The following is a 69,954-nucleotide window of genomic DNA, read 5'->3' on the forward strand; positions in this document are numbered from 1 at the left end:
TTACCCTTACACTCTATGGGTACCATGGATAAGAACACCAAATGAAATATAACAATAACAACAAAATGGGTACATGATAAAATAATTCGCCCAAGATGATATATGCCTAATATATATATATATTGATATATATTGCTATAGTTGCTAAAACGTACATATGTAGGTGCCAAGAATTTTATTCGAGTATTACTTTATGTGGTCAGAAATGATTCCTTCGGCATGGCATGCACATTTCGAAGTGATAACACTTAAAAGTAATTTTTTTTTTTTTACTTCTTTTGGAAAAGTAAGGAATCTAAAAAGTGGATATTTAATAGTCTTGTGAAAACAGTTTTGTCGGATCATCGATTTCACATTTACTAAAGTGCCATTAGATTATTTCTATCAAATATAAAATAATCCAAATTTTGTAAATTGTTATCAAAAAATATTTTATTTTATTTGTTTTTCATATGTTCATTTCTATCAAATATAAAATAATCCAAATTTTGTAAATTGTTATCAAAAATTATTTTATTTTACTTGTTTTTCATATGTTCATATAGCTTTTAGCTTTGGAAATAAATAGCGATTATTATAGCACACATTTTAAAACATTAAACTAATTGCAGTGGCGATGTCACATTATCGAGGCTGGATATGAGGATTTCCGTGATGTGGAGGAGGGATATAGTCAGGTTGGTGAGGAACACCATGATGAGGGGGCTCGTGGTGAGGAGGTCCATGGTGAGGAGGTCCGTGGTGTGGAGGTCCGTGGTGTGGAGGTCCATGGTGTGGTGGTGGGGGATTGTGGTGGTGCGGTGGCGGAGGTGGTGTCATTTCGAAGCCGTAAATTCTCAATCCAAACTACGTATAACTAGAAGCACTTCTTTCGACTGAACTTATTTTCACTACTCGCTCAAGTTTTATAATATTGCACTCCAGTCAGAGTTTTATTTGGCATTCTGATAAGTACTATCTAATCGATAAGGGTTTTGACGTCGTAATCAATAGTTTGGTATTCGTGTAGGCTAATTTTATGTGTCAACTTTATGAGCAACGCTTAACAAATACTAAATTTGTTTGGGACACAACAAAGTGTCTGGAAAGTCCCGTAAAGTACATGATCAATGAGAATTCGCCAAATTCCAGGGTCATACCTTAAAAACCAATGAGTTATATTTACGTTATTAGTAATTTTGGTTTTAGGTATTAGTAATTGTATCCGGTGCAATTTCAAGTGTAAGAGTTAAAGAGATATTTTGTATATGTTTACGATGATTTGTGGACTTATACATTTTTTCTCATTATAATTACAGCTATAATATAGTACCGTATTCGACGTTTAAACATAGTAACGTATTTTTGATTTGACAACAGTAACTAAATACATACGTTTTCAAATTAAAATGAGTGCAGCACGAAAAGGTGTTCGCTTCATGGGAATTGGTCCGTTTAATACAGGTGTAGATGATGGGATCTTTGAAATCCGTCTGTCTGTCCATATGGCCTTATGCAACACTGGATCTCAGAGACGATAATACATTCAGTTATAAGGACAACTCTTGCAATTATTGCCGTTCATTGTTGTACACACAAATCAAAAAAAAAAAAAACAAATTATGTGTATAGTATATAGTATGCCAACTATAACCTTCGGTATATTTTAGTATTTTATTGGTAGATTAACTTGGTAAATGAAAATGAGTAGCGGGCATCTCACAGTCGAAAACCCTCGACTGTAGGTTTCTTACTCATTTTTAATGCAACTTGCCAAAGCTCATAAAATAAGCGTAATTTGCAATTTTATTCCTTTGTGAATATATTTATGTATTGCAGACAAATAAATCAGAGTTGATTTAACCATGATTTAGCCGATCTAATATCGCCGATGCAAAACACTTCATAGTTTTAATATTTCCTGGAAATAATATTTCCATATCCAGGTAATAATCATGGAATTGAAAATTAATTTGTTTTAATGTCGAGCACTCTATACTAAATCATTTGTAATGAAGAACTGATAATGATTACATTCCGTGTTAATACCACAATAATAAAAATCGAATATATAAATTCCTTGTTTATAAAAATGTTTTATTTTATTGTAAACATTTAATAAATATGTGCAATACTGCTTTGAATTTTTGATTGATTATACATTAAATCGTTGATTTATTTAATGATGGTGAGGAGGATGGTGAGGAGGTCCTGGCTGATGTGGCGGATGGTTTGGTCCGTGACCATGGGGGTCTGATCCTGGCTTGTGGGGATCGTGAGGTCCGTGTCCATGGGGCTCTGGTGGTGGTGCCATTTCTAGTTTTATTTATGCGGCTTTAATATGTAAAGCAAAGCAATCGATGTGCAACTTAATGAATTCCACAAAATGCTCAAATATTTATATATTAACAAAGCTTTTGTTGACGAAAAAGTTGGGAATGCCCATAAAAGTTGGTTAGACGAAGGCATAAAGATAAACGAAGGGGTAAACATATATGTACGATAACAAACAATAATAATAACAAGCTGATAAGCTATTATCTATCAACTTTGTTGGTATTATGATTAATACAAATTTCTATTTGATATTTACAACACGTAATTGTTATTCTTATAATTTTGAGTGTAACTATTTCATTTTTATTTTTAGAACGCTTTTAACTTTTATTTTATGCGCTCGTGTTCTTGAGATTCTTAATTGCTTTGTTATCTAGTGTCAGGGAATAACAAAAATATTAAGTAAACATTAGCCTGCCTCTTGACATTTGTTCGCATGACCTAACCAACTAAGTAACTATCCAAACTATCGGAAAATCAACATACAAAAAAATAAAATGCGACCCACTTATGCCACATGTTTGGCAAATTTGCCAGATGCCCTCGACAAAAAAAAAATAGAGAAGAAAAGAAAATAAGTAGAAAAATAGAAAAAGGGCAGCGGATTTGGCTTTTTAAATTCAATTAATTTTATCTGCATCAATTTAGCCTTTATAATCGCATCAGAGTGCGCCAACTCGCATAGCAAAAGCAGAACAAGAAGTAGAACTAGAACGAGTATCAGAATGGAGATGGAGATGGAGGAGGTTGGTGGAATCCGAAAAGTCGAAAACCCAAAAACCACTCAAAAGGGGCCGCTGCTCGTAAAATGTATAAAGTCATTGCAAAAGCCAATTTGTATATCAGCGAAGGCAGCGATGGCGATGGAGGCCCAGCGATTATCAAAATGCGAATATGGCACACAGAGCACAGCGCTGGCAAAACTTACTTAAAATGCCCTTAGCTCTTTGAGAGGGGGGTGGTGGGGGATTGGGAGTGGTAGTGGAAGTGGAAGTTGAGGGTTGTATGTGTGTGGGTTTTTTGGGTCCTTTCTTCATGGCAACAATTACATTTCACAGATTTACGTTTGGGCGCTTTGGTCGCGTGTGTTGCATGCTATTAGTGTGTGTCCTTTATTTGGCTTATGGAGCTTACATTACCGCCGAGCCCTGAGTCTTTGGTCTCGTGGCCTGGGTCTGGGTCTGGTTCTGGGTTTCGACTGTCGCTGATGTGTGCCGTCTAAATATGAGAATGTTGTGTGAAAATGTTTAAAATCCACGCAAGCTTTTCAAGCGCAAATGCTTAGCACGCCAATGCATAGTGGGACGAGACACATAATAAACCAAATAGTATCAAATAATGATTAAAATGTCGCATATCAAATTAAAGATGGAATGTGGTTAGATAGTAAAATAATTTATTTTACTATAAATATTTATTTTTAATATAAATTATGATGAGCAAAGCATTTCAAATGACGTTCAGGTTCGACCTTTAAAATTATAGAAATTGATAAATCATATTAAATGATAAAGAAACCCATAAATCCTTTGAAGAAAGTTCATAGACAAATATAAGATTGCACTTCAACCACTGTCAGTGCCGGTCGTGGGAAAGGCGGAGCAAGGAGTGGCCGCGTCCACTTTTTGCATACCACAGAATGGCGTGTGAGCAGCAGCAACAACAACAGTAACAAAAAATGATGAAAAAGGGAAGTAAATAGTGGAAAAGGCATAAATAATAGCAAATAATACGGCGACAATGCGCACAAATTTGCCGCTAAAGTGTAGTCATTGTCGGCCTCGAGTTGTGCGTGAGACAGCCAAAGGACGCGAGCGAAGGGGCAGTGGCCATGCTGCTTGCCACTCTGCCACTTGCCACTCTGCCACTTGCCACTTGCCACTTGAGTTGGCTTTTTGCATGAGTTCGCTATTTAAATTTATTATACATTAGATTTATGAGCGCGTTGAGTTAGCCCCTATATGACGACGCCTACGACTCTTAACACTTATCATTGGCCTTTTGTGGTCTTGTGGCTTTAATTTCATTTGGCTTAGCGCTACAATTGCCCTTTTGAATGGGGTGTGAAGCAGCAGTGTTTATTCAGAAATAGTAGTAATACGTAATCCCCTAAACATTTCAAACTTTACGTACTGGTGTTGGTGTATGTGTGTGTGTTTTAAGTGATTTCTTTCTCACTTCGCTGCCTCGGGGCATGCACAATTATTATCGAGTCGATGGGTCGGATTGGAGGCTCCTGTTTGTGCCACATTTCTGTCACATGACTTGCGGTTAAAATTTACAGTATTTCATTTTCTCTCCATTTCTTTTTTTAATTATATGTTTTTGAAAGCTTGCGTGGCATTCAGTTGCAGGTGCTTATTTGAAGTGTGACAGAATTCAAAGTTAAAACGGAAACGGAAACCTGCACGCCTGTCCCATAACACGAACCCGCTCAGTGTGTATTTGCGTTATGAAATGCGGTATTTTGATAATATAATAATAGAGTAGTTAATCAGCTCGACTTACTTTGCATAGCATTTTCATCGGCGAAATAAATATTAGCTTAGTTAAGCAGTTCGCCTTACTTTGCATAACATTTTCATCGTGCAAATAAATATTTGCTAAGAATTAATAAATACATTCTCGTACAATTTATACACATCAATAAAATTTAGTATTATAAGTATTTTAAATATACTGTTTTCATACCTTTGTACTGGCAGGAAATGTATGTATGAGGTATCTCCCATAATGTATATATATATATGTACATAAATTATTATTGATCAGCGTCAACAGCCAAGACGATATGGAATTTTGGATCAGACAATAACTATAGTGAGAATTTCATTGCGATCGTATAAAAATTGTATAATTAAGAGCGGCTTGTGCTGCCTTGGCTGACAATCTGATATATTTTATACTCAATGGTATATTTCAATTTTAGTACTTTAACGATATACCAATATTTTTTTATTTTGTGCTATATTATTTGGTATAATTTAAGAATAATACTGCACTGCTTTGCTTTTATTCAAAATGGTTAGCGGGTATCTCACAGTCGAGCACACTCGACTGTAGCTTTATTACTTGTTTGTTATACAGATTAATTTAATTAGAGATTCCATAATATTTAAAGTAATTACTTAACAAGGCAACCTTACGGTTTATATATAGTACATATGTATATGTAAGATTGGGTTTACATATTAATATAAATATATTAAATGCATTATTTAGATGCCAAATTTCAAACACATATAATACTTCATTTTTATTTCATTTGATATGTTTGCCATCGTTCCTAAAGTCAGTTTAAATATGGTTTGTTAGTTCATAACGTTTTCTTCATTCGTTTAAAGCAGTTGTTTGTGTTTCTATTTGAATGAAAGTTTTATTTTTTGTACACTTTTTGAACTGTATTGTTTAAATTTTGAGTCCAAAATTATTCACCTATTCTCATCTTTATACTTGGTAAGTGATAACTATTAAATATAGTTATGGCAAAATATCTGCTTATTGATAAATAAATATAATTCTCAAATTATAGTCTTATTACCGTTTTCGAAGTGCGTCAATAAAATGACTTCGGTTGTGGGACATGTGCCCATATTTACAACTGGCGAAGCTTTGCCAGATTGGGTAAAATTTAATTGGAACACCAAAGTTCAACATGACATCTATAGAGATTGGGGTACATATTACGCTGGCCGACGCCGACAAAACTTTGCTCAGTATTATTTCAGCAAGGCCATGGAATTGGATGAGAAAGATTATAAAACACTTTATCGACGAAGTGTGAACAATGGAAAGGCAGCTCGCATTGATCAGGCACTAGAAGATGCAAGAAATGCAGCTGGTACGATTCGGGATATTATTATTTAAATAATTATAATATTTCTTGACAAATAGCAATGAAGAAACGTGGTCATAGTTGTCCAATCAATCTACAAATTTGTGATGCTCTCTTTCAACTAAACCAGTTTGAAAATTGCAATACTGAATTGCACGACAATTTGCGACGATTCATTGGAGTAAAGGCGAGAAATTTTGAAACGCGTCGCGTTGTGGTAAGTTTGTTAAAAATATTTTTAAGAAATTATTTTAAATTTATATACTTTTTCAATGTTTTATTCTAGGTTGATGGTGTTATTAAGGATGTCACTGGCAAAGGACTTTCGCTCTTCTATCTGAACTACCAGAAAGTCGTTGAACTAGTGAGCGCAATCATAAAAGCTAATCAGACGAAAGATGATCGTCCCTTATGGAAGATATTAAAGGATTTGGAAAAATGCGATGTACTTAGCATACCAGAAGAAGAGGTAGCTCAACAAATTAACAATTCCTTTATAAAAAAACATCAATTTCATTGAGTTCTATATTAGGAAGAGATTCTGTCGCCACTGGAAGTGTCACGCAGAAAGCGAGCCTTTAATGTCATCCATCAGAACTATTTAAATAATTCATGGCAGGACGTCCTCTTTATGAAAATTCTACGTTCAAATCCAAACCTGCTGCTAGAACAGTGTAAAAATTCAAAGAGTTTTCTAGCTGGTCTATCGCAATCACAATATGACATTGTGCGACGATTTATAGTAAGTATTTAAACATAAAATATAAAACAACGCATCACGAATGCCTTTTTTGTTCACAGAAAATGATTCATAGTCGTAATCCCTTGTATTATATTAATTTTATCAAATTTTCAAACAAAAAAATGCTGGAGAAAAATAAGGAGGCACATTTATTCCGCATTCAGTATCAGACACATCGCAATATGATTGCTGATCTAAAACAAATTCGTCAGATGCGCAAGGAAAAACGAGTCAAGGCAAGTACTACATATTTTATTTCATTAAAGTCTTTTTCCTAACTGAAGAACATTTTAGAAACTGGCTGAATATATCGAACAAATAATGGGGGATTACTATGTGAGAAAAACGAATCGTGTCATGTGCTGGAAATTCGAATTCATAAATGAGGTTTACAATACTCTAGCACTGGCATTAACTGAACAATACTATGTGCCAAACTATTTCCGACTATCGGCACAGACATCGCACAACTCATTGTTACTGCTTTTACGGCTGCCAATGGATAAACTAAAAGATGCAGTTCCATTTGTCTTTGGCGATCGCTCAACTTATCAAGATGGCGACGTACAAGATCCTCTTGCACTTAAAGCCAGGTAAAAGCTGAAATATCAAAATACTTCCCTTATTATTTATCATTGTGTTACTTAGAAAAATTATTACTCGCATGGAGAAACGTTTAAGGTTTGTCAAGTTCTCTATTGAGAAGTGCTATTTGTATCATCAGATAGCCAGCGTTCATTTAACTCAGTTGCACTATGACGAATGTGTTCTCAATGCTCGCAGAGCCATCAAAGGTTCGAATACCAATTACAATAAAGTTATTCAATTTGTACATGTTCCTTTTCGCAGAATGCCGAAACTGTAACAGCATTATATGGCACTTCTTAAGTGTTCTACAAATCATCAAGGCAAATGTGCTGCAACATAAAGTTGAAGCCTCGAAGGAGTCTATAGAGGAAGCTCTTCCAATTGCCAAACAACTTAATTATCCACCTCTAATGAAATTTTTGGAAACCTGTTTCTTTTATGTCGAAGATGATCTACAGAAGAAGGTCGATTCGATTGCCTCTCAACGGGCCAGCAAGGCGTCTGGCCTTAGTTAGATCCGATTTTACACTTTTCCATGTAAAATTTAATATAATTTAATAGATACAATAAAAGTAGATAATATAAGCAGTTCAAAAATCAAGTCTTCAAGAAATACTTCTTAATTTGAATGACTGTAAAAAGTAACAAGTGAGGAAGTGTGCTTCACAGAGAGACACCCCTTCTCAGTTTCAATAATACCATATTTTAAAAATATAATAAATATACCGCAAAAATACTAAAACATACCAAGGGCAATTTTTTTATGTCGATATAGAGATTCCTTCAAAATATACCACAGATATATCAAAGCATATAAAAGTATCTTTATACTCTAAAATGTTCATCAGTAATCGTAAACACTGTAGTTGTTATTGTATGTACCAGATATCTCGACTATAGCTTCAAAATTTCGCATGCTATTAATTTGTTTTCAATTTTCATCTGCGGAAGAGGGCGTGGCAAAAATGAACAATTAAAAAAGCTATAGTCGAGTATGAAATACCAGAAATTTCTTAAATAACTTACAATTTTTATCTCATCGCAAGCATATGTACCAAATATCGCTGCCTTTTGCCTTCAAAATTCCGCTTGTCAATCGATTTTTCGAATTCCGAGGGCAGATGAGGACAGATATGGACAGATCGACAAAGCTATATTATCTTCTCTGTTGACGTCGGAGATGCTTCCTTCTGTCTGTCACATACATTTCCTGTAGGCGCACAATTAATAATCCCTAGATTGGGACTTCGATTTTACGTTTTGCAACCAACCTTATTGTCAGCTTTCGCGTCCATAACATAAATATTTCTTTCAATCTAGATTACTTTGCGCTTCAAGTAATTTTATGCATTACGAATACATCAGAATGTTATAGTCAGTATCAAGTTGGAACCAGTGTTAGTTAGAAATAAACAATCGATAATATGTGTAAAAAAAATACAAAAAAATTGATCACAAAATAACAAAAAAAAAAAAAAAAAAAAGTGTGCAAACATAAAAATTAAAAAAAAATAAAACACGAAAAATTATTAACAAATAGTTTGTTAAAAATTTTAAATTAAAGTTATATAGAATATTTTATTCAAATCCGAAAAATGTCCGTAATTGCCGGCCCACCCAAAGCGGGAATTGAGGAAGCAATTCCCGTCTGGATGAAGATCGATTGGCCGCCAGAGATCGTGCATAACATTTTTAAAAACTGGGGCACCTACAGTGGGGAGCAAAATTGAGTACATGTTTGCATATTTCACATTTCGGAGCGAATGATAAAGAAAACAGTAAAGCAAATGGAAAAAAGGTTTATTCTCTTTATTCAATATATAATTGACTATACATTAACGAGAAAAGATCAACGAAGAAGTGCACAAAGAAGAAAAGAAAACTTGAAAACAAAAACAACTCGTATGTACTCATTTATGCACCTTTGACATTTTAAACTTCTTATCTGCAAACAAGATCGTTAAATGGAATTTTTAGTAAAAAATTAATATTTCGTCCATAAACCTTTATTTTTTATGACGCTTTCAATACGGTCTGGCAAGGTTTTCCAAAATTTCTTTGGGTATACGGCGCCACTCCTCATGCACCCTTTCCCATAAATTTGCGAGGTTTGATGGAGCTGAATTATATTGTCCCAATCGTCTTTTGACTATTGACCACAAATTTTCGATTGGGTTTAGGTCAGGGCTTTGAGCCGGCCACTGCATCAACTGAAAATTTTGGTCCATTAGCCATTTTTGGACGACTTTTGCAGTGTGCTTCGGGTCTCCATCCTGCTGAAACACGATTTCAGCTTCGTTGTAAGCACTGCGATCAATAAATTCGGGAAGATGGTTCCTCAAAATACTTAGATATTGCTCTTTGTTCATAATCCCTTCTATTTTGTGCATTGGTCCAATGTTCCACCAGTTGAAACAGCTCCAAACCATTATATTGCCTCCACCATGCTTTACAGTCTGCTTAACGTGGTGTCGTTGGATTGTTTCACCGGGCCGGCGCCAGCAATATTGTTTTCCATCTGATTGGAATCTATTAAACTTTGTTTCATCTGACCAAATTACCCGCTTCCAGTCATCTATAGTTCAATTACGGTGCTGTCTGGCAAAACATAAACATGCCTTCACATTTTTGGCCGACAACGCAGGTTTATTTTTTTTTTACTGCTGCAACATATCCAATTCTTTGAAGTGCTCTTCGAGCTGTCCATCGACTTACATCTTTATTTATCTCTAAAGAAGCCCCCTTAGGCGTTAAGAACTTGTCCTTCTCATATTAGCCATAATATGACGAGCATCCGCATCGTTTAAAAGTCGAGGACGGCCTCTGAGAGGGGATTCAACCGAAACTTTGCGTCTTTTTTGGACACGTATGACCACCGACTGACTTATTCCGAGTTTACTGGATATTATCCGGGACGAACATCCTTTCTCGGTAAGACCTATTATCGAATTTTCCACGTCCTGACTCAATTTACGCATAATTTTGAAATAATAATAAAAATTGCTCTTCACTTTCAATGTAACCACGTTGACACTTTAAATCATAATAAGCACATTACAATAAGTCTAAAAAACAAAGCAAAAGCAATAAGATGACAATTAACGGTAAATTTTTGATTCTTTTGCAGATAAGAAGTTTAAAATGTCAAAGGTGCATAAATGAGTACATACGAGTTGTTTTTGTTTTCAAGTTTTCTTTTCTTCTTTGTGCACTTCTTCGTTGATCTTTTCTCGTTAATGTATAGTCAATTACATATTGAATAAAGAGAATAAACTTTTTTTCCATTTGCTTTACTGTTTTCTTTATCATTCGCTCCGAAATGTGAAATATGCAAACATGTACTCAATTTTGCTCCCCACTGTACTATGCACTTCGCCGTCAAGATAGTAATTCGATCGAGTACTTCACCAAAGCAATGGAGCTCGATGATACGGACTATTTGTCAATCTATGGTCGAAGTCAAATTAAAAGAATGGCTGCACGTCTTGAGGGCGCTTTAGCTGATGCCAAACTTGCAGCAGGTTAGTTCACAGAGACTTAACTAAAATATATAGATAAATAAGTGTATCTTATTTAGAGTTGGCAAAGAAACAGAAAGCACCTAATGTGCTTATAAATTTCGAGTATTGCTGTGATCTGTTTGAATTAAACCAGTTGGAACACAGCAAAATCGAGATATCGAATAATTTGAAACTTTTCAAAGATATTACCGCCTCAATTTTTAAGGAGCGTGAAATTGTGGTAAGTGCTCAAAAAAGTTTCGTTAATAACACAAAAGCTTCAAATAATTCATCATCTTCTTCAGATTGATTCCGTAATACAAGATGCCACTGGCAAGGCAATGTCCTTGTTTCTTTTACAAAACCAAAAATTGGTTGAAAAAGTTTTTAGAATTAACGAAGCCAAAGCAAGAGTTGACCGACGTCTTTTATGGAAAATTCAGCGTGAAGAGAAGAAATGTGATGTTCTTAGTGTACTCGAGGAAGTGGTAAGTTCATCTGAATCTTTTTTTCAATTCAAGTGCTATAGGAAAGCTTACAACTCATCTAGGAAGAGATTTTATCGCCGCTGGAAATTGCGCGCCGAAAGCGTGCGTTTAACATAGTTCATCAGACATATATGAATAAGACTTGGATTGATTTCGTTTTTATGAGACTGTTGACAGAGAATAAGAGCTTACATCTTGATCAATGCAAACGTTCTCATGGCTTCTTACAAAAACTGGTCTTCGAGCAATATAAGATCATCAGAGAATTTGTGGCAAGTATAATTGAAAAATGTGTCTGTCAGATAAAATAAAAAATGTGTCTACAGAAAATGATACAAACTCGCAGTCCTCTGTATTATGTGAATTACATCAAATTTCGAAACTTGGCAATGCTAATGAAGAGCAAACAGGCATATCTATATCGAACCCAATACCAATTGCATCGGAATATGATTGCTCATCTTAAGGAAATTCATAGACTTCGAAAGGAGAAAAGACTTCAGGTAATAGTATTTTAATGAGAGTATCAGAAACACTCACTTTAATTGTCAATCTTAAATATAGAAGCTTGTCAGTTATGTTGAGAAAATAATGGGCAAGGATTATGTGAAGAGAACAAATCGTGTGATGTGCTGGAAATTTGAATTTGTAAATGAGGTTTACAACATTTCGGCATTGGCCCTTACTGAGCAATATTCGATTCCCAAAAATTTCAGGCCATCTAATGCATCAATGGTGCAACTATTACACTTGCCAGCGGACACGATAAAGGAAATAGTTCCATTCGTTTTTGGGGATCGATCAACTCATGATGCAACAGATACTCTGGATATCGAGGGAAAAAAATTAAGGTTTAATTAAATTAAATATTGTATTATTTACATTAACTTTTTATACATTTCCAGGAAACGAATTTCTCATCTTGAGAATTTGATTAGATTTACAAATTTCTCTATAGAGAAATGTTATTTATATTATCAGATCTCTGATGTCTATTTATCCCAAGGGCACTCTGAAGAATGTTGCTTTAATGCTCGCAAAGCCATCAAAGGTTTGTTTGTCTATCTATATCAACTTTTTGCAAACTTGATTATATTGTCTTGAATTTAGAAAGCGAAATCTGCAATAACTTAATTTGGAAATTTTTAAGCAATGTGCAAATTATTAAAGCCAACAGAATACTCCATAAGGTGGAACGTGTTGGAGAGGCTTTGGAAAAGACTCTTCCCATTGCAGAACAGCTTTGTTCTTCACGGCTTGTTAATTTCATAGAGATCTGCATTATATGTAATGAATTGGAAATTACTAAAAAGTCGAATGCTTCATCTCACGGAGCCTTTAGTTATACATCTATTAATTATGGTGAAGAGCGTCAATTGTAAATGTATTTATTAAATCGGAAGTAAATTGAAAAATATTTTGCACGTGTTTTATTTAATTTACTATAAGATCCATAAAAAAATACAATTATAGTACCTCCGATAATAAATCTTACCTCTTAATTTTTTATGTCAATCTTTCCCAAAAATATTTATATGCTCTACCCATAAGGTAGCCAACAAGAACCGAATCGGTATAGACTCATTCGTTGCAAAGAACAGTCTCAATTTTTAGTACTTATAATATGAACATAAGTCTGAAAATTTGATTGCGATAAAATAAAATTATATAATAATTATTATTACTATTAAGAAGTAAGAAAACTACAGTCGAGTGTGCCCTACTAAAAGATGCGCGCTATTCATTGTTAATATAAGGTAAACAGTGCGGTATGTTTTATAAAAATATATACTTGGGGCTATATTTGGTATATCGATATACTATTACATTCAAAATATAACAAAACAATTTGCTCTAGTTGACATTTGGTATACTTTGCACTCAATGATATAATTTGAGTCTAGTTGGATGCAGATTTTGGTATAATTTAGTATATTTATGGTACCATAATACCATTTTCATATTGTTTTACTTTACTTGCTAATGGGTAGCGTGTATCGCACATTTAACTGTACCTATAGTTAAAATTACAGAATTTAAATTGTCTATACTTCTTTGCTAGTGATGTCAAAGTTTTTCCAAGCACAAATATGTTAAGTAATATATCTCAGTTGTATTATACAGACAACAGTACACAGATGCTTGAAGCATTTTCAATATATGTATAAATTTTCACATTTCACACTCACATTTATACATTTTCATACAGTTTTCCGTAAATTACAACCAAAATGACTTCGATTGTGGGTCACACCCTGCATCTTGAGAAAGATGCGCCGTTGCCTTACTGGGCCAAAGTGGACTGGAGCCCAGAGATTGAGCATGATATTTATAGAGATTGGGGTACTTACTATTTTAATCGTCGTAGAGAGAACTTTGCTATGCACTACTATACTAAGGCATTGGAAATGGATGACGGGGATTTTATGACACTCTATCGTCGCAGTCAGACTCAAAGAAAGGCAGCTCGAATTGAAGGAGCATTGAATGATGCCACAAAAGCTTCAGGTAACTTTTTGAATATCCCTAATTCCTTCAGCTCAACCTTTTTCGAATTTTATATAAGTAATGGCCCTAAAGAAACGTGGGGCCAGTTGTCCAATCAATCTGCAAATATGTGATGCACTCTTTGAGCTGAATCAGTTCGAGAACTGCAACAAAGAATTGCATGACAATATGAGAGTTTTCATTGGCGTCAAAGCCAAAACTTTCGAGAAGCGTCTCGTTGTGGTAAGCTATTTTAAGAAGTTCCCGAAATAAAGTGAAGTATTTGTAAATTATATTCTCTCCAAGGTTGACGATGTCATCAAGGATGTCACTGGCAAGGCCATGTCCTTATTTTTCTTGAGAAACCAAAAGTTGATTCGACACGTTAGCGAACTCACCAAAGCAAAGGCTATTGTTGATAAGCGTATTCTTTGGAAGAAATTGAGGGATCAGAAGAAGTGTGATGTAGTAAGCATCTTAGAAACGGAAGAAGAAATATTACCTCCCATAGAAATAGCACGCAGAAAGCGCGCTTTTAACGTAGTGCACCAAACGTACATGAATGATTCTTGGTATGATATTCTTTTCATGAAGAACTTGAGAAAGAATCCCAGTTTGTTGCTGCCGCAATGTAAGCGTTCGAACAGCTTTGTGGAAAGCCTCGTTAATAAGCAATACGATATTGTTCGACAATTTATGGTGAGGATCTATTAAACCTCACGATCAATTAATTTAATTTAAAATGGTTCTTAGAAAATGTTACAATGCCGTAATCCCCTTTATTACGTCAGTTTTCTTAAGTATCCCAACAAAAAGATGCTGGAGAAAAACAAAGAAGCGAATCTATTTCGTGTGCAGTATCAAACATTCAGGAATATGATTGCTGATCTTAAACATATACGCTTGCTTCGTAAGGAAAAGAGAATTACAGTAAGTGATTTATTAAGAAGGTGTTGTAAAATACTGAATTATTATTTGCAGACGCTTTGCGATTATGTTGAAAAAGTCATGGGTGATTATTATGTGACAAAAAGAAACCGCGTCATGTGCTGGAAATTTGAATTCATAAATGAGGTATACAACACTCTCGCTCTTGCTCTCTGTGATCAGTTTGTCGTACCCAAGCATTTTAGAAATGCCACAAATGCAATGACACGATTGTTGCACCTTTCGAAAGACAGTTTTAAGGACATTGTGCCATTTGTTTTCGGAGATCGTTCCACCTATCAGCAGGGTGATGACCAAGACCTCGAAGGCAAAAGAGCGAGGAGACTTCTCGTCCGCATGGATAGACGTATTCGGTTTGCCAAATATTCTATCGAGAAGTGTTATTTGTATCACAAGATGGCAATGATTCAATTGAGTCAACTCCACTATGACGAATGCTGTTTTAATGCTCGTCGAGCTATCAAAGGTAGTAACAAAAAAAAAACATTAAATCATTGTCTAATTGTTCCTACATATATTCAGAAAGTCAAAATTGCAATAGCTTGATTTGGCGATTCTTAAGTATCATGCAGATAACCAAAGCGAATGTGGCGCAGCATAAATTGGAGCGCACTAGAGAATCTTTAGAAGAAGCTGTTCCTGTTGCAACACTGCTGCGATCACAAAAGCTAATCAAGTTTATAGAGGTGTGCACATCTGTCAATGATGATGAGTACCATCGAAAACAAAACTCAATAGCTAGTCAAAGGTCCAGCAAGGCATCAGTATTAACTGAGATGTCACGTAGCCGCTCGGATGCTGACTTGGACGTGAACGATCCAGAAGTAACATATAAAATTGTCTAAATGAATGTGATGTACCTCTCTAATGTAATGCGTAGTAATAACAAAATATGCATTTGTCTGTCGATGCATAGAAAAAAAAACTGAAAGAGCTAGGAGGCTTCACTGTTATAAAATGCTGTACAATTTGCTAGCCGCGCAAAGCTTGCAATATGTTATACATTATTATTTATTATTTTTTGCCTGTAGGAAATGTACAGCAGAGATATCAATATTCGTATATTTGCTTGTCCGTCACTGATAGAGCTAAGATAATCATTTTATATGGCAAAAGACGTATGCGGCTTTGGTTTACAATCTGGTATTTTTTGTATTTTACTGTATATTTTGAATACAATAGTATATTGATATACCAAATATATATTTCAGTAGAATTTAGCATTTTTTTACACAATATGTATAGATAGTTAAGTTTCGCAGCAAGTCTAAAATTTCCTTCACTTAATTATTGAATCCCGTTCTTAAATTGTCAATACTTGAAATAACCAAGGGGAGTTCAGAAATTAGTTGCTAACTACTTTATTGTTCTTTTTTTTAATTAGTTTTCGTAATAAAGTAATGTGTTTACAAGAAACACAAAAAAAAAACAATTTTCTGCAAAGCCAAGTTAATGCCTGTGATAAATGTGAAAATCCTTAAAGTATTTTTGTGCTATTAGGTATCGAATGTGATAGCTAGACTTAATTTATGCCAGTTTAATCTTTGTGTCCTCCAATAAACTGGTGTCGTGTGATTAAAACTTTTATTTTGTTTTATATTTTAGTTGGCGCTTCAAAGCACGCACACAGCGAAAGCTCATATGTATACATATATATATATATATATGTACATATATACACACGAACCTGTATCACACATCCATAGAGCGAAAATTTACCTGGGAAACGGAGTCGTAAAAATTCTATCAACTCGATTAAATTATAACAAGTGGATTTTCATGTTTTTGTGTCGCATTTATGGGTTTTTATTGTGCTAATTTTATGCGAGAAGGCAAGGAAGCGCGACAGGACGCAGCTCCTTGGGTAAGAAAATTCGGTATATACTCGTACACACACACACACACTCCATTCGCATTCACACATAGATAGGCACCTGCGTTTGGGCTGCAATAATACTTGGCACACATTTAGTGGCAGCATTTAGTGGCACATTGCGGTTCCAACGACGAAGCTGAACTTCATCCTTGGGACATTGCCACGTCGCTTTCGTTGTTGTTGCTTTATTTTTTAGCAACACTCTCACTTGGCGCTTATGTGTGTGTGTGTGGCGCCACACTTGGCAAAGTTTTTGGCCATCTGCACACCTGTTAGTCCCCTCCTCCTCCAAATGCCGCTAACGCTGCTGCTGCTCTTGCTGGTTGCCTTTTGTCTTATCAAACTTTGGCGCGCATGTGTTTATGCCACAAATGGCACTTTTGCGGCAGCGCATTTTATTTTTTTTACTGCCACTTTTCGCCATTTTGCTTTATCATTTTTATTTGCCACTTTTCTAACCTAGGTGGGCGTGGCCTAAAACCCTGGGCGCTACACTAAATTATAAATAAAAATGTCAAATGTCAAGAAAGGGCCACCAACCTAATGCCCTCTGAAACTTAGCATTTACCCGCAAGAGGAGTTCAAAAGTAAGTATCTTGGTTTCAACCCTACAAGAAGTTTTCCAATTTCACTTATTTCGCGTAGAAATTACTTTTTTCGGATCGATTACGGAATTAAGAAACTACGAGAGGTGGGATATTTATCTTTCTTAAATATCTTTTCTATCTACATTCTTATTAAACGTCGAGACAATTTACACACAATTTTAAAATACATAACCTTCACCTTAATCTATTTTGATGAAATAACTTTTTAACACAATTATGTTAAGTATTTGAGAAATAATGTAAAATAGAAAGAAAATAATTCAATTAATATTATTTTATTCTTTTGCTCAAAAATAATTATTGATCATGGCAAAAATTATTTAAATTTGTTTTTGAATGAATGAAAAAAAAACTTAAAAATAATTATTATTTTGTTTTTTTTGCCTTAATTTTAAATATGAAGTGAGTAATCCTAACCAACAAATAGTACCATAACATAACATAATCGCTTAACGATTATTTTATAATATTTTGTACCTATCATTACAATCGATGCTTTCACTCCATTTTATTGCTGCATACTTTTTGGCGCAGAGTGTGGTGAGAAATATTCTCACTTGCGCATTTCTCTTAGTTCCTGAAAGTATGCTTTATTTTTTCTAAATTGGCAAATTTATGGCAATAACAGTTTTGATAACATTCGAAACAATCTGATATTTTATTTTGTAAATGCCTTGCAGAAACAGCTGTCTTTCCATCTGTTGAATTTTGATTCCTCTTCCGTGTGAGTTTAGAACTAATAAGCCCTATCAAGCCGTTGTCACTCTGTGTATTAAGTCATAAACATTTAAATAGCCGCCTAGTTGGATTTTATTGTCCCGAGGGCGAGTTGAGCGAAAGGTGTGCAAGCAACTAATGACCCTGTATTTATATGACAGGGCCAAAAGTTTATAAATATTTATGGGCTCTGTTTCTGTGGCTGTTGCTGTTAGCTGCTTGGCGTTGTGGAGTTGCTGCTTGCGTTCTTACCGAGAACAGACTCATTTGCTTATTTTAAAATTCCAAGCAGGCGTTGTTTCATTTTTGACACCCAAAAGACCAGGCAGACCCCTCGCTCCCTTTCGATACTCCCCAAAATACTCAGCCCTGTCGTCGCACGTTGTTGCCATTGTCACGCACACACGTACTCTATTTTTTACGCGCATATCATATCCCACATACACACACACGCACACACACCGCCACAACATCAACGATGTTTGACGCAAAGCAACCCCTTTTTTGGGGGGGATTCGCTGACAAAGTAAATAGAATCACGTACACTAATTATCATCACCATTGCGCGCCAACGTTCAAAAATATATTTTTATTAATTTTATCGAGGGCGTAAAGGTAACGCCCACATCTGCAAGGACCTCCCCAGCTTCATTCCGTCCGTCGGATAATATTTTTAATTGAGATCCGGCAATAGGATAAACCTGACTTCAAAATCCTAAAGTAACATACTACACCGTTCAGAATGTAAATTGCTCCATTTTGTTTAATTGCAATTCCACTACTCTCTGATTATCAGATTAGATAACTCGAACTATAATTAGCAATAGTAGATTTTATTTTGGGGAGCATTGTTGAAGTTGCACTTGACATTGTTTTGCGTTTCATGTGAGTCATCTAATTGAATCCATAAATTATTTTAGATTTTTCATAGAGATTGTTTTAGTCACAGAACACAGCAAAGTATAAAAAATACCAAAAAGGTGCTGCTTTCATCATCCCTCAAAATAATTTAATAAAATTTATTTCTTTTAAATTGATTTAATTTAATGTAATATACAAACATACTTATATATAATATAAGACTAGTAAATTTAAAATATATTTAATTTTATTTACCAACTTGCAATACACATTTGAAATGTTAAATCGGGTCTCTCTAAGATTTAAATTAACTTTATTATTATACATACATGTATAACAATAACTTGTTGTTATTAGATTTCGATTTGATGACTGCTACGAATAGTCATGAAAACTTGCAATTGACATTTGAAATTTTTAAGAAAAAGCTCTCAAGATTATCCTTCAATTAAAGCGTTGATTACTTTACTCTTATCTACAACAACAACAAACACATTTTTAAGTAGTTCTTATAACATTCTCCCCAAACAATTTTACTTTGGCCAAACATTACTTATAATCCAAAAAATCGCACAACCTCTGTCAAGAAATATTCAGATAAGAACATAATTTTCACAATCTTTATACACTACCTCAAACTTAAAATAATCTTTAATAGATAATAGGAAAATATTTACTTAATATGTAATTTAATTTACTAGGCGTAATAATATGTATTGTATTTAAAATTAGTATCAACAATAAAATTAAAGATTTCCAAAGAGAACTAATATCTATAAATTACCATATTATGAACAGTTTTTCAAACTTAACTTTTTTGTGATTATTTATTAAATAATGAACCTCTACAATTTAATAAGTATCTAAACAACACAGGGGTTGTAAATTGAAATGAAACCAAACGACAATACAAAGTTTGAGGATTATGTAGTATAAGTATAAATGGTATAGTATAGTATTAAACTTAACTAAATCTATTAATTACATTGCTATTATTTATTACAAATCTAGTTTGTAAACTTATATTTTCAAGAAATAAAATAAATTTAGGTTTTTAACAAAATAGGCTGAATTTAAACATCAAATTCGTTAGCCTCTAAATGCTTCCAACAAATTCATTAATAGATCTTTTATCAGCAGTTCACTGGAACCAGTCAAACGCATTATGCAATCACCTAGCCCTGTAGAAGAGTACGGAATGTTTGAATATGTGATCTTCATATAAATGTGTTCGAACCAATAAAATATATATTTCATGCCTTTTGCTGCAGATAAGACGACCCACAGTCAAAGTTAGATAAGAGCGCGATAGTGTTTTATCTACAGATAAGACTTCTAGTGCAACTACACACACAAGCGAGTGCTCATGCCCAGATTGGCAATATCAAAGGCTATAATAGAGCGATCTGGCATTACACACAGTGTCAGCTGGTACGCGATTCGTGCAACAAGTCGCGCTAAAGAACTTCACAAAAATCGCCATGGATCATCGCACACGTATCGAGGTGGTTCAGGTACCACCGCCACCAGGTCCAACAACGGTCATTGTGCAGCCACCACCGCCGCCCAAGGATAAAAGCTGCTGCTGTTGTCCCTGCCTGCCATGCTGCTGTGGCTGTGGCGATTGTTGTTGCTGTTGCACCATAATGTAGACGACCCTTCGACATCGACTTCAAACAACGGCCACACAAATCCTTTAATACTTTACGTTAAATTAAGTTTCTATGGCTTTGTCGGGCTCGTGTTTGTAGTTTGTGAAACATGCTCGCACACCCACACAACACACACAACACACACACACACATATAATACACACAATTTTTTCGTGCAATAAAATTTTACGATTTGTTATAAATAATGTTTTGTACTCTCGGCTGTGGTTGTGGCAACATATTGTCTTGCATAAATCTCAATGCTGGATGCCTCGTCTCTTGTCTCTTCTCCCTATTTAGGGCTTCGTGTCGTTTAGCTCTCGTCTCGTAAAAAGCTAAATTTAATAACACACAAAAACCGCAACAATTTGTAGTTTCATGTGCGGGTTTGGCACATTATTTGCCAAGTTAGTTCACATTCCAAGTTATTATTTATATGTTTCTCACAATTTGCCAATAAAACCGAAAATGTGTCAAAAGTGCGGCCAGCTCTCTCTAGCCTGCTCTCATTTGATAAAACATTTTATGAGCTTTGAGGTCTCTCGCATTGCAACCGCAGCGCCAAAAACTTTTTTGGCCCAACCAATTTTGACAAGGGTTTCGAATTGAGAGCAAAGGGTTGCGCATGGCTAGGGGGGAGGGGAGTAGTGGGCGGTGTCCCAAAGTAACCCATTCAACGTAATTTGTGTGTACTTTTGCTTTGCTCGTTGTTTATCTAAAGCCCAAACAATATTACTCATACGCACTGTTGCGCGGAAGACACCGAACAGTGGTCGATGCTTTGAATATTGCAAAATGTTATTACTATTTGTATATATGTATATATTGTAATTGCATTAAAATGTCATTAAGGTATACTTTTCAGGCAAATCACGCAAATATTATTGCCATATCTTATGATTTTGCTTACACATATTCAGATATCGCAAGTTTTATATCTTAATTGAGTTAAATTTCCAAATAAATATTCATTTTATAAATATTTTTTTGCTATGGCAAATTTATGTATTTTCAAAGTACCAATAATGATTACATTTTATTAAATTTAAATAGTATTTTTATAAACGAATAACTATGTATATCATCTTATTATTAACTATTTTTTAAAGTTAGTTAAATGTATATTCAATGTACATATCAAATTTCTACTATAAGGTTGTAACTATTTATGTAAATATAATTTCTAAAGTAAAGAATATTTAAATGTTTGTTTGATTCTAAATTTAAATCAATTCTAATCTAACCCACACAAGTACAACATAACTTTTATCTTTATTTGTCATACTGTGCATTGGGTACTCTACATTTTTGACCCTTACACAAAAACTGTTCATTATCACAGCTCATTGATCAAATGCCTGAGCTTTAGATAAATGTTCGGTAGACCAAGTTTACCTCACACATGAAATACCTTCAACTGTTCTTGGAATTTTAGTTTAAAGCAAGTTATTGCGTTGCATAGCACGCACAAATTTAGTAGCGCCTTTTCAACTAGTCAAACTGTTTAGCTAAACGTGCCGAGATCACCATGTACAATCCTGGCTACCAGGTGGACGTCATCGATCCATACTACCCACCGCCAGTGGAAGTCATCGAAGTAATGCCACCACCAATGGTGCAACCACCCTATGTTCAACCCGCCGTGGTGGTCACACAACCTCAGACAGTCTATGTGGAGGATTCACAAGGAATAACAAGAGATCAGATGGATTGCTGCCTCATGCTGGGCGCCTGTTGTGTCATGGAGGAAGCGGGCTGCGTAATTTTATAAAGTAAATCTAAGGCTTAAAAGTGTGTCAAGTGTTTAAGGAAATTCTTATGTAAATATAAATATTATCGAAATCAAAAAAAAATAATATCTACAATTATTAGTGTGCTTTTTTCAACATTAGCAAAGTGTTTCATAATAATCAGTAGAACGAAAAATTGTTTTGAATATTGTTTCTAACTGCCAACTCTGTGTGGTGAGTGAGTGAGTGAGTCATTGTGATATTAATTATGGATTTGATGACTCCGGTACAAATATGGATTCAACTGAAAAATGTTCATTATGACTGACATTTTCCAGCAATCATCAATGCAAATATTAAGCGATTTTAATTCCTAAAAAGACACATTGCAATGACGATTTAGTCATCCTTTGATAGCATTTCTTTTGACGCAGCTTTTACATCTTTTTGTACAACAGGAATTCTCAGCAGATTTGTTGACATTATTTAGAATATTTTGTGACAAAAGCAAATGCGTGTAGCTCATCGAGTGAATGTCGCTGCGAAGTCGTAAGTCGTCCAATTAGGCAGCTGTACAATTTGAAGAGACTGCCTGTCAGTTGGGTGAACCATATCATTTTGTGGCTATCACATTAAAGCCCGTTATATGTCAAGTTTGCCCACGCACTGAGCCAAGTTATTATAATTAAAGCCAAGTCGTCGTAGTCATCGTCGTGTACAACTGACAAAGTGCTACGTTATGTTGCTGTTCACTTTTTTGTTTTGCGGCAGCTTCTGTAAAATGTTATTTGAAAATTTTGTGCGTTGTCTTCTTTGGCGTTGCCACAAGAACAAGGCGAAAAGAAACAGGAGGAGCACATCCAGGACAACTTCAACAGCTTGGCTTACAACGGAAACAGGCCAGGCAACAGCAAAAGCAACAGCAACAACAATAACAACGGCAGCAACTGGGTGCTATATGCCTTTTTAACTTGATTTAATGAGTGCAGGGAAAAACATCAACAAGAAAAATGAAATAACTGTCATTGAAGACATGAAAAAGGGAGTCCAATGTGAAAATGGGGCATGGGGCAGGATTGACGGTTGCCTGTCGCCGAGCTCAACTGAACTGAGCTGAGCCAAAAGAAAAGTCAAGCAACAACAACAGCAATGGAAAGGGAAAAGCGACAGGGAGCAGAGGGAGGCTGCGCTACTTAACTAGGAGCAAACGAGCTGCCAGACACGAAGGGTCTACTATGGGTGTGGCACAGCGCAATTATGCAGCAAATTAGCGCTTTATATTTATTAAAAGCCAGCTAACTGAAAGGCCCTTTGTTTCTCTTTCTGTTTCATTTTCGTTCTCATTTTTTGCCTCTCAGTCCATCTCTTTCGCTTTATTTATATGTTTTGTTCCGTTGTTTTATTTTTGGGGGTTGTCTTCGAAGTGTCTGCAAACCGAGAGCCAAATAACAAAAAAATGTGGAGAGCGGTGAGTACACGATTTGTTTGACAGTTGCCTAAGTTATGGGCAACAATATAGACTGAGTTTGGAATCAGAAGAGTAGATCTATCAGTGGCCTATGATGCGGCAAATTATAATCTATGATGATTGATATTTATGTCAGAGTTGAAGCTTTTAGTCTCTAAAATTGCTAAAAATGTACGCTACAAATTATTAAGGATTTTCAAGTAATTATTCACAAATTAATGGAAGCTATTTTTGTGATTTGTCCGAAAATAAATTAATACCTATTTTAATGTTTCTTTTGGGTTTCTAAATATAGTTAAGTATTGGATATTTTTAATAAATAAATTAATTATTCATTTTTATTAATATTTATACACACAACCCATTGAGTAGAAGGGTATTATAACTTTGTGCAGGCAGGAAATGTATGTAAAAAGCATAATATTCTTGATCAGCGTGAACATCCAAGACGATTTAGCCATGTCCTTCCGTAGCCTCCTTATGGCTAGTACATATGTTTAGTGCCGGAACAAAGTTTGAATTTATACTTATTTTATTCTTTATTAAGTTTTATTAAAAAGAAAGAAATATAATAAGGAATATACAAAATTTGAATAGACACTTATTTTATTCATTACTAAAAAATAAGAAATATAATAAGGAATAATAAAATTAATGAAAAATTCTGAATAATTTTCCTTTGCAGATTAAAATTGCACTTATGTATATTGAAACTTTTATCACTCACTTCACTTTTGCCGCAACTTGGTATTTTATTATTATTACACGCATATTTCCTAAGAGTCCTGCTACAGGACATTCGGGTCAGCTTCAGCCCCTCGAATAATCGAAGGAGGAAAACATCTAATCATGGGCTACAAGTTGAAACTAATGCATAATTCGTGTACTCTGCGTAAAGAAAGTCAATGGGAAAATTGAGGCATGAAGTCAGCAGGATTCAGGGCTCAGGGCTCAGTATTTCTACCCCTGCTAATAAGACGCTTAGAGGGTGGCTATCATATCGTAGTTGTTACTGCGGAGTTGAGCTTGTTGCATTTCCTGCAAGTAATTTCGCTATGAGTTTTTACTGTTTCGTTTGAGGCCAACGTAATCCTTATAAATGAAGCAGCAAATTTGAGGCCAATGCAAGGATCGTATATATAGTGTTATACTTGTATGTGTGTGTATCTGAGGACTTAATGCATTTGTGGGATGCTGCGTAACTGGAATGGGACATTAACGTGTATTATATCTTATGTGAGTCGGACTCATTTCGCTCATTTGTCAGGATTTGAGCATTGTTCCTCCCCCCACTCACCCGGGAAAATTGCAATTGTACGAGCATTTCGTTTTGGTTTTGGCAATGATGATTTATTTGCCACGCACGTGAAAGATTTTCACCTCCTGCCAACTGTTGTTGTTGCTGTAGCTGTTGCTGTTGCTGTTGCTTGTGGGTGGTTTGTTTGCCCTGGCCGATTCATTAATGTTTGTCCAGCAGGCTCATTAAAAATTAATCCGTCTTGGTAGACGATTTTAATAAGACAGCGTTAAGGCTATCAATGTCCCAGCAGTTGACCAACTGCAGCTTGTTAGTGTCGGCTTGTCTCCCAAAGACGTTTAACTTGTCGCTTTTGAAGAGCTTAGTGCGGGGGCAGCAGGCCAGTAATCTGGACTAAGAATATGCTTAATTTCACTTAGTCACAAGTTAACTGAAATATTTATAGCATTTAATGATGGTGCAAGTTGAAGCCATTTGTTGTAAGGTGTTTTTTGTAAACAATCCATTAGTTAATGGCAATAGCAAGGTGCAATAAAATAAGCTTTCTTTTGCAGAACTGCAAACGCACTCAGAGTGGTAGCAAAAATTGAAAAGCCTGAATGTCAGCATTAAAATACTCAACCCAGTTTCGTAGTGCATTCTCTTTGTGGCATGCCACGCCGAGCTGAAGCACCAAACACCGAGGAGCACTCCAAGCCCAGCTGACCCGCTAAGTGCCGTTCGACGGGGGCTCTCCAGGAGGCAGCGGCCATGTGACGATGCCTTTTGTTCCATGTCAAGTGCAAAATGTGCAATGCATAAGACAAAGCAACCGCATACCAAATAGTAATCTGGCCCTGCTCACCAGCCTCAGCTCTCACCCACACTATTCTCAGCTGCCAGAACCTATTGCAGGCAGCTATTGTGTCGCTTGCCAGCATCAACAACAATAATAACAACAACACAACTTTTGTGTGACACATTTGGCAATGCGTTTTTAAACTGCAAAGAAACAAAACGAAATGTGGCAGCCACAAAACAGCAACGACAACAAAAACAACAACAACTGCAAACTGCAGCACAAAACATAGTCAAGAAAAAGTTTTTAACATTTTTTCGCATTGCCTCGGCACTGAATTGCACTTAAAGTCAGCGCCAGTTAAAAAGTTTGAAGCCAACGACTACAAAAAAAACAACTCAAGAAGAAGGTATAGGAAAAACTACAAAAAAAATTCGTAACTATTAAAAATTTAAACGAAGTTTGTATATTCTTTCCGATTAATAAAAAAGAATAGTAAAATAGAAATTTTAAATTTAAAAAATTGCAAATAATTCTTATTATTAGCCTAAAAATTTTAAATTCAGTTTCACACTATTTAAAAAGAATATACAAAAATAATTTTTTAAAATTAGCAAAAAATTCTCATTAATAACTTAAGAATGTTCAGTAGAGTTTTATCAAAATTTGATTTGAATACTTTTCTCACATTCGACAATATAAATAAATATACACTAAATAAATAATATAAAAATAAACTGAATTTATTATTTATGGCTCAGAACATAAAAACAATTCCTTATCAACATTATTTTATAACTATATTCAATGAAAAATTAAAACTTGATTGTGGTATGAATCTCATCAACTAATTCCACATTAATCTTTTTTTCTTTATACATTATTTGTTTTGAAATACCTAAATAATACATTTCTTCATCATTGTTAATGAAAAGATTAATCTTCTATCACAAAAAAAAATAAAATCCAAGTTTATTATTTGAATCATCGAAGTCCAAGTAATATCTCCTAATGAGAGAATCTTAATATACAGATACAATCATAGGATTTAAGTTTCTATCACACATTTGATGCCCCGCATCATGCCCTAGAAAACTAGTAGACTTTTTTGCCCAGTGTATTGGATGAAGCGTATTGCATAGAGTGCGAGAGAAACAATTGAAAACTTTATTGCTTTTGGCTTTTTCACTTTTGTTCGCAAGTATGTTGCACACGAGGCGGCGCGTTGACAAAACGGCACAAAAAGAGACCAAAAACTGTCGCAAGAAGAAAGTTTTGCACTTTTATTAATTTTAGAACTCAACAGGAGGGGCTCGAGCCTGATCTATACATACATAAGTATGCCAGCTGAAGATGGAAAGAAGCACTTGGACACGGACACGGACACAGACACGGACGGAATAGAGGAGGACTGGGAGAATGGACACCAAGACCGAAACCAAGACGAAGACGAAGACCGAGACCAAGACCAAGACCAAGACCAAGACTCTACAGTTGTGGTCCCTAGCAAGGTTACACTCTCGGCAGTTGTGTGGTCTGCGGTCAGCTGGGGTTGTCCACTAATTGGCCTTGTGAAAATATTTGCTACGCTTATGAAAACAGTTGGCCGCATGCCACATGACCCTTGACTAAAATGACACACAAAATCACACACACGAACATACGTAGAGAAAGCACACATATTAGCAGACATTGTATTTAAGACCTCGTTTATGCGTGTGCTAATTGAGATATAGCAATAATTATGAATAATTTCTGATATTTATTTATTCACGTATAAAATATGTAAGTGTAGCCGGTTCTAAAGGTCGTAAAAGCTACGCTGAATTTTTCAAATAATTGTTAGTAATATATAAAACCGACTGATTTATAAAAAAAAAATATTTTTTCAAAATTAATTTCATACAAGTCCACAAAATATAATTGAGTTGTACGATATAGTGGACACTGAGATCCCAGTAACTTTGTAAATACAAAAAGGAAGTAGCCAACTAATTAATTAAATAAGGTTTTATTTATAATTTAGTATTCATTTTTTTATTTCTATATATAGAACATATTCAGAACATATTCAGTATTTTTTAGAACTTTAAAACTGAACAGTGACCTTCACTGTCTCTTTGCCTGTACATTTGGTGTGGTTAGATGCGCATCGCGAAAAGAAAATATAAGATCATTATACATGTATACTTGAATATAAATCGATATTGTGTATTTTATTTCGGCAACGGATATTGACAATCAAATATTAATATTCAATAATAACAAATTTGAATTTTTGAATTTTCAGGAATGGCAATTCGCGAACTTGTGAATGAACATCGTGTAAACGTAACATAACTAGAGTGCTGCCTATATAGTCACACACACATACTCACACACAAACAAATAAACAATGTAACATTCACACACTCGGCAGCCCTGTGTCCAGTTATAAACATGCGCCGGGTCTGACCGCAGTCCAGTAGCTTGTCCAGCTGCCTCTTTCTCCCTTGCCTCGGCCTCGGTCTCCACCCAATCACCTCGGACCAACTCGACCGACCCCCTCAATTTTTGTCAACTGAACTAATTAATTAATTGTGGGGCGGCGAGCGTAGCCTTCGAGACCGACGCGTCTGAGTCTGAGTTGGACTCAACTCAGAGTTGGAGTTGGAGTCTCAGTCCATTTTCCGCTTTTCTCGTTCCTCGCCACCCACTTGCTAACTGACCAGCAACTAATTTTTATATTTATGAGGCCGGGACGTTGGCCTACTGCGTCATAAACTGTACAGTTTGGTTTGTTGCCTAAGGGTTGTTGTTGTTATTGTTGTTGTTGTTATTATTATTGTTGCTACTGTTGCTGCTGCTGCTTTGTATGCATGTGTGGCATGCGATGTTCTTGTTAAGGACGTTCTATCCTTGCCACACAGACTCCTTCATGCCGTTTGCATGCTCAAATTTTTAGTATCTTTTGTATGTGATTTCATGCGTTAAAGCTGAATTTTTATTTGCTGCTGCTATTGCAGACAAGAACATTAAACGGGGGCGAATAGTGGAAGGAGTAGGCGTGGCTTGAGGGGTCAGCTATTCGTTGGGTTTAATTTTCATGTCGCGTTGAAAGTTTCGTACAAGAATTTATGGCATATAAATGAAATGTTAATGCTGAACCCCCAAAAGATTTTCGGTAACATGTTTTACTTTCCTAATGTTTGCTAATGAAGGGGTTCGATTGGGTTCTTAAATGGTTAATTGGTCTGAGATTCCAACAATACGGAGCAAGGCAAATGACTTTTGTTTATTTTTATCAAAATAGGGTGGGGAAAAAGTTTTTGAATCATATTAAAGATATCTACATATAGTAAATACCACTTTATAAAGTATATTTAGTGCAACGTAATCCACACCATACGATTATTATTTAACAACTGATACTTATATTGTATATGAAGGTGATTTATTAGGGTAATAAATATGAAATATAAATAAAGTACAAAGCGTTAAATGTTCACAGATTTTATAATTATACATTGTAATATAATGATTTTATTGTAAACAATAATAATTTACAGTTTATGGACTGTTTTTTTTTTCTTCACGCTTTACAAAAACAATATTAAAACATCTGCAATTTGTTGAAACCTGATGTAATTAATAATGTATCTGCTATCCAATATGTGACATAGAATATGATAATATTTTTAAACTGTAATGTTATAATAAAAAAAAAAATCATTTACTTATTAAGGATTATTTATTTTTATATATAGGCTCACTTTACAAAATACACATTAGCGCATAATGTGTATTACATATGTATGTATATAATAGAGGTGGAGAACTATCGATGGCAATATCGAGACTATCGATGGTTGGCCACTATCGTCACGCTCTCGATAGCCGCGCGCACTCTCGATAGTGGTCAATCGCTATCGGTGATAGTGGTCGATATTTTTTCAAGTTTCTTTGTATACCCGCATCCTCCGTAGAGTCGGAGGGGGTCTTCACCAAAGCAGGAGAAATCATTTCAAATACTCGTAAGTGTACAAAATTATTGGTTGAAATAAATATATAAATAGCAGTTAAGGTAACCCTAAAAAATAAAAATTCATATTATTTGAATAATAATTATTTATTATTTTTAGATAAAGATTGGAAAACCAATTTCATACTCATATGCTAAAATATGGAATTGAAGCTGAAACTTAGTTAATAAAATAAAATACAAATTTATAAATGTTCAGTCATAATATTTGTAAGATGTAATTTAACCATTTAAATTTAAAATATAGTAACAATTTCCTTTTTATGCACAGTTTATTTTAATTTTGAAGCTCGCCCAGCAGTCGTTAGTTGAAAAGCTAAAGCTATCTGCACATCGTAGCAATAACTTGATTAATATTTGTATAATGCACAATCTCCCATAGGAGAAGGCGTTAACAAATGTGCTTGATTAATGACAAAACAAATAATTAGAATACAAATGGGGAAAGCACAAGCAGAGAATAAGAATTGCCTCGAAATGTTGATTAAATTGATTGCAAAATAGCATAGAAAATCAGTAATAAACGTTGAGTGCAGCAGTGAGAAAGGACCCTAAGAGACTCATCCACAAAATTATGCATTCATTTGCCAAATAAAGGGAGGGGAATGAGTGGAGTGAAATCTCACATCAAACCCAAAGGAAATCGAGCAATGTGCACGTCTTGTGGATTCGCTTTTTTTTGTGCCAATTTTAATATTTTATTATATGGATGTGATGATGCGACGATGTGACATTGCGACGGTTATTTTAATGCATATTTAATGCAATTTTTAAGAGCCAAACGCATTATATAAAGTTATTTCGCTTTTACCGCAAATATAAACATAGAAAACTCTCCCAAAATTCGCATGCGACAAGAATTTTAAATCATTTCATGGCAAAATGACAAAACATTTTCATACAAATTGCAGAATTTCGCTTCTGCTAAAATGTTAGAACAGCTTTTACCAATTCGCATGCGTATTGTTTTAATACCCTGTAAATATGGGGGGATGCGGCAAAGGGCATGATCATGCTAAGGTCAGCTGAAGGACTTTCGATTATGGGCTGATGATATCGCTTATTAATAATATAATAAATTGTAAACATGAAATTATAATATTTGGTGTATTTCAAACCGAAGAGAAAAATCGTATTTTTTACTGAAATTTCCAATTATCTTCAGACGAAGTACTTATATATTATATATATTACTATGCATTTACAATTAGATATTTTATTGGCCAGCAACAAGGTATGAACGAATTTCAAAATCTCATTCAACACAATATTTAACAATAACAATTTACTGTAATTTTAATATAGTTAGTCCTAGTATTTAGATTCTTCACTTTTGCTTCCATTTTTCAGTTGAAATAAGGAAGTTTAAAATAAATTTATGTCACATATAGTTAGCCTATTACGTAGCTAAATAAACATTTCCAAAGGTTCAAAAAGATTGAGTGAATAATATTCCTAAACTTTGTATATAAATGATTTATAGCAGGCAGCATTTATCTCTCACACTCATGCCTAGAGTAGCTGTTAGTCGAGCCAATACTTACAAAGGTTTTGACTTGTTGGATTTGGAATTAAGTTTCGGTTTTGGTTTTTCGATAATAATGTTCATAAATTTTGCGTCGCCTGCAAATATGCAACGGAAATTGCCAAAGCCACACGACTTCAATTTGAAGCCAAATCCACCACCCAACTCCATCTCCATCTCCCGCTTCAGATCCTTATACATCTCCAGCTCCAGCTCCAAGCACAACCACAACAGCCCGCTGCCCCTGGCTAAAGATGTTGCTGCTCCTGCTGCTGCTTCTGTTTTTTTATAGGCTTCTGGGGAGTGCTTGGGCGTGTGTCGGTTATCCTAAACAGAAGGGAATGGGGCGGGAGGAATTGGAAAGACAAGCTTGCTGCTGCTGCTGCTGGTTGTCAATGCATTTCGCCTTTTGATAATATCAAAAACTCATTTGCCTTGGCCACTTGAAGGGGAGGAGGGATTGCGTAGTTAGTTTGATGTTGCTTGCAGCAGATGATTTATTATAGCGTAACGTGCTTCCCCCGCTTCGCTGTTCTCCCCTTTTCAAATGCTGCGCAGCATGCGTCATCAATTTTTTGAGATACTCGCTCTAACACATTTGCATGGACATTGCCAGGGACCATTAGGCAAAGTTGCAGCTGCTGTTGCTGCAACACGACGAACCGCAATAGCATTTAATAGAATAAAACATAAAAAAAAAAAACGAAAAACCGAATAAACTTTCGGTTGACCATAAATAATTTGCTCTTTGCTCATTTCCTAAACAATTTAACAATTTGCGCGCCAAATATTAATTAAAAGCCACTCGCCAGTAAATACAGAAGTATATCATGGATGCATGACCACTAAATAAATGCGCTTCACATAAATTCAAATTTTACATTTCCACACTCTGAGTACCTAAACAATAAACAATTTTTACTTGTTGTTGCTAATTCTATTTCTGCTGCTGCTGCTGCTGCTGAAAATAATGCAATGAAAAATGTGCGGTTGCTCGCAAAATTAATTGAAATGCATTAAAAGTGCAATTGTGAAATTATTTTTCATTTTCATTGTACTAACACACAACAATAAAACAAATGCTCCAAAATATTTAACAAATTACATAGATTATAGAGCAACATATGTGCGTAAAAAGTGAAGGACAATCCAAGGGCACTCCACAACTTTGGAGTGAGACAAAATGAAGTCATGAGTATAAAATATTTGACACATTCCGAATTAAAGAGCGTTGAACGAACTAAAAATATCCTAGAAACTTATATGCTAGTAAAATTATTTCAATATTTGCGATGCACTGAATTATCTTCAAACCGTTTTATACTTTTATGTACAGACTGTAGCATATTACTTGAATCAATAGAATCAAAATAGAACCAATAGAGAGTTTTATTTCGTAGAAGATTTGCAAATTTTATTTATTTATTTTCTATTGTAATAACGAATACAATTCCTTATTGCAATGATATGAACTAAAGCCTTCAATCTAAGATTGTAAATTATTGTTATACCAAAGAAACATTTAACAGCAAAAGTGAAAACTTGTTATCGAAATGTATGCTGTTATCAAACCCTTAATAAAATACATATTGTTAAATGAGAGTGTTATCTGAAGAACTCGAGTGCTTGAGTTCACTGAGGATTCCCTTTATTGATAATGACACACTTTCTAATACTGAATGACTCATTTAATATATAAAGCATTTAAACTAGCCATATAGATATGACTCACATGAAGCTAAATCACATTTGATCAAACAAAGTCAACAGGGCGTATTAGTAATGAGGGTTCCTACATTTTCCGCTGGGAACAACAAACGTTATCAATATTAATCTGAGGTGCGCGTTTTGTGACGCCAAAAACAATTGTAAATAATTGTGTTTATTTTGATATGTTTGAAGCTATAGTCAAGTGTGCTGTGAGATACCCGCTACCCATTCTGAATAAAAGCAACTCAATGCGGCATTTTTCTTCACTTATTTTAAGACCCCAAGAAAGTAGGCGTGTTCTCCATACAAAAGTTTTTCTTTAATATCTTCGACATTTTTTATCTGACCGCAACCAAATTTTCAAGAATGATGAATCGCACTTAACACTTGGGTCTATTGTCACTTTTTTATACGTGTCAACGCTTGGTGCAGCTATGTACATACATATTTGCAGGGCTTGTATTTGTGATCTGACATCATTGAGTTTCACAGCAAACTGTAGCTTTAAGCGCAGCTCTTGTTCAGCGAGCACGGCGTCAACTGTTTCATTTACTAACGCCTGAATTTGTTCAGGACTCAATTCTGTCACAATACTATTTATCTGGGAGCGAAAGCCTAATTCCTCACCGAAGTCACTGTTTTCTTTTATTTTTCTAGTCATGGGAACAACATTAACATGTGAATACTGTTAATACGAAATTGTTAGTAGCACAGCGCGGAAGAACAGAAAATATATCAACACAGAGTATTTACTTATACAAGGTGCGTTCCAAAGTAAACAGGACTTTTAACAAAAAGACAGAACAAATAGCTTTTTCGGCAAAATCAATTTATATTATTCAAAATAGTCTCCTTCTGCTTTAATACAGCTTTTTGCACGGTCCAAAAGCAAGTCGAACGAGTGTTTTAGCTCGTTGCCCGGTATGGCCTCCAGTATGCCGGTGCAAGCCTTTTGAATGGCCTCGACGTCTGCATAACGCTTTCCTTTCATCGGCAAATGCATTTTTCCGAAAAGGTAGAAGTCGCACGGTGCAATAACAGTTGAATACGGGGAGTGGTTCATGGTTAAAATGTGATTTTTGGTCAAATAGTCGGTCCTTCGAATGTTTAATTCTGAGCAATTTTTGGACGTCAGTCAATTTGTGCGGAACAAACCGTGCACACACCCAAATGTTCGGTCAAAATGCGATAAATCGATGTTTTGGAGATGTTCAATTCTATTTCCATTAATTTCAATAATGATTTCGTCTGATTTTTTATGAATTCACGCACAGTTTCGAAGGAATTTTCGGTGATCACGGATTTTGGTTGGCCCACATGTTCATCGTCATTTATGTCCTTACGATCACTTTGAAAACGTTGAAACCACTCGTGCACTCTGCTACGGGATAGGCAACCATCGCCATAAACTTGTTTCATCAATTGAAACGTTTCGGTAAAAGTTTTAAAACAAAATTTAGTGTTGGGTTTTTTGTTCGAAGCTCATTCTCGCACCGATGACAAAAAAATATACTGACACTTAAAAGGGAATAACTTCACTTCCAATAGATGAAATGTCATGAAATTTTTACTGGAAGTCGATAAAGGATAGCAGATTCTAACGCACCAGTTGACATAAATATGGCGCCACCAGAGGGCGCTAGATTCAAAAAGTCCTGCTTACTTTGGAACGCACCATGTATGTTTAAGTATGTTTCGAGCACAGAAATAATTTTACAATCACTTGCAATTTTATATTTCATTTTATTTTTTATTATTATTCTTTTAAATTTTGATGATATAGAAGTCGATAAGTTGCTAAACGCGCACTTACACAATTTTCTTTAAGGGGATTTGGTTATAATTATAAATCCGTTGGAGATTGTCATCAATGATGTCCTCGTCAGAAATAACGATGCGATGTCCTCTACTGAAGGTCCTTAATACTGTGCGATGTCTTCCCCTTTTATCACTGGCTCAGCAATGTTAAATGATAAAACAAAAGTATGACGAAACCAAATCAACGCTGCATAAGGGAAGAACAAAAACTGAATTCTTCCAAACTAAGAACCTAAAGCTAAGCGTGGCCAGTGGAAAAGTATTGGCATTCAGCTCCTCCTACAAATCCATAGTTACTTGTTTAGCAAAAAGTACCAAAGCGAATATTGCGACATATGAAATCATATGCGCGTGGGTTGCTATGCAAGTTGCTCTCCTAATTATGCGAGGGCAATTCGATAATTGATTGGGATGGTCAAATTATACAATCATCAATATTATAATATGGACATTTCTTTAAAGCATTTGAAAAACCATAAAACTTATTGCTCATTAATTCAATTAAAAACATATTGTCTTCATATTTTTTTAATAAATATTTAGTTAATAATTGGTTTGCCAATTTCGACCATTTCTTGACCTATTGTTAAAACTTTGTGATAGGATAAGAGCTAAATAAAGAACTAGATATTGATATATGGCGAAATGGTGACTTACAAAAATATATTCATTTTTTTCTAAACATGTACAACCAACGGAGAAAGAGTCTGTCAATCGACTAACATCCCAAATATAATATGTCTTGGGCATTACGAGTATTAGTTTAAGTAGGTAAAAGTAGGTAACAACTCTTTTTCCTAATCTCGCGTAACTCTGCGCTTATTTATACATTTTTATTTTACCTGTTAATATCATAAAAGTGTGACAGATGGTGTCTGCAAAAATTTGCAAATATTTTATGACCGATGGAATTTTTACTTCTATGCAAAATATAAGATTACCCAAAAAATTAAGACACCATATTTCGGCTTATATGGAGAAATTATTACCTGATCTTTTTTTAATCCGTTCTAAGGAAGAAATAACCAGATGTCACCCGGTCAGCAGCTGTCATCCCAGTTTAATCTCAGCTAGCCAGGTACAAAGAAATATCGCGAATCCAGCGAAAGATTTAAGTCAATTAGCACATTTGGAAATTACATTAAATTAATTAATGTAAACCATAATAATTTAACATATTTTTCCCTTTTAACTTTCAAGACTTCATTATTTTTTGTATAAAAACTAATTTATTTGCTTATTACTTAAATAATAATTATAATGATAAAATACAATAATTGTTTTACAAAATAATACTTGACGCTCGGTTGCAATTTACCTTTTTTTCACTCTATATTTTTCAAATGGCCAACAACTTTATTGTAATCATCGATCAAATGATTCAATCACTCATGAAGTTTAAAAAAGTATAGAGTTAATATTTTAGTTGTTCGATTTGCAAATTGTGCGAGTTTCCGATAGATGTATAATGCTATATAAAAGCTAAGATCTTGACTAGAACTAGATGAACTAGATGATTTATAAATATATATATATATGTATATGTAATTGATTTTAATATGCTAGTTTATGCTTTTCGTACTGATCGGTAAGCGTTTTACGATTTGCAGCCCGTGCTCGAAGCGAAGCGTTTTGCATCTTTGGCATGGTGCAAATTATTTCAATTTGTTTATTGTAGTTTTCAATTTTGTTCTTGTTTTTTGTTTTTGTGTCTGTTAGGCTACAAAAATATCTTCTTCTAGGCTCCAATGCAGGCTTATTTCTAACTATGCACGTTACGTACCTAAATATGTGTATGAGTGAGTGTATATATTTATATATACAAATATATATGTGGCTACATATATGTATATGTAACGATTGATTTGCGAACATAGATGTATATGTAAATGATGTTGATGTAGTATGTATGTGAATGCATGTTATCTATATATAGTAAATAGAATTTGGTTAATATCAATAATATAAAGCCACTTTGATAATGCGTCGATCGTAGTCGGATCACCAGCGATTCACATAGAACTGATTGATGCCCATCACATGCTTCTCCTCGTGGTACTTTTGCAGGATATGTGTGATGACCGAGGTGGTATCATTATCGCCGCGCCACACTCGAATCGCATTCTCATTCTCCAGTATGGCCAAAAAGGCTAAAATAAGAAAATTCAATTAATACAACGCATTCGATTAGTCATAAATTATAACTTTACCCAAAAAGGTCTTTGGATTGCTGAGTGTAAGTTGGACTTGCGGCATTTCGAGAATTACTTTTAGTATGGGGGAATCGGATGCTAAACCTTCGCGCAGCTCTATAACGCTACCAGACCGATTTTCGCAAAGCCAATCGCAGGCGGAGGCCTTGTTGTTTCCTGTCTTCTTAAGGGCCGAGATGACGGCATTCTCCTCGAAGCCCATCTCGGTTAGTGACTCGATGAGCTCCTCATTTGGCGGCGTATCGCGATGGCTGTAAATTCGAACGATTTGCATCAAAGCGGCGGTATTCTCAATGGTTTCCTAGAACGTAATAGTTATAGCATAAGAAGTATTTAATTTCTATATATATAGTTACATTATTGGTCACAATTGTTGAAGGCGATATGGATGAGAGACTGCGCTGCATATTCATCACTGTCGGCTGATTGGGATCCTCCTCCCGCTGATTTTGTATCAGCCACTCTAAGGTGGTGGAGTAGACACCATTGTTGGACCTCAATGCCTGCTCAGCGATCTCACGCGTAAAACCCATGTCCACCAGGCACTGCAGCGTGTCCGCTTGGTGATTGCGTCTATTGACCAGACGCTGCTTCAACATGGCTATCAAACGTGGCGCAAATGGACCAGCGCCAATGATTGCTGCCGATGCCTGAGCCAACGAGATGAGAACCTTGCGCACATCATACTGAATCTGTACAAATATTATATGTATTAGCTACAACTTGCTGGTGAATGGCAACACTCACATTCGACTGCTGGAAGATCTCATTGATGTCGATGATGGGCAGAGAGTTTGTGTTGTTCTGCACAAAGCGCGTGGCGCTCTCGAGTAGCGCATCATTGGGTCCGGGCACCTCACGAGTACGCGTCACAGTTTGGGGCAGCGTATTGCGGCGGGGCGATAGAATGAAGGTTTCATTATGACGCACACTCAGCTGGGCAAGTGTCTGGGATTCGTTAAGTTCGCTTCCAAAGTATTCGGCACGATAAAGTCGATAGCGTGGATTCAAATGTCGGACATCGGGTGCAAATAACTGTATGGAGTCGGGATCGTCGCTCAGCTCGAGGATGACTTCGCTTTTGAGGTCATTAAGTCGCTTGTTGATGTCCGTCTTGAAGATGAGCACACGGGAACTAGGACAGATGACGCGAACGGTGATTGTTTCACCCGCCTTCGATGCATCCGGATCCGCCACAATTGTAGACGATGCTGACGTGAGTCTTGTTTGGGTTTTGCTGTTGTTCAAAGTTAAAGCAATTCAATAATTCGACAGCAAAAGGGAACCACATTACTTACCGTAGAAACAAACTGCGCAGTTTTTGCATAGTTTGTTTTGGTTAATTCCAGTTGTTAATTATGTTTTGATTTGGATGATGTTGCGTTAATCCAACGGAGAATTTCGAAACGTAAAAAACTATTTCACAACATTCAATTAAACACTTGGCAACTTACGCATTCGCCTGCTCTGCCTTCCCCATCGATTCCTGCTGCAGCTGCAACTCCAACTGGATGCGTCGCCTCCTTGCCGGCGATGGAGTTCGCAACACGCAGTTTCCACCACCGATGACGCCGCCGTCTGTCTGCGTTTCCATTTCGGTGGTATGCACTTGCACCATGGAGCCAGAGGCGCCGCTGCCCAGACTAAGATTGCTCTCGGCATCGCTGCCGCTGCTTGCTGTGGTTGGAGCAGCGCTACTGTTGCGGGCGCTGTGAGTGGAATTGGTCTCTGTTTCCGTATCAGTGCCGCGTTGCTTGTTGCGCGCCAGCCACTTTGCGCGCTTCTCGTTGAACTTCTCGCGCATCCAGGGTATCATGTTGTGGCTGCCATTTATTGTTTTTCAATTGAATTTACATTGTTTCCGTTTTTTGCAGTTTTACAATTCCCCCAACAAAATACAAATACATCGCTCAGCTGTTGGCAGCGTTGCCACATCCGTGCAACTGTTGTGGATTGCATTTAAACTAAGTAAAAATCGGATAGTTAAAATAAATAGCAAATATTATCTACAAAATGAAATAAATACATGTTTATTAATGGCACTGTTAATGCAAATATCCGATTTGAATTATATTAAACATGCTTTGTGGATTGCATTTTCTGTACTCTTTATAAAATACTTTATACCGACAATTTGGAAAAAATACATATTTGGTATATTACTTGCGGTAACATATCCATCTTTGCTATGTGTATATTCGTATGAAGAACAATGCGCACTTTTTAAAAGAATTTGTTTTCGTTATTGCAAAACTGAACACTGTTTAGAGGAAGTGCTATAAAATTAGTAAATTGTTCTTGCGGCTCTACAACTTAGAGAAACAAAGAAGCCATCGTAATTCAAAAAGCTGCGCCGCAATGTTTGAGCTATTGTGCCACCACTAATAAAGTGTAACCAAGCTTTTAATAGCAGCTGCTGGTATATTTATCATAGAAAATAGTATATTTTGGAAGACAATTTGTGGTCACGCTGCTTTCTTTTCTCTTATCCACACAATTCGTATTGGTCGTTGCGGTTCTCGAGAATATATTAATTTGTAGAACGCGCAAATCAAACTGTAAAACGGAAAGCAAAAATGTCGAATACACACTAAAATCCAAACGCAATTTCATCAATGCAGTGTCCGTGTTTTCATCATCTTAATATGTTGTGTGTGCATACGTAGTACGTCGTTGTACAAGCAATTGAATGAAAAGTGAATTTTGTTTTGCATGGCGTGCGTCAGTCTGCAAGCGAGTTCGAGTCACGTAGCATAAAAGAAGCAAGCCAGAGAAAGAAAAAACGTAAAAAACGAGTGTTACATGTGGGTATAGAAGAGAATCGGAATCTGATATGAAAGCAATGAAGAAGACAGCGCGCGAATAAAACACAAATCGCGACACAATTATAACAATACACAAGTATACAGGAAAAAGTGCATGAAAAAGCCGGAACGGAAGGCAACTCAACGAACGACTCAAATGAATGGGCCTAAACACTCGTACGCTGCCAAAATACATACATACATACTACCTACATACACATACATGTGTATGTATACACACATGCATACAAAACACAACACGCATACATTTACGCCGCCAGCACCACAACCACCATTGCAACTACCTAAGACGCAACAACTTCGTGCATATAACTGAACTTCAATTTCGAAGCCGAAACCTTAGCTTAGCCGAAGAACTACACGACAGCAACAACAACAACACGAAGAAGCGCAGGTAGGTAAAAGCCACCGTTAGCCGAAATTCCTAGTCTCAAATCGTATATAAGCGGTTCACATTTCTTTAACACACATCAATCGTGTTTGAGAACTCTAATTGTGCGTGTGGGTGCGTGACAACTACAACTACTACAACCAGTGAGCGTAAGTTTTTTGGTTTTAATTTCGCTTTGCGCTCTCTATTGCGTATATGTATATCAGAGTCCATGTGTGGGTGTCTATCTGATTTGTGATTCCGTTTTGATACGCATTTTTGCTGTTGCTCTTTGTTTATGTTTGTAACGTATCGACAATTAGCTTGCACTTTTCTTTCTCGACATTGCCGAAAACGAAAAACAATATTTACGCATTTGTTTATTTGTGAGCAACAGAAGAACAATTTGCCGTTACAAATGTGCATTGAGCGCTATTCAGTGTTGTCACTCTAGCGGTTTTATCGTTAGATAAATTTGAGCTGTTTTTCCGATTATTAACAAAAGACTCAACACTTGTTAGCATTTCTTGCGCTTTGTACTTTCATCTTGTTTGTTTATATTATTTGTATTTGCGAAATATCTTATCTTGCATTGCAATTTTTGCTGACACGGAGAAGTGATAAAATTCCGACAAGCAAAACTGTCGGAAGTATTTTGATTTGCACCAATTTTAGCAGCTGAAGGCGAAGGACAAATAATAATACAAATCTTTTCATTTCTATTGCAGCATTTTATTATTGTGCGCAGCGATAACAAGCAACATAAATAATTCCATTTATTGCTACTACAAGTAGCAGAAGCAACAACAACAACCAACAACAGCAACAGGCAAATTTAATACTAAGATATTAAAATACTACAAATACAAAAGGATAATTTGTAAGACTAGTTAGGTAAGTAAATCATATTTAATCATCTTCATCCATCAAAAGCATATTAACATATATCTCTTCATCTCTCTTACAGTAATTAAAACTAAGAATCAACATGTGGAATTCCGAACCAACACGCCAGCAGCACCAACCACACAATGGCAATACTACCTCGGGCGGCGCGCAGCCAGCCAAACAATTGGGCATGACATCGGCCATTAGCTTGGCAGAGCCGCGACCAGAAGATCTGCTCCGTACAGAGGAGCTGAGCAAATCGCTGGAGCCATACAAGGTGTTTGAGAGCCAGGATGAGCTTAATCATCGCATGGAAATCCTGGCCAAATTGAATACACTGGTCAAGCAGTGGGTCAAAGATATATCCGTTAGCAAGAACATGCCCGAGGCAGCAGCCGAGAAGCTGGGCGGCAAAATCTATACATTTGGGTCGTATCGACTGGGTGTGCATCATAAGGGTGCTGATATTGATGCCCTCTGTGTGGCACCGCGCAACATTGAGCGCACCGATTACTTCCAAAGCTTCTTTGAGGTGCTGAAGAAACAGCCCGAGGTCACCGAATGCCGTTCGGTTGAGGAGGCCTTTGTGCCGGTCATTAAAATGAACTTTGATGGCATCGAGATCGATTTACTATTTGCACGTCTATCGCTCAAAGAAATACCCGATGACTTTGATCTGCGCGATGATAATCTGCTCAAGAATCTTGATCCTCGTTCGGTGCGCAGTCTTAACGGCTGCCGTGTCACTGACGAGATTCTCGCTTTGGTGCCCAACATTGAAAACTTTCGTCTAGCATTGCGCACCATCAAATTATGGGCCAAGAGTAAGTATTAACATCTTAAAAATGTTTTGATACATCCGACACTAACAAACAATTCTCTCTTATTTTTTTAGAGCATGGCATCTATTCCAATTCCTTGGGCTATTTCGGCGGTGTGACCTGGGCAATGCTAGTGGCACGTACCTGCCAGCTTTATCCAAATGCTGCAGCTGCTACCTTGGTGCACAAGTTCTTTTTGGTATTCTCGCGCTGGAAGTGGCCCAACCCCGTCTTGCTAAAGCATCCCGATAACGTCAACCTGCGTTTCCAGGTAAGTTACAACACCTATTTCCTATCGTGGTATATTCTAAATATGGTCTTTTTGTTATAAACAGGTTTGGGATCCACGTGTCAACGCTTCGGACCGGTATCATTTGATGCCAATTATAACACCCGCATATCCACAACAAAACTCCACATTCAATGTGTCCGAGTCTACGAAGAAGGTCATATTGACCGAATTTAACCGTGGCATGAGCATCACCGATGAAATCATGCTGGGACGCGTCAGCTGGGATCGTCTTTTCGAGGCGCCCAGCTTCTTCTACAGATATCGCCACTTTATTGTGCTGCTTGTTAACTCCCAAACAGCTGACGATCACTTGGAATGGTGCGGTCTCGTTGAGTCCAAGGTGCGCCTGCTCATTGGCAATCTTGAGCGCAATCCTCACATTGCACTTGCCCATGTCAATCCAAAAAGTTTCGAGCTAAAGAAAGCCGTTGGCGGTAACAATTCACAAAACAACAGCGGCAACGAAGACGAACTGAAGCAACAGCAGCAGCAGCCATCTCATGCCGCAATCACAACTTCACCATTCTGTTCACTTTGGTTCATTGGGCTCGAATTCGAGCGTTCCGAGAACCTCAACATTGACCTCACCGAGAGTATACAAAACTTCACCGAGCATGTCATCATGCATGGCGTCAACATCAAAATGCTGAAGGAGGGCATGGCTATCGATGCGCGCCATGTCAAGCGCAAACAACTATCGCTCTATCTTGATTCGGACTTCCTCAAACGTGAGCGCAAGTCGATGGAAAGTCACAACACTTTTAACAACACTCTAATGGCCAATCGCAAGCGCCTCTCCACTGAGCTAGCACAGTCACAAGAACCGTCACCCACAGGCCAAGCTACTGGCGGCAATCATCGTGGACGTGAAAGCGGTGCCAAAGTGCATCGACTTAGCGAGTCGGTGAGTTGTGTGCGAAATCGATTAGTTAAATAAAATACGAATATATATAATTAAACATCATTAATTTTGTAAGTAGTTAACTGAGGACAATTCAAATGCCTCCAGCGATATGGGCGGTACAACACCAAACACTCCAACAGCAGCGCAAATGAATGCGCCTAGCTTCAAAGCAACTGGTAAAAATGGTGCAGATAGCAGCAGCTGCATGGATACAACAGATCAGGCAGGGATTCATAATAATGGTAGCAACAACAATAGCGGCGGCGGCAGTAGTAGCAGCAGCAGCAACAACAGTGCTGCCAGCAACAATAACAAAAATACAACCACAGCCGAGGTGGCATGCTCGTGACAACCGCCAATGCCACAAGCAGCACAGCATCAGCATACGCCACAGCCACAGTCACAACAGCAGCCAGCGCCGCCACCGCAGTCATCGTCGTCTTCACACCATCATCATCATAAGTTTCGCAAGAACAACAATGCGGCTGCAGCGGCTGCGTCTAATAGCATTTTTAACCAGCGTTCAATATTGCATGCGACTTCGAGTCTATCGGCTGCTTTAAGCATAACGGGACATAAGCGCAAGCAAGCATCAACCACAACAGCAGCAACAGCGACGGCAACAACAACAGCAGTAGCAGCGGCAACATTTGCTGCTTCTAACAGCAATAAAAATGGCAACAGTGGCAGCAACGTTGGCGGTGGCAACAACAATTTATGCTATTACATTGATGACGACGATGACAACAACCAACAGAATCAACAACAGCAACAACCACCTACACAAAAAACACAGAAACAGCAACTTCAGCAACAACAACAGCAACCGCATGTCGTTGCCAGAGCTAATATGCCATCTGCAACAACATCGGCAGCAACAGCAGCCGCAACAGCGGCGCCGACAATTTCTTGTAAGTCATTTAAATGTCTTTCATTCCTTTCAACTATTTGTATTTGTGATAAGACTGTCCTATGTTAAAACTTTCCTTTACTCTACTCTTGATTGACTTAAACATTTATTTTTAAAAATAAGCAACACTAGTATATGATAACAACATGGTTCCTGGTCCAGATGAAAATCAGAATTACCAAGTACAAATGCATTTTAGATTAAATAAAATTTTATTAAAATAAAAAAAAAACAAACAACTTTCGAATATTTTAGTTTTTAATATAGGGATCTTAACTTTCTAATATATATAAACAATTACTTTTCAGAAGAAACTATAATATTTTATAAACGACAATTGCAATTGAAATAAATTATAAAATAATAAAGACAAAAAAATTAAAATTAAAAAATCTTAACTTTTCAATATATAAAAATAAGTTTTTAGAAGAAACTACAATACTTTATAAACGAGAATTGCAATTGAAATAAATTTTAAAATTATAATGGCAAAATAAATTGTATGAATTTCTTTTTGTTTGAATGTTAAGCAAAATGCAGTTACAGATTTATAAAGATTTAGCAAAAAAGGTTTCTTTACAATATTAATAAAATAACTAACTTAATTATATATATAATATATATTCTTATATGTAATAATGATAAAATTGTATAATTTTCTTTATTTACAGTGTAAAAAGCTTTTACATCTACCATTAAGGCGTAGTTTTCATAGTTAACCTACACATTGATTTCCTTTGGCATTGATGCCCCTACTGAATGGAATCCCAAATATTTTATACAAAACGGTAAGAATACAATAAATAGTTGTATTTTGTGATGTTTCTAATGAAATTATTCTTAATTTTGTAGGTTTCCATTTTAAGCCTGGAGAATATTGTTTTATTTTTAATCTTTCTTCAACCAATCTGCGTTTAAACGCAAAATATACCATAGATAGCGGACAACAATAGCGACAACAACAAACAAACAAACGCGAATCAGAACTTTATGATCGTCAGAAGAAAGCATTTCGCTAACATTTGTCTTAAAGTTTTCTCCCCAATAATATTGTTGTACATCTTTTTTACTTCCCACAGCTGGTATGAGAAGAGTGGCGTAAAAGAATGGGAGAAAGAGAGGAAGTATGAGAAAAAAGTGTAACGGTGAGAGCGCTGATAGCAACAGAACAACAAAATGAAAGAAACAATTGAATTAAAACTATGACACGAAGAATATCTACTTATGAATTTTAGAATCTATTTCTATCTTTCTTTTAATTTCATATTGTTTTCAATATTTGTTTTCTTCTTCTTCTAGTTGTACCCTGAAAATTTGAAACAATTATGTTCGTTTTTCTAAGAAAAGATAACTGAAAAAAGGTAATAAAAAAAATATATAATTGAAATGAAAATATTGATTTAATTTTACCAAATAAACAATAAAATAAAAAAACAAATAGCGAAAGCTACAAAAAACCCAAACTTTGTTTTTATTTTGGATGGTTATGGATTCACAACGGGCAGTACTATTTTTCGTAGAGACTTATGCAGAAAAGCGCTTATACATATGTCCTTCGATTTTAAAGCTGGATTTGCACAATAAAAACAACTTCAAAACTGCATACATTTCTGAAATTTTCAAACGGGAAAAACATTTACATATTAAATATTTTATACAATAGGCATTTCCATTTCCGGCAAAGATGAAAAGTAATAATTTAAAGTTAAAGAATGCTTAAATGAAAAACCCTGGAGAGTATTACAAAATAAATATATCAAATAAAAACTGTATTGCCTTTACTCTAAATGGCCTTAAATAAACAAATGTTTCGTGAATACGTTTGCACTATCTAATTTCACATTATTTTAAAATTTTGAATATGAAAACCACGAAACGTAAAAAGTAAATATAATTAAGATATTTAAGAAAACACAAACATTTATTTCCCTATTATTGTAACCCATTCTTCGAGCTGTAAATGCATGTTACTAATATAGTTTAATAAAAGTATATTTAATCGTAACTTATCAATTCTCCATAAAAAAATAAATACGTTGAATGTTCTGCTGATACTTCTGTATTTTAGATAATGACTTCCGACTAACAACTTCCGTTGTAATTACAATAAAAATGTTTTTAATTATTTCTTAATTTGAAGAAATTTTTTAAAAATAAAATGTTATTTCAAATTATGCTTCACGGATTTTTAATTACAAATATTGTTCAGCTACAAATTTCACTGATACTTGCATACTTTATTACAATGTGTGCATATTTTGATTTTAAAGTTGTCTTAAGACATAGTTAAGTTTTTAACTACGTATATTTACTCACAATCAATATCAATATACCATGATAATAATAATATTTTCTATAGCAATTTGATTTTAAGATATTGGAGAAAAATTATAAAATAAATTTCTTAGTCTGAATGACTTATAGTTACAAGTAATATTATAAGATCCGATTAACAGTTATGAAAAATGTTCATCTAAATTCATGTCTTTTATAGCCACATACATAAAGTAATCACGCCTGGATAAAATGCACTTCTATCAACGTTTCATTTTAATACATCGATTCTAATATTGGTTTGTACTGACTTAAAACAGTGATCACAAAGATTAATAAATAACCAGGCGGCTGTGATTTCAAAACGATATGAGTTGTATGTTCACAAAATTATCACGAAGCCTAATGCTTAATAAAATTGCGCGATTGTGTCACCAATCGTGCCAATAGAAAACAAATAGTTTTCACTGATCTTTATGATACTCTAAAATGTAAGTATTGTTTCGTAATGTCAATCATAGATGTTCAAGTTCTAATTATTTTATTTTGTTATCGTGGAACTCATCAGTTAAGCTAAATCGTTGCCCAAGGCGTTCTCTCTCTATTCACTCCTTGAATATTGTCTACATTAAAAAAAACTGAGGATTTTATAGAACCGAAGACGCTCTACAATATTTTCATTTTTCGGCTACTAAATAATTTCAGATATTAAAAAAAACGAAACCTTCGAAAAAATTCATAAAATTTGCGATCGGAATACATTTAAATTACAATTTTGAAATCCCGGGAATTAAATTATAAATTACCGCGGTGTAGAGTGCAGTCGACAAAGCCGAGCAAGGACTTCAAGGTCTCAATAGAAGCTGATCGGAGATCACATACCGCTAATGTATTGATTACTTCTGTCATGAACGTAATCTTCACCAAATTAATCAATTTCGCGATCGGCATATCTTCGAAATTAAAATTATAAAATTTTTGACTGCTCTTATGGGTTCTGAATTTATTTCACTTAAAATGAAGTGAACATTTTGTAAGATCTATGATGTGATTAATTAAAACAATAAAGATGATGCTTTTTGGGGTCACTTCTATTATAGTTCATTATGACAGTAATTAGTTAATCAAATGCCACAAAGCACTTTAAAAGAGCAAAAATGAATGAGAAGATCTCGAGAAAGTACTCAAATATTTCAGAGAAGCATTCAACGAGAATGCAAAATATTCAACAGGTGGCCGCATTTACAGAGCCGTAAAGTACAGTTGACCAAACCGAGCAAGGACTTCAAGGTCTCAACAGAAGCTGATCAGAGATCACATACCGCATAGTTGCGTGATAGTACAGTCAACTTAAAAGCAGCCAGACGGGACTTAGTGCTAAGCAAGGACGATGGTAGTCGAACGTCGTCGAACTTCGGACTAACTGACCAATTAAGCAATCGGTCCTTTTGGTGATCCTTTTTTGGGAAACACACCTAATTGCACTTCTGCGAATTTCCCTATGCGCGACACAGCTGCGCGTTTTTACCAGGAATCTATGTACTCGGCATTTAATCCGTTTATGACCACGGATTAAGTTGCAAAATTTTCACAAAGGTTCACGCGAATTCCGTGGAAAGCGCCGAAGCCCGCAGGTAAAACACGCTAATCCACGACCCGAAAGGACCGCTAGCCTGTCAGGTATGGCCGGCCAATGGGTATATAAGATCGGGTCACTGTCAGCTAGATCATCAGTCAACAGCTCAGTGTCAGTGGGTAAACATCTCTAGATCTTAAGCGAGAAAGAAATAAGCAACTCATACATTATATGGTAAACTTTGTTCAGTTTTGCCAACTTGTGTGCATCACTGGGTGAAGTTTGTCGTATAATCGTAAGGCGCCAGCGAAAAGTGAAGAATTCAAAATAAGTATAAGTCATAGCTCTGCTTTTGGGGTGCATTTTGTTCAGTTATGTTCAATAAAATAATACATCACTGGGCAAAGTGTGTCTCAAAATTGCAGCTACAAGACGCAGCAATTTAAACGTGAGTGCATTTGTGATAATAAACCAAGAATTTTAAAATTAAATGGCGATTGTCGGTATGGTCGCTTTTAAAGCAGCATCGGCAAAGTGACTAGACCGAACACTCGTGCTATAATTTTAAAATGTTCAACAATGTTAACTAGAAATTACACTAATATTTCGAAATGGAGGTTGCAATTAGTTTCTTTGGTCGTCCAGCCTTAGGTGACTTTTGCGATCATAAAGCTAGACAACCATTGAAGTTCGTTGTGGCAAGCGCAGCACTACAAGTTTGAAAGAAAATAAATATTAAAAACAATAAAGATCTATGGGTCATGCGCTAAAAGGAACGATCGTTGTGATATGCGTTCAACTCATCGTTACATATCACAGTGATTTTCCTTTATAGCGCGTGTTTAGTCCCGAAATTCAGCAATTCGAAAAAGTATTCAGTTTCTCTTCAACGCCTTTAAAGTAGAGGGAATAGTCGCTGTGCTGTATATTCAAAGCACTCTCTATATCACAGTGGCTGTTCTTTTTGTATATAAATGGCCTGGCAACACATCAAATTTAATAATAATAACAGTATTTTTCGTGTGAGAGCTTTTCATCTTGTGTTTAACCAAAGGGAACTGTTGCTGCTGATATATTTTATTCAATTATCTATATCACAGTGGCTGTTCTTTTTGGTTGCTCTACATGTTTCAACACATTTTAAACCAAGTTTCTATAAGTTTTGTGTTATTTTAAGTTTACAAAATTGTTTAAAAGAAAGGGAACATTCGCTGTTGATGTAGTTTTCAACAATTTATATCACAGTGGCTGTTCTTTTTCATTTAAACATAGTTCAACAATATTTTTAAAAAAAATTATGATTTATAAATATTATATATTATTAATAGAAAAATATTAAAATGAAATAAACATATTTGTATATTTTATGTAACAAAAATAAACAATTATATTAATTCTAAAATATTTAAATGAAATAGAACACATGTTTGTGTATTTTATATAACAAAAATAAACAATTGCATTACAAAACGAAAGCACGTATTTTTATTTTTCAATTCGATTAACACGGTGCTGTATAATTTGAGTTGCAACTGCGGGAAACTACCGCAAAACATGTTGCAACGTGTTTTGCCTAACGAAATAAAGAGGCAAATGTGGGGATAGGAGGCGTGGCCATGCGAATTGACATTCATTGACAGCCTCCACCTACCTGAATAACAAGCACATAAACTAAGTTTTACGGCTAAAATGAATGCCAATAGCGCTGCTATTGTTGCTACCACAATGCATGCCACATGGCTGCATGTGGCACTCACATTGTAACTGTCCAACGGCATGGGAAGAGGAAGCTAAACGCCGGAAAAACGAATAAAATGTTGTGCCAGTCTCTATCATCACTTAATGTGCAACGACTTTAAAACGGTTTATTAACTTATAGTTAGATTCCTTTAGAGATTGTAGTATAATTTTTATTTTTGAATAATAAAATAACCAATCACCGATAGTCATAAAAAAATCACCAATTTTTGATGATGTGGGAAATTAAAAATTTTATATCAAGACACAGCAAATGTTTCATTGATATAACTCGCTTAACGGCCTCAACTGAAACACAATAAAATTAAGCGACAGATAAAAAACATTAGAGCAACCAGTTCGTTTTGTTTTTATGAATTGTTAAAAAATTTATTTTCACGGACTTGAGGAAAGTCTACACCAAAATAAATTAGGTTTCTAAATGAAGCGTGACCTCTAAATGAAATAAACGCAACAATCAGGAGCGTAAAAACAAAAATTAAACAAAAAAAAACAACTTCAAAAATAAGTAAAGGTTATTCTTATAGATCTGGATTATAAATATGTATATTGAGAGCTAAGCATGATTTTAGGATCTTTTTCGTTAATTTTTGCAATTATCTTACAACAGAAAACTTGTTCCAAAACTATTCTTAGAATTACATATAATATTCATCTTTGCTCAAAATAAAAACATATTTTGCTAAATAATTTTTTACTTTTCGACAGAGAATTACCCATATCTTAAAATTTTTCTAGATTCATACATGAAAATACAAACATAAAATATAAATACAAACTATAGAAATTTGGTTACCAAGTACTTTAGTGCCTGTTAAATAAAATTAATTTTAAATCGCAGTAAAATGAGTATTCTGCTCTCGCATTAAAATTACACTTTTTTAATTTATTTACCAAAAACAATGATTTTTCAATATGTAGAATATTTATAATATCTAGTTTGCTTTTAGAGACTTCAATGCAATTAAGCCATATTCTCTTGTGGAACAGACAACTTCAGTTTTTACTCTACTTTGCTGTCAAAGCGGTACAAATAATTTTCGGTCTTGATCTTGTCTCGCAGTTGTTTACGAGAAGTCAATTCGACGGCGGCGTTTGTGCCGTTATGATCATGGAAGAATCCACAATATCGAGCAGGAACAAACAATTTAATCTCGCGTCGTTTCCTAAAGCGTTCCGTGACACTGAGGCTACATTGTTTGTTGGCCGATACCTCGGCATGCATACATTTCCGACACATATCCTTATCGCTGGCAAAACTATGGAAATAATCGCCGACAGGGCGTTGGTGACAAATTATGCATTGAGCTGCATTAGTAGGGCCACAGAAGATGGCAACCGCTGGCCAGATGATGCGACATGTCCCAAAAGCAGTTTCCATTTTCCAATTCGGATATTTCTTATGAATCGAATACGTTGAGGGTCTAAATATAAAATAATTTTGGTTGTTATTTGGAATATCAAGATGTCGAAGCAACACTTACCCTGGAGTCACCCACTTTGCCTTTGGCACCACTTGCCTATCAAAGGTGTAGCCCGCTCGAAGGATCCATGGTGTGGCTTCATAGGTGCCCATGGGTGGAATTATTTGTTCACGGACAACGGGCAGACGAGGCATTTTATTAGCCAAAGCTGAGAAACCTGCATTGGAAGGGTACTGCAAGCGAAGATTGAAGAAATAGAGGAAAAGATGGAAATAAATATCAGCTGATTATGTCACTTTAATTTAAATAATTATCATATAATATCAGTAGGTGTTGCCGCCAAAATTATTTTATATTTTCAAAAATATTTAATCAAATTTAAAATTGAAGATAACATCCTAATAAATTATTTCTGAATTTTATGTTAGCCAACACTATGTAAAACTATATCGAAAGATCGATTAACCAACACTATGTAAAACTATATCGAAAGATCGATATGTTTATTATGTATCACTGTAAAAGAAAAAGGTGATGTAAGAGCACGAAGTTTTTTAATCTCGTCGACTCTGGCTCATACACAATTTTAATAAAGACAATTAATGAGCTTATTATAAAAATAAAATAGAAATAGTGCTCTACAAAATTGTGTATTAGAGGCTTAATCAATAATATCCAAAGAAATCCATGCTTTATATATTATATATATTTATATTTTTTTTGTTTTTTGCTAATAAATGCAAATTATTTAATAATAAATTTGAATGCTAAGTAATAAATCTGCCATCCACATGCAAACCCCATAAATTTCGTAATAGCTATTAATAATTAATACTAAATTCTAGATTTATAGTAAACTTGAAATACATTTTGAATTATGGTTATCCAAAATAGAAAATTTAATTAAATTTTTTTTGTTGGCAATGGGAAAGTACTCATAAGTATCAATTTAATTGCTATTACTTATTACTTTATATTTTTGTTAAATTAAATGAATTGAATTGAATAAATTTCAAACTCTTATAAGTAAGTCATTTCAGAATAATTTCTTACACTTACAACTAAATTGCATAAAACATAAATTTTAATTGCAAATTTTTTAATCAACAAGCTTTCTGTGATTTCCTGTACATCTTGTCAGATCCATTGCAATCCCATCGGATTAATTGTAATGTACTTTTTAATGTGATGATTAAAGATGCGGTCACCTTAATATGCAATGTGCAAGTCTAACTAGAAGATTGACCTACCTTAAATCCAATGGGTTTCGCACAGTCATAATCAAGTGGACTGGGATGTGGACGTCCCTCCGGCAATTGTGACCTCATGAAGCTATTCATAAAGGGGCCGCTCGTGGGCATAACCTCACGATCCATAGTTGTGCCAAAGGCGACTTTTGGCAGCACTGGCGGGTTGACCACATACTCGAAACCTGTAAGATATTGGATTACTCAATAAAGTAGCGCTAGGATAACATTTAAAGGGTAACCTAGAGCTCTGACCCTCGCCAAGATCATGCGCGATTCAGAGCGCTGGCGACGCAGTTGCTCTCGTTCCTGGGCGTTTGGCTGGCGTGCACGCATCGTAGAGCACAGTTAGAAGTCGACTAAAGTCTGGTCTCTGAGCTGTCGATTGCTAGCTGCGCTTTGGCTGACGGCCTTTTGTTTTTGCCTGAAACTGTAGCCTGGGGCACGCATGGCACGCACCTGCCCCATAACTATTTACACCTGCTATCAATAATAATCATCACAATGCGCGTTGTCGGTTTCAAAATCAATATGACAAACAAACTCAGCGTTTCCCCGCGAAATTAGCTAAGCGCCATTTTATTTCTATCGTCGACGAAGTCTAGACTGAGTTTTACTTTCACTTCTCCCTTAAACTTTGACCTAGTTCAACTATAATAACTTGATTCCAATAGTGCAGAATATGTGGGTCGTATAGTGTCAGTGATTATGATAAAAGAAAAAAAGAATTGTATGGGAATTGATTTATTATACTCGCATTTTGATTGAGTTTTCCATCAACTGCTGTCTGCTACAAATGACAGAAAAGTCGCGAAATATTAAAATGATTTGATGAATTCATGTGATTGCATATAAAATACGTTTAAACAGATTTGGTTAAGTGACACGTATATCTGTTGAGCGGATTGTAATTATAATTATTAATCAGCATGTCGCTGTAATCAACTTTTAAACAGAGATAAATATAATCACATTTAAATGGATTTAAGAATGATGACAATTGAGTGGAAATTGCAGCAGTTCTTTTAACAATTTAAAGCTTGAAATTTAAAGATGCGACTTTTAAAATCATTTAAAAACGTTACCAATATCTGCGAACTAAGTGAAAATTGCAATAGTTTATTTTCACAATTTAAACGATAACTTTCATAAGATATTTGCCTTTACTTACCCTCCATGATTTCTGGTAATAAATTGAATACTCTAAATTTTCGCAAGTTCTGTGAGCAACAACCGAATCCGTATATCGCGATGTCTTGGCTTTGGCCAGTTAAAAGAAACTATAAAATCAACAATTGTGAAAAATGTTTGAAATGACAACTCAGTCGTAGGTATATAATTCTATAATGAAATACTTAACTACAGTAAATCCAACCACAGTAAAAGTTTTGCAAATATAGATGCCAGGCATAGAGCTCTCTCCAAAATTGTTGGCAAACAGTTGAGGAAACATATTGTGCAAATGACATGCAACAGGCCCTGTTGCAACATGAAAGTCAGAAGTTGCAATGCCAGTGCTGTGCGTTTAAATTCAAATGTCGAGTCGGATATACGAGCCTTAGATACACACGCAAACTTTTAAATGGGCTTCTGAGCAATTTTCCAAGTGGGTTGTCGGATGGGCGGCGGAGGTGTGGCTGGAGGCATGCAACAACCGCAAAGTGCACACCTACAAAATGACAGAATGGTGGTATGACATTAATGCCAGTTAACCCCAAACGTTGTCCTCGTCGTCCTCATCGTCGTCGTCAGCTGCAGCAATGGCTTTGGCTTTTTTGGCAGAACTCCGCTCTCTCGAATCCTGCAACCCGCTTCGTCTGCCCCCTTCGTCGTTGTCTCTTGCTGCTGCCTGACACTCACGCACATGAATGCTAATGGCACAGCAGGCGGCAGGCCGAGTCAGCGGCAGCGGCAGCAGCAGCAGCAGCGAACGAGCCTGATGTTGAGGCAGACACACTGACAGGCAGCACGCAGAAATGCACAACCGCAGCGCAAACCACAAATGCCATCCAATGTCCCTACTATGTCACCACGCACCCAAAAATGGCCACCCCCTCGCACAGTCACCTCGCATTGACTTCACGCAATTCTCACGAAATTAACTTTAAATAGTTTACACTATAAATGCTATCGAATTTCCTCTTTATAATGTTAAGTGCTGAATTGAGTCGAATCCGAAATAGGAATATATCCTTATATTTGTACATAAAAACATTCTCGTCCGTGTAGATATATATACAATCATAATTAAAATAGAGATTTAATATATATTATTTAGTTTTAAGTAAACTACACTAAACATACAATATTTCAAAATAATAAAGTTATTGAATCATGTGTTATATTTCTGCTTAAATGGTAAATTGACAATGTAGCCATAGAAAATTATAGTTAATATTAAAACTTCATTGGAAAAATATGAATAAAAATTTGGATAAATTAACGGTATTTAATAAGTACAGGTTAATTTAGCCTTGTCTTTCAATCACATTAAATTGGAGAAAAATACCGCGAGGAACAAGTAGAAAACCTTATTATATTTACAAAAACATTTGTCAAAAGTTATTGTTTAATCAAAATGTACTTATTTCTTTTTACTAATTTCAAATAATTTTTTTTTATATTTATAATATACTTCAATTTTTATTTACAATTAACAACTGCAACAACATATTATGGTTAATTATGACAATAAGATTAAATTTTAATTTAGTTTTTATTATTATTTTGAATTACATTGAATAATTGAAAACAGTGAAAGCTCGATAAATAGCGATATACTATGATTTAAAAACTGTAAATTAAATCAATTTTAACTGACAAATACAAATTTATTTTGAATATGTGAATTAGTTTAGTTTATTATTTTGTAAACAACAAAGTTAAGTTGAAAGAAACATATTAAATCCAAAAATATCTAATTAAAATATAACATATAACATATTTTCATAATTAGGTTGCTGCAATCGGTGTCACTGTGCAGTGCAACAGCGTGTGGCAAGCTGCTTAATTCGTGCAAATAAAATGATTGTGCAACATATGTAGCCGGGTCGCTTGTGGGTCTATTATTCTGAGTACAACCGCAGTAAGTCCTTGCATATGGGGCGCACTTAGTCCTCAAGCAGCCTTTCCCCATCCCATCCTACTCCCTTCCGTTCCTTTCCTTTCCTCTTCGCCACCAAGCGTGGCAGAATCGCCTTGCAATCTCTCCACGCTCAACTGCTGTTCGCCGCAAACTTGCAATGCAATTAAATTGTAATTTCACATTATTTAAGTGTTTCGCTATGCAACATTTGGGTTAGCATTGTATGGCATCTGGTTTTTGGGGTGTTCGGCTTCCCTGGGGATCAATTGGTATGTCAACAATTAGTTTATTGCTAATGAGCATGTCGCGCATTTCTCATAAGGGTTTCAATATTATTTATCTAGCAAGTTAATTAAATGCATTAACCCAGAAAATCACTTTCAAGATATTGTGTTTGCCTGAATAGTTTGCTGTATTTTAAAGTACGAGAATTCTAAAACCATTAACGTTGCAGTTTTAAAATGTATTGTGTTTAAGTTATTTAGGCATAGGAATATTGTACTTTTCAGTTGCCAATTTAAATATTATTGTATTATTAGAAATATATTGTTTTCTATTTTCCCAATAGATTGGAAATAATTATACGACATTTAGTAGTGATATCTTCATCCAATGAAATAGTCAAACAGGACTCAATGTGTTCAATAAGATTGCCATCACAATTAAAAGTCGTTTGAAAGGTCTGAACATTACTGGATCGACTGAGATTCTTAGAACATGATCATATAATTTACAATAAAATTGTTGGCTGCTAAATGACTGTTGAGTTACGAAGACAAAAGGCAGACTTCTCCTCAATCAGCTTACAGAGTAGATATCAATAATTGGGTATTGTATTTGAGTAAATTATAATCAAGATAATTAAGCGAATTATCTAGAATATTGGTTTCTAATTGATGCGTAAGCAGACTTATAAATCACCTTTGCATTCATTCTTGTAGAATATGTCACGTTTTCTATCACAAAAAGTAAAATCTTGTGAAAAAATAGGCACCAATTGAAGCTCGATTAAAATTCTTAAATTTATACAAAAAAAAGAGCTAATAAACAAATACTAGATTATAGTAGGTTTTCCACTAAAATATAATAATAAAGTAAGTTTGTATCATTTTTAGTACAAAATTGTTTGAATGTCAACTCTCTCTACTAACTGTACCGTATAGTATAAATTTTGATTTGAATCAATACTAAAGGACTCTGCAACTGCAGAGAGATTTTTCAGCATTTTAGCCATAGAAATTTTCCAATCTAGTGCGTAAACTTATACCTGTGGAGCTATACAATCTAGTCTGCAGATCTGCAAAAAAATGTCATTTCTGTTGGCTTGATGTGGTGTTTCGTTATCGCATAAAAAAGCGACGCATTCAAATCTGTTTTCGAAAGAATAGCTGCAAACTTCATGCAACGAAGTGGTATGTCCTACACAAGCAATTACAACAACAATGGCTTTTTTTGGGGGGGCAAAAATAAAAATGCAACTCCAGTTTGTGGGTTTTAAATTTGCGCCAGGACAACATGAAACGCCCATGCCAAAGACATGGTTGAAAAAGTGGCCATAAACGTGCAATTCACATGCAAAGCACAAAAACTTTGAGACTCCTCCAATGTGAATGGTCGGAAGTGCTCCAGCATCCTGACTACGCTCCCAGAAAGGCTAAAAATATTCCACTGGCCAGTTGGGAGGTTGGCTGGGTGGTTGGGTGGTCGGTCAGTGGTTTGGGTTTGTTTGGTTGCCTTGCCGGGAGCTGTGTCTTGTGGCTAACGTTGAATTTGCTTCACAATAAAAACACAAAACAATGACAGCTAACAAAACAGTTTAAGTCTATTTGGGGCCGGAAGTGCCGCTTATTACGCAGGATGTAGTTAACCGGAAATGAAACGAAGCAAGCCAAGTGCGACGCCATTTCAACTCTTCTTTGAGCGTGCGTCTGTGAATGTCAGTGTACTTTTATTTGCGGGTGTGTGTAGGTGAGTGTGCGTGTATTTGTGCTGAAATTGAAGTGCATAGAAGACTAATTAAAAATGCGCTTTAAGCTTTCCGATCCTTGCATTCGGTATTGGAATGTTCTTTGACGCAATTGAAACCTTTCAAACACTTGCCAACAGGATTGAAGCTGCAAAGAAATGCTGCTGATCACTGAGAAATCGAAACTGACTTGAAAATTGCAGTGCAGTGTAATCAGTGTAATGTCATGCCCTGGTTACAGCAGCAGCACACAAACATCAACATTGGCTATTGGCCATTGGACAACGTTGAAATCAAATTACAAGATGCTTTGCCATTTGCGCCATCCACTCAATCGTTGAGCGCCTTCCCTTTTGCCATCCCTCTTCGGCTGACCTTAATTTCAATGCGTCTGCAATTTATGCGGCATTGCAGGCAGCTAATCATGCTAATAAACACCAAGCTGCAATTGGCCAACTCGCAACAGCTAACTGGCAACTGGCAACTGGTTACAGGCAAACTGGCAACAGCCACAAAAAGTATTGCATACTTACGGGCAACGAGTATTGACTTTTTTTCGGCATTCCAACAAATGAGCTTCCAACCATGGCAATTGCAACAGCTGGGCATTGGCTGTAAATCATGGCAAATTTGCTTTGATTATGCACTTGGCAGTCAATTGTGGGCATCGCCATTCCAATTTGAATGCCAATTAAAGTGGACCATTAAAATGAGGCGAAAATTGAACGATACACTAGCGGCATGAACAGTTTTTTTTACACTATTTTATATCAAAATTATATAGCAGGCCCATTTCGATTAAATATAAAACTCTATACAAAACTGGTTAAGCACATCTAAAAGTGTTATGTTCTTCATTATAAGATGGGTTTGAAGTGATATCTTTGAATTGGCATTTTAAAACTTTTTTATGTTCATTGATTTAAATGTTCAAGTTTTAAGTCATGGGCAAACTTACACTTTACAAAATCAATTTCTTTATTTGTTAAAGTTAATTGAGAGAGTCAGGGTAACTATTTTATAATATGTTTATAAAATTTACATTGAATTAGAATTTCACAAATTCCTAAATTTAACATCCACCTAAGTAGAAATTGTCGTGTGTGCAAGAACATTTATATAATGTAATTATTTAAATACATTCTAAGCTTGTCAATTTGTTCGAATTTTTTTGTCATGGAAAATCTTTAACTTTTCATTTAAATTACGTAAGTGTAATAATAAAGAATTTTCTTTAGTTGCTTATGTTGTGCATTACAACTCTTAAATTGATTTGTATATAGAATCTATATAGAACAACCTATTTTATGTTCACTTATTTTTTATTAATTTTCTTAAATAATATACATTTTCAACAGCAATATTTGAAACATATAATAATTTAAGTTTTACAAAAATGTTGATTGCAATTTTCTAAAAAAAAGACATGTTCGAATAATTCAGGCAAAAAAATGACAACAGAATTTCTAGTATATTAAAAATTGCCTCACATGAAAAGTTCAACCTGCGAATTCCCCAACCCAACTATATACTAAGTATGATTTGCAATTGTCAGAGCAGCAGTGCCAGCTGTCACAGAGTTTTGCGAAATTTCACAACACTGCAAATTGCATGAGCTGATAAATTCTCATATGAATAGCACGACATTTCTATGGATCTATGCACTTCAAGCCGAAGCTGAGACTGTCAGCAAGCAGAGGCCAATAAGGTGACAGAAGTCGAATGGCAAGGGATGCCAAGAGCCAAGCGTTTGCCGTCTCATCATTTCAGTTGTCACATTAAAAATGCATAAATGTTGCTTAAATGCAATCCAAGAAATGCAACTTGCAAAAATAGACTGCTTCTGCTTTGCCTCAAAATTCCTTCCTCCGTTCTCCATCAGCAAGGCAAGCGAACTCCAATCAATGTGGGCGGCGGCGTAGCTGGCAAAGGACATACAATTTGTATCCTGAATTTGTCTGACGCTTCGCATTTTGTGGGCGAGGCAGATGCCTCCAATCTGTGAGAGAGATACGTTAGACATGCCCCTGGGCGGACCATGTCTTTACCTTGTCTGAAGCTGTCCTATGAAACTACCGGCAGGACAAGGACTAAGGAGCTCCCACCCCCTGACAGTGTCACAGCCAGTATCTCTGCCTCGTCCTATGCCTGTGTCTGTGCCTCAGCCTTTGCTGATTGTCGTACTGTTGATCTGTGTTTTCACTTAGATATTGGCCCGGAGTGCAGGGTACTCCGGCTATACGGCTGTACGTGTGGTCGCATCGATACAGGAAGTTTGTTTGTGGCCATGTTGCCAGATAAGAACGTATGCTATGTGGATTGCCTATGCTCGGCTCGAGTGTGGCAACGATGCTAGCAAAATTGAACAAGCACAGGCACGCAGACAAGCTGGCAGGCAGACCAAGCACTTCGATTGCTTTAAATTGAATTTTCTATTTACCTTAACTTTGATATGCACTCGGTTGAGAGCTCTAGTTTTATTCTTTATGGCATTTCTTTCTGTTTCATTTGCACACTACGAGCTTCACTGAAGGTGCAAGTCTCGTTCGGTGTGTCGTCAAGGTTCACTTGCACTTGCTGCAAATTGGTATGACGATGCAATTTATGAGGTGTTTCAAGCAATTGATGATGCGTTTGCCAATGTGGTGCTGAAATTCCAGGAATTGTGGTATTAACACATTTACAAGTTCTACAATAACTTAAAGCGTATATGTATGTATGTATATTGAATAAAATCTTGTTAAATGTATTTCTACTATCCAACGAAATGCTATTTTATTTGTTATTTTAATCGCATTAAAATTGAGAGTGCATTGAGAAAAACGCGGGAATTATGAATTTATGTTAAATAATGTTCGAAGTGTTATTTTTAATATTTGTCTATCATATAAAACTCAGAGCAAATTGGCTTTAGATTTCCGCCAAGTCCCATTGTTTTGGTTTCCTAAAAATTAGGTTACGATCAAAATATTTATATGGCAAGAAATGGCGGCTGCAGTCGGGTATTAGTTGCTTTAGTCAATATATATTTTGAACTCTATAATATATTTTAAATGTAGTAGTATATCGATATTGTTAATCATACATTTTAGGTGGTTGAGAATAATTTAAAAATTTGCTGTTACAGACTTTAAATACTTAAAAATGTGATTTAATTTTGAATTGAGAGATTTGATGGCATTCCGACTTATATTATCACGTCCTTGCCCATACCAATGGGAATCGTTTGCATAGAATTTCGATTAATAAACAAAGAAAAGCACATAGCACAGTGAAACCATAGACCTTAAATAATATATCGAAGTCTCTAAGGACTATGATAGCAAATGGCAAATCGCCATCTCGAGGCGCCGTATAGTTGCCGGTTTGAAATAAATACATATTTGTACGTGCCAGCCACTTTGTTTGAAATCCATAGCGCAATGATTGCAAATAGAATTGAAAGAAAGGCTTTTTGAATGGGGAGTTATATTGAATTGGTATTCCCAAAAAATATGAAGGGGTGCAGAGCTGTGATCCATCTACGACTCGAAACGAAGGACGCATTAATAAACGCTGCCTCAGTTTAAGAATGTTGCTGTACGACTTTGTGGCAAGATATGCATAGCTTGTGTTGAGTTTTTCGCGATGCTCCAATAATACGGCTCTATCGACAAGAACAAGTCGATCTTTTAGCTCAGCTGGTAAGAGACCCGTGTCGAAATACATCTTGATCTCTGTCTCTGTGATCATGATGTGATAAGGCGACGCCAGAAAATCATCAATTGATTCGATTTGTGGCCCCAGTTGTTGTACACTAAAGGATGCTGACATTAGAGCGCTTCGCATGCTGCGCAGAATCAAAACGCTCATCATCATTGAAACATGAACGATTTTATAAGCTCTGGGCAATCTTTTAAAGCTATTGGTGCTCAATGGTTGCAAATAATATATGCATATACCCAGATACAATCCTTTGGCGACTTGACGTGCGTATAACCACCAGCTCAGTGTGACCAAAGCCACTACGAGAAGAAAGCAATAACTAGTCCAAGTAGTACTTCGAAAGTATCTTCTCAATGCGGAGTCTCTTTTCCAGGGAACCATTAAGCAAGTGTTGGTCAACACATATGAATGAACAACAGTTGTCTTATTCGCATTTATGTCCATAGTCGAAATCAAATGAGCTCCGAAATCGATCTCGTTTCGGGCTGCCGCAAGTAGCGTATGATTGTAGTAATTGCCTCTATCCACATTGGGCAAGGATTCGAACTTCGACCGTCCATTGATGTGCTTAATGTAACTGCTTATAAGCAGTCCAGTAACGCCCCTCAGCTGTCCATCAGGCATCTGCAAAGGACAGAAAATCTTATTTTCTTATCATGCACCAATAAGGCGAAATTTCTGAGCTTACTTATTATACGCGCTTTTATGAATATCAAGACATTGTCTTTAAAAAAAAGCCGATTTTTGTAATATTAAAAGAAATATTAACTTAATAACTAATAACAATATTTTTGCTTTACTCTCTTCATATATATTATAAAATTATCTAACTTTATTAATAAAATTATTGGTCGAATTTAAATACATTTGTATTGTTGGCTTAAGAATAGAATCACAAGTGCAAAGAATTTATTATTATTAATATTATACTAACCATGAATTAATTTTATTAAAAATGTTGGTTTTTATATAAAAAAAATATTTTTTCGACTAATGTTGCTTTCATAAATTATGGGCTCTATTCCATTTCTCGATTTCATATTTTCACATATTCCAAATTAATTTTATTTTTGAATTTCTTAAGTTATTTCTTTTTCTATTGTACTCACCAAGTAAGTCGCAGGTGGATCTTGAAAAATTGGAAAGCGAAACTCGTATCCCTTCACATCAAGTGTGGTAAAAATTGGCCATTCATAATCAACGCCAAATCTGGTCACATTGATTACTCTTACTGTAGGAAAGGGCGTATAAGTTAAGAGTTGATTATGCACTTGATTAGTTTCAAGACTTTTTGTCGTCTGAAAAGTCACAGCAACATTCACAAAATTCTGATTCCAGCACCAAGTAAAAAACTCCTGCAATTGTTGTCTCGTTGGCGATTGATGTCTCATAATAAATAAAATATACACTTCGTGCCGTCTTTGGAGAGTTTCCTGAAGCACTTCAAGCATTGGCAGCAGCTTCGGTGAATAGTGTTCGATGGTGGCCAGGACCAAAGTCTTGTGGGTAATTATACGCCAAAACGTCACATTTCTTGTCAAACTCCAGACAATGATGGGCAATTCCAATTGTTGAACTATTTGACGTTCTATACAGCCATTAACAATACGATGTTCTGGCAGCATCTCCGATTTCCGATTGGTTGCATAAGTGATGAGGGTTTCAAATCTATGCTTAGCAATTAGTTGCTTTGCAAATTCAATGACAAATTCAGCATCATAATAATCCGAGTTACTGGTTGTAATTATTTTCGAGAAGCCATCGACTGGCAAAATGAAGCATATAAGCAGCAAGTGAAACCGATTTGTTGAACCGAACATCACGTTATTAATACAAAACTGACTGCTAACTGCATTTGGAAGCACATATTTATAGTTTCTTCTTGAAATATCGAAAGTCATCCTACTTAAAGACGTTCATAAAATATTCCGATATGGCTAATTATGTGTTTTTGATTCTAATCAATGAACTGGAACCACTTCCAATGCTCATTAAAACAAATTTGTATTTAGCTGAGCTACGCGAATCATTGATTCTAATCAAGGAACTTGTAGCACTTCCAATCCTCAACACTCATTAGAACAAATTTGTATTCACCTCAGTTACGCGGAACATTGTTTCAGTTGGCTTAGACAAATGCAGATACATTGCAAGAATTATTGCTTTAATTTGAATTCGAAAGTATATCACAAAATAAATCTAAAATATATTAACAACTTATAATAGAAAATAAGTAGTCTTATAAAATAAATGAAATATAAATTAAGTATAAAATAAACGCTCCTAAATATTAACTGAAGAGAAATACAAATTTCATATTCATTACGCAAATAAAAAAATAAACATTTACTCAATAAGTTTCAAAAGAATGGTAGTAAATTCTGTAAATCAAATGTTAAATTAAAAATTATTCTTTAAATGATATACAAATCAAAAGTACATAGATTTTGACAAAAATGAGTAATTAATATTGTGTGCAAAGTAAACAATGAAATATTTGTATAAGTTTCGTATTAAAAAGTATATGTATGTATATGCTTAAGTGTATATATTTCATATATATATTTACAGTAATATACTTAAAACTGTGTGGTTTTTATGTACATTATAATTATTGGCACCGCTTTCTCGATAGTTTCAACAATAAGGTAAACATATAAAAGCAGTTATTAAACTGTTCATTCTTAAATTGTAATTTAGGAAATCAAATTTGCTTTTTCATGTAATTTATTGCACTGCTGATATCACTCTCAAAAGTCAGATTCGATTTTTCTTCGTTCAGCGAAAAAATTGACACTATTAAATCAGAAATTCACTCTTTCAATATTTACCCTTGCTCGAGTGAACTCAACCGCAATTGTTCGTTTATGTTAGCCCTAATATGATTGATGCCCCCAACAAAAAAAGAGGGAAAGTCAACTTTGATGGATATTTATTTGGATTCATATGAACTACACATGCTTGCACACAGATAATTTAAAAGTTTTGCTGTTCACATAATATGTATTATTAATAAGAAATGACAGTTTGGATGGAATTTAAAAAAAAAAAACATATTACTCGAAGTTGGCAACTTTAAAATTGCTTCATCGAAAAGTTGAGCGTTGCACAAATGTTTTGTCAAGATAAAGGACTAGAATGGAGGCGAAACGCTACATAAATTGTGTTTATTCTGAGATGCTGAGAAACTGTAGCATACTTCTGTGCGCAGTTTTTAAGGTGACAGCAACACCTTGCCACTCCACCTGCACCTCACCCTCATCTCTCACAGGTTACGGGGCTCACTCGTTTTACCTACTTCTTACACAGGCCACGCACATTTCATTAAAGCACAATGAAGACATTTCGAACGGAATGGGTATGTGTGTGTGTGCTTTGCGTGTGCAAGGGGCTGCGTCTTCAAGAGGTCTTGAAAAATATTTGCAATACTGTAACATTTCCCCACTGGCATGGCATTTAGAGGCAAAGGTTTTGGTATGCGCCGCCATAAAAAACAATAAATAATATTTATGTGCTCTTTGATAAGGCGGCACTTTTCGTAATACAAACATATGAGCGTGCATTTTCGAGTATGAGCAATTTTATAATACCCTAGAGAGGTAGAAAGGGGTGTATGGAATATTTATTTGCAAGTTTACAGTTCAGTAAAATCAATTTATTAAAATCCAACTTTACTTTTACTCAATAGATTTTAGCATTCATTATAGGGTATCTGGTAGTCGAACATATGCTGTTTTCTTGTTTATTCTATTTATGTAACACATCTAATCGCTGGCATTTGCGGCATTTTGGGAACTTTTTAAAATAACTCTTGCATATTGGGGTGAGTGCAAATTTCCCTTTGACAAACGCTGCATAGTTGGCTATAAGTGTGGCGCATAATTAATGCAATACGCACACACACACACACCCTTGAATTGACTCACACACACAGTCGGTGACATATAAAGACTCCCCTCGTTGCTCGCTCAACATTTTAAGCACCTGCGACACATAAAATGAAGTCATATGAGAGGCTGCTGTATGTGAATCCTTCTGTTTGTGTGCCTACCTGATAAATGCGAGTAAACAGAAGCACACATACACACACACTTACTCGCACACACACACTTAATCTCTGACACTTGTTTATTTTAATAATGTTAACCTAATTAAGTGATTAATATGCAAAATGTGCGCAGAGATTAAAACGCTCTGCGGCATCGTGTTTAATTTTACATTACGAGCATTTTCGCGTTTGCTGCTATGTCAGTTCTGGAATTTAAGGCTTAGCTCTATTTACATACATACATACATAAAATAAAACAGCGAGTGTGAGCTTCGATTACCTTTTGTACACATCACAAAAATCAGCTTTAGGAAATGCCAGTTATATTATTTCATATTGTTTTTCTTTATATATTAAATTATCAACCACATTAAGTTGTAAATCTTTTTGAATCTTTTGTGGTATTCAATTCATATCATAAAGATTTTTATTTTTAAGATTACAAATGTTATATTATATAAGTTGTATTTTATATTTAATGATCTTAATATATATTTAAAAATTTGGAAATTACAAGAACTTTTTAATTTATTATTTTAATAAGAATATTGAGACTTCATTTAAAAAAATAGAAATTTAATTATGTCTTTTTATACCCGCTACCCATAGGGTAGAAGGGTATTATAACTTTGTGCCGGCAGGAAATGGATGTAACAGGTAGAAGAGGCATCTCCGACCCTATAAAGTATATACATTATTGATCAGCGTCAATAGCCGAGACGATCTAGCCATGTCTGTCTGTCCGTATGAAACACTGGATCTCAGAGACTATAAGAGATAGAGCTATAACAGCATTTGTTATGTTTGCACGCAGATAAAGTTTGTTTTAAATTGTTGCCACGCCCACTTCCGCTCCTGAAAATCAATACAAATATCTAATAACAAGAGCAATTATAAAGCTAGAGTTGCGATACATATATAGCAAACAATAATAACTATAATTTTTATGATTCCTGAAAATTTGGAAAGAAAGAAATTAACAAATACTTTTGTATGGGCAAATACGTTTTATTACTACGATTCGTAGTTGTTGTGAAATATAATCTGTAGCCTTCGCTAAAATATTTGGTATTTTGTGGTTTATTAATTCGTGTTCACTCGTCTGTAGCTTTCTTACATGTTTATTGTTATTTGACTTTAAGGACGAGTTAATATTAAATTTTGCAAATAATGTATTCTGAAAGGATGTATTCTTTGCTTTCATATTGTGATTTGACTTCATTGATGGCCCGAATCAAGGTTATTAATCAGCATCAAGAGCTATAGCACTTGACAGTTTTGGGTGAGACGTTGCAAAATGTAATTAAGAAATGAATTCAGCACTAATTTTATGGGATTAAAGGTTTATAATGGTCATCTATTTGGGGTTCCGAGTGTGCTTGTGTATCAAAGTTGTCGCATCAATTAATTCCATTTTTAATCCGGTTCTTTTACACCTGTCACTCACTCAGTGCAATGTGACGAGTTTTCTTTTTTTCTTTGTATTTGCAATCTTCTCGCACTTTCGTTCAGTCAATCGGAGATTAGCACAAGGCTGAAAGCCCCATGGCAATTATTCAGGATGCAAGGAGTAAAACGCCTAAAAGTAGGCAATGCGAAAGCGTTTCTCTTTTTTTCTTGTTGTTTTGCATAAGCCTTTTTAGCACTAAAAGCTACTCAGCGTTTCAGTTACAGTTCTTCTCTTTTTACTGCGCCAAGCTAATTGATGAGCAGCAAATGGCGCGTGTATGAAGAAGGGATTAAAGAGAGAGAAAGAGAGAGAGAGAGCAGAGAGTGAAGGAAAGTGGCAGTTGTCAGGCGGAAACTGCGAGCATTTCTCAAACACTTTGTGCCACAATTAAAGGTGCAGTTAAACGAAAGCTAAATGGCGGCCATTTACAAAAATCTTGCACAACAAAAGGAGGCAACTACTTTGGTTCGTGGTTCGTGGTCCGTGTTCCTTGGTCCTTGGTCCTTGGTCCTTGCAGCTGTATGGGCTTTAGAAATTAGTATTAATATTTTTGCGCTGAGTTAACACAATTTCAAGTTGGTTGCGCGAAAAATGCATATTTTCCGGTCAGCACAGAGTTGTTGTTATTATTCTCCACGTCGCTGTAGTTAGCACCTGGATGTGTGAGCGAAAGTGTGAGTGTGAAAGAGAGGGTGTTGGAGGTAAAAGAAAGAGCCAGCTTTAGCACGTCTTGTGCTGAGGCAGCAATGCGTTGCGTTGCAGCTGCATTCGTGGCAAGTGCAGCTGCGCTGATAATAAATTCATGATGAAGTGCAATTTATACACTTCATATGCGTCCTTTTGCCCCCATCGTCCCTATCGTTGTCTCTGCTGGTTGCTCCCCTTCTGACCATCTTCTAACTTTTAGCCGTATCGTTGAGCATGTCCAGTCTTTCTGCTGAGCTCGGCACGAGCTAGCCCGAAAAATTCAAGTTTTTCCGCTTCCCAGCTTTCCCAGCGTGGCATTAAGCCTTGAAATGTTTGTGGCCAAAAACTAATTACAAATGCCGCCCACTGCTGCAACTACTTCTGTAACTTTAAAGCTAAAGAAAATCTTCGCGCTGTTGCAATTTCATTTCAAATTAATCTAATTTTTAGTGCATTTCTCCTCTAATGAGAAATGCTGATTTCGCATTCCAAATTTGACGCTGCACCCTGCATGCAAATCAGCTGCTCAACCTCCTCTCAACCACCCGTTTTATCATCCACTCATCCACTACTCAGTTACCCATTCCCCCATCCCAACATCCACGTCCATCATCTGAATATCCTTCGTCATGCAAATCATTTCCCTAGTTGGACCCTGTTGGCATATTTAGTGGCCACTGGCCAGGTGCATTTGGTAATGGACTTGCAATAGGCTTGCTTCGCATACATTAACCCGGCTAGCAGCGAGTGCTCAAGAGCAATGCCTCAGAGAAATTAGCTTTGAAACTTTAACAGAAATTCAATTTCCATTTATAAAGTGTTTGGAAAATTATATTTGACTCATGCAGTTTACTGCAGGCCCACAAAGCTAACGCTAATGATCTAAGCATCGATCTTAGAGACTTAAAGTCAATGTGTTGGAAAGTCGTATGCATTTAACATTAACATCTCAATTTAGTTTCTCTTATATTTCCATTTTTAAAGTGTACCACAAAACCAAAAACCAATGTGCCAAATGTTCAATTCAACTTTTAAAAAAAATATATCAAATATTGGGAAAAGTCGATTTAAGCATAAAGTGAATGATTTTGAAAGTCATATGCATTTAATATTAACATTTCAACTTACCGGAAATTGTATATGCTTTGGTTGACACTTTGGCATATTGTGTACACTATGGTATACTATATATAAAAATTAGATCGATATAGTAAAAATAGCATTTGGTATATTTTGGGATCCTTTTCAGTATATGAATTTGGTATATTTTATGAACAATGGATGGCGGGTAAATCACAGTCAAGTACACTCGATTGTAGCTTTCTTACTTGTTAATATCGCAGATAACAAAGCTAAACATAACATTTATGAATTGAATCTCTAAATTGTAATTGATATTATATTTTAAATCATTTTATATTTAATGCATTTTATATATTTATTTTCAGTTAAACTCATAAATTGGTAACTCTCAAATAACCGTGCAATTTCATATTTAATCACGTCAAATATGAGTCAATAATCGTTGCCATAAATATTCTATGAAATGATTTGCCAGCATTATTATACGAATGCCAAAATCTCCGCAGTAGTTTATATATACATACTCGTATACTCGATATTTGACTATTTACTAATTGAATGCACAGCCCGCATGTTGCATGACTAATTGCACGTTCAATTGTGGCACATGCATTCAGGTAAACTATAGACATAATTATTATTAAATATTTATTTCCACGTACCGATATTCACTTAAGGTGCCACATCAATTATGCATGCTATGATATGTTATATTGTTAATATTATACTATCCAGCTTTGGTTTTGGCAGCTTTGTTTCGTTTGACAAAAATTATTTTTATTTTGTTTATGCAAACGTCATGTAATTCGTAAGATTACGAATATTACAAATAATATCAGAATAATGACGTTGAATTTTATTTTCTAAAAAAAATTGAAGCCGTTCTATTGCTATCTTAAAGTTTCTCAGACAACAACAGATATAAAAAATATCACTACAATTTAAAGTTCAATTTTTAAATTACGTAAGCTATACAAATTTCAATCACTCAGATATTATTGTTTAGAATTCCAAATTGATAATGAACAGTCGTATTCACGAAGATACCGTAATGAACAAACTTTGATCTCCAAGGCACATCAAATATGATTTTGGAAATTGAGTAATTCAAAATTATTGTGAAGAACTGAGAAATACTTTTTTAATAGGTTGCATAGCAAATGAAATTTTATAGCATCTTAATAAAATCTTGTGCTGTGTGATTTTATTTTAAATTAAAGATGTCAAGAATAAATTTTCATAAAAAAAAAATATTCAAAAAATTAAAATAAAATGTAATTCAAACACAAAGTAATTAACAAAACAATAGAACTAGAAATACTGAAATAATGCAACTTGGGAATAAACTTACTAAATGCACTAATAAATATAATTATTATTGTTCGCTTTTGACTTTATAATGCTTTCAAATAGAAATGCCCAACCCAAAAAAGAAATAAAATTGTTTAAAAATTTAATTTATATTTCTTATCATATTTGATGTAACACTAAAATCTATTATT

General features: G+C 35.4%; 9 protein-coding genes across 12 annotated transcripts; 6 read left to right on the plus strand and 3 right to left on the minus strand.

Annotated features, from left to right (window-relative positions):
- Positions 1-5,640: 5,640 nt before the first annotated feature.
- LOC117571141 (uncharacterized) lies at positions 5,641-8,082 on the plus strand. The gene is made up of 9 exons (XM_034253143.2): positions 5,641-5,772; positions 5,849-6,157; positions 6,211-6,368; positions 6,438-6,620; positions 6,684-6,893; positions 6,953-7,129; positions 7,188-7,486; positions 7,542-7,687; positions 7,743-8,082. The coding sequence occupies exons 2-9, from the start codon at positions 5,881-5,883 to the stop codon at positions 7,994-7,996; spliced, it is 1,704 nt and encodes a 567-aa protein (XP_034109034.1). The 5' UTR covers positions 5,641-5,772; positions 5,849-5,880; the 3' UTR covers positions 7,997-8,082.
- A 794-nt stretch (positions 8,083-8,876) lies between these two features.
- Positions 8,877-12,889, plus strand: LOC117570798 (uncharacterized). Its single transcript, XM_034252654.2, has 9 exons — positions 8,877-9,190; positions 10,843-11,002; positions 11,059-11,222; positions 11,287-11,469; positions 11,532-11,741; positions 11,796-11,972; positions 12,034-12,320; positions 12,375-12,520; positions 12,580-12,889. The coding sequence occupies exons 1-9, from the start codon at positions 9,077-9,079 to the stop codon at positions 12,849-12,851; spliced, it is 1,713 nt and encodes a 570-aa protein (XP_034108545.1). The 5' UTR covers positions 8,877-9,076; the 3' UTR covers positions 12,852-12,889.
- Positions 12,890-13,579: 690 nt separating this feature from the next.
- On the plus strand, positions 13,580-15,835 carry LOC117570994 (uncharacterized). Of its 2 annotated transcripts, none has more exons than XM_034252943.2 (6): positions 13,580-13,977; positions 14,036-14,199; positions 14,263-14,655; positions 14,710-14,886; positions 14,938-15,370; positions 15,427-15,835. In XM_034252943.2, the coding sequence occupies exons 1-6, from the start codon at positions 13,701-13,703 to the stop codon at positions 15,747-15,749; spliced, it is 1,767 nt and encodes a 588-aa protein (XP_034108834.1). In that variant the 5' UTR covers positions 13,580-13,700; the 3' UTR covers positions 15,750-15,835. The 2 variants fall into 2 exon arrangements, with proteins under 2 accessions (XP_034108834.1, XP_051860788.1); XM_052004828.1 differs by having other exon boundaries at positions 13,830-13,977; positions 14,050-14,199.
- Positions 15,836-22,043: 6,208 nt separating this feature from the next.
- On the plus strand, positions 22,044-22,452 carry LOC117569802 (uncharacterized). Its single transcript, XM_034251115.2, has one exon. It carries the CDS (start codon positions 22,147-22,149, stop codon positions 22,387-22,389), a length of 243 nt encoding a protein of 80 aa, XP_034107006.1. The 5' UTR covers positions 22,044-22,146; the 3' UTR covers positions 22,390-22,452.
- A 14,039-nt stretch (positions 22,453-36,491) lies between these two features.
- On the minus strand, positions 36,492-38,586 carry LOC117570144 (ubiquitin-associated domain-containing protein 1). Its single transcript, XM_034251608.2, has 5 exons — positions 38,438-38,586; positions 37,887-38,376; positions 37,496-37,831; positions 37,137-37,440; positions 36,492-37,076 (listed from the first exon to the last, which is right to left on the minus strand). Exons 1-5 carry the CDS (start codon positions 38,464-38,466, stop codon positions 36,928-36,930), a joined length of 1,308 nt encoding a protein of 435 aa, XP_034107499.2. The 5' UTR covers positions 38,467-38,586; the 3' UTR covers positions 36,492-36,927.
- Positions 38,587-38,588: 2 nt separating this feature from the next.
- Positions 38,589-39,094, minus strand: LOC127565566 (uncharacterized). Its single transcript, XM_052004692.1, has one exon. It carries the CDS (start codon positions 38,953-38,955, stop codon positions 38,590-38,592), a length of 366 nt encoding a protein of 121 aa, XP_051860652.1. The 5' UTR covers positions 38,956-39,094; the 3' UTR covers position 38,589.
- Positions 39,095-39,631: 537 nt separating this feature from the next.
- Positions 39,632-43,588, plus strand: LOC117568847 (poly(A) polymerase type 3). 3 transcript variants are annotated; one of them, XM_034249724.2, is made up of 6 exons: positions 39,632-40,358; positions 41,063-41,228; positions 41,302-42,046; positions 42,118-42,314; positions 42,379-43,239; positions 43,316-43,588. In XM_034249724.2, exons 3-6 carry the CDS (start codon positions 41,323-41,325, stop codon positions 43,586-43,588), a joined length of 2,055 nt encoding a protein of 684 aa, XP_034105615.1. In that variant the 5' UTR covers positions 39,632-40,358; positions 41,063-41,228; positions 41,302-41,322. The 3 variants fall into 3 exon arrangements, with proteins under 3 accessions (XP_034105615.1, XP_051860297.1, XP_051860296.1); XM_052004337.1 differs by having other exon boundaries at positions 41,083-41,228; XM_052004336.1 differs by lacking the exon at positions 39,632-40,358 and adding an exon at positions 40,383-40,504.
- Positions 43,589-43,597: 9 nt separating this feature from the next.
- On the plus strand, positions 43,598-45,532 carry LOC117568849 (uncharacterized protein DDB_G0283357-like). Its single transcript, XM_052004338.1, has 3 exons — positions 43,598-44,150; positions 44,821-44,937; positions 45,002-45,532. The coding sequence occupies exons 1-2, from the start codon at positions 43,598-43,600 to the stop codon at positions 44,823-44,825; spliced, it is 558 nt and encodes a 185-aa protein (XP_051860298.1). The 3' UTR covers positions 44,826-44,937; positions 45,002-45,532.
- A 5,085-nt stretch (positions 45,533-50,617) lies between these two features.
- Positions 50,618-53,772, minus strand: LOC117568502 (uncharacterized). The gene is made up of 4 exons (XM_034249196.2): positions 53,600-53,772; positions 52,432-52,613; positions 51,242-51,414; positions 50,618-51,181 (listed from the first exon to the last, which is right to left on the minus strand). The coding sequence occupies exons 1-4, from the start codon at positions 53,604-53,606 to the stop codon at positions 50,761-50,763; spliced, it is 783 nt and encodes a 260-aa protein (XP_034105087.1). The 5' UTR covers positions 53,607-53,772; the 3' UTR covers positions 50,618-50,760.
- Between the last annotated feature and the right edge of the window lie 16,182 nt (positions 53,773-69,954).

This window comes from Drosophila albomicans, chromosome 3 (assembly GCF_009650485.2).
Source record: "Drosophila albomicans strain 15112-1751.03 chromosome 3, ASM965048v2, whole genome shotgun sequence".
In the NCBI taxonomy this organism is placed as follows: Eukaryota; Metazoa; Arthropoda; class Insecta; order Diptera; family Drosophilidae; genus Drosophila; species Drosophila albomicans.

What these genes read in the sequence shown, in the direction of transcription:
- LOC117568849 (XM_052004338.1), top strand. Translation starts at nt 43,598, where the DNA reads ATGCCACAAGCAGCACAGCATCAGCATACGCCACAGCCACAGTCACAA.
- LOC117568502 (XM_034249196.2), bottom strand. An exon ending in CGAAACCCATTGGATTTAAG is followed by an intron (nt 51,415 to 52,431) that starts GTAGGTCAATCT and finishes CTTCGCTTGCAG; the next exon opens with TACCCTTCCAATGCAGGTTT. An exon ending in GCAAAGTGGGTGACTCCAGG is followed by an intron (nt 51,182 to 51,241) that starts GTAAGTGTTGCT and finishes TTTTATATTTAG; the next exon opens with ACCCTCAACGTATTCGATTC.
- LOC117570798 (XM_034252654.2), top strand. Translation starts at nt 9,077, where the DNA reads ATGTCCGTAATTGCCGGCCCACCCAAAGCGGGAATTGAGGAAGCAATT. An exon ending in TTTTTAAAAACTGGGGCACC is followed by an intron (nt 9,191 to 10,842) that starts TACAGTGGGGAG and finishes TGCTCCCCACTG; the next exon opens with TACTATGCACTTCGCCGTCA. An exon ending in GAAAGGAGAAAAGACTTCAG is followed by an intron (nt 11,973 to 12,033) that starts GTAATAGTATTT and finishes TCTTAAATATAG; the next exon opens with AAGCTTGTCAGTTATGTTGA.
- LOC117568847 (XM_034249724.2), top strand. Translation starts at nt 41,323, where the DNA reads ATGTGGAATTCCGAACCAACACGCCAGCAGCACCAACCACACAATGGC. An exon ending in ACGTCAACCTGCGTTTCCAG is followed by an intron (nt 42,315 to 42,378) that starts GTAAGTTACAAC and finishes TGTTATAAACAG; the next exon opens with GTTTGGGATCCACGTGTCAA. An exon ending in TGCATCGACTTAGCGAGTCG is followed by an intron (nt 43,240 to 43,315) that starts GTGAGTTGTGTG and finishes TTTTGTAAGTAG; the next exon opens with TTAACTGAGGACAATTCAAA.
- LOC117569802 (XM_034251115.2), top strand. Translation starts at nt 22,147, where the DNA reads ATGTACAATCCTGGCTACCAGGTGGACGTCATCGATCCATACTACCCA.
- LOC117570144 (XM_034251608.2), bottom strand. Translation starts at nt 38,466, where the DNA reads ATGCAAAAACTGCGCAGTTTGTTTCTACG. An exon ending in CTGCGCAGTTTGTTTCTACG is followed by an intron (nt 38,377 to 38,437) that starts GTAAGTAATGTG and finishes TTTGAACAACAG; the next exon opens with CAAAACCCAAACAAGACTCA. An exon ending in CAACAATTGTGACCAATAAT is followed by an intron (nt 37,441 to 37,495) that starts GTAACTATATAT and finishes ATTACGTTCTAG; the next exon opens with GAAACCATTGAGAATACCGC.
- LOC117571141 (XM_034253143.2), top strand. Translation starts at nt 5,881, where the DNA reads ATGACTTCGGTTGTGGGACATGTGCCCATATTTACAACTGGCGAAGCT. An exon ending in AGATGCAAGAAATGCAGCTG is followed by an intron (nt 6,158 to 6,210) that starts GTACGATTCGGG and finishes CTTGACAAATAG; the next exon opens with CAATGAAGAAACGTGGTCAT. An exon ending in TTGAAACGCGTCGCGTTGTG is followed by an intron (nt 6,369 to 6,437) that starts GTAAGTTTGTTA and finishes GTTTTATTCTAG; the next exon opens with GTTGATGGTGTTATTAAGGA.
- LOC127565566 (XM_052004692.1), bottom strand. Translation starts at nt 38,955, where the DNA reads ATGATACCCTGGATGCGCGAGAAGTTCAACGAGAAGCGCGCAAAGTGG.
- LOC117570994 (XM_034252943.2), top strand. Translation starts at nt 13,701, where the DNA reads ATGACTTCGATTGTGGGTCACACCCTGCATCTTGAGAAAGATGCGCCG. An exon ending in TCGAGAAGCGTCTCGTTGTG is followed by an intron (nt 14,200 to 14,262) that starts GTAAGCTATTTT and finishes ATTCTCTCCAAG; the next exon opens with GTTGACGATGTCATCAAGGA. An exon ending in GTAAGGAAAAGAGAATTACA is followed by an intron (nt 14,887 to 14,937) that starts GTAAGTGATTTA and finishes TATTATTTGCAG; the next exon opens with ACGCTTTGCGATTATGTTGA.